Raw genomic sequence first — 72,089 nt, 5'->3', positions numbered from 1 at the left:
GCTTACTTCATATTTCTTTTCCGGCACTAATTTTGGTAATCTGCCTCGTTTAATGGAGAATGTGGATGGAAGGAGGAGGAAGTGAAGGGGCTTTCTGCCCGACCTCACTTTTATAGAGGCGTCAGGTAGAAAGCCCAAAATCTAGTTCAGCATATTGGGAGCCTAAATTTGGGATAAAAAAAGAGAGGCAGAGTATTAAAAAGTAGGTTTCATGAACGTGCCCTTAAATGCAAACTGGCACTGAATGTATATCTTATATTCTGGCCATACAAAAGTGTTTGTATTTAAAGTTGAGGTGTTTACATCAGTACTGAATTATAGTGATAGTATGAAGATAGTAGCGAACAGTATGAAGTAGTTATATAAAGTGGTAGATAGTTTGAAGAATTATTTGTGGATGAATGTGTGTCACACTCGGATGAGTGGGTTCAGGGGTATGGAGCTTATGCAAGGTGGTGGCAGGCTAAGGACTGTCTGGAATACTGAAAGGGGCAAGTGGTATGTGCTGCTTTCTGGAATTACCCCTATTAGGCATGCTTAAGTAATAGACAAGCAAGTTAGTTTATTACACTGGAACAGGAGAATTGGAGGCTGGAAGCAGGATAGGTAAGCAGGTGTGAACATACCAGAACTGGCGTCTGAGGTAATGCCCACTTAGGACCAGGAACAGGAGTGCAAACTTAGGCTGAAAGCAGGAGGCACCCACCGGAGGCCCGAGACCGGAGTCACCCACCAGAGGCCTGAGGCAGGAGGAGCCAACCAGAGGCCTAAGACCGGAGGCACCCACCAGAGTCCCGAGGCAGGAGGCGCCCACCAGAGGCAGGAGATGCCCAACAGAGTCCGAAGGCACCAACCAGAGGTCCTAGGCAGGAGGCGCCCACCAGAGGCCCGAGGTGCACACCAAAGACCGGAGGCAGGAGGCACCCACCAGAGGCCCGAGACTGAAGGTTCCCACCAGAGGATCGAGGCAGGAGGCACCCACTAGAGGCCCATGGTAGGTATAGGAACAGGAGTGCAAACTTAGACTGAAGATAGGAGACACCCACCGGAGGCCCGGGGTCATAAGCGTAAACCGGAGGCCTGAGCCTGGGATGCCCACCAGAGGCTTAAGACCGGAGGTGCTCACAAGAGGCCCGTGGCAGAAGGCACCCACCAGAGTCCGAAGGCACCCAATAGAGGCCAAAGGCCGGAGGCACTCACCAGAGGCCAAAGGCTGGAGGAGCCCACCAGAGGCCCAAGGCCAGAGGTGCCCACCAGAGTCCCGAGACTCGAGGCACCCACCAGAGGCCTGAAATCAAGGCACCCACCAGAGGCCCGAAACTTGAGGCATCCACCAGAGGCTCAAGACAGGAGGTGCCCATCATCGGCCTGAGACCGGAGGTGCCCACCAGAGGCCCAAGGCAGGAGGTGCCCACCAGAGGCCCGAGGCAGGAGGCATCTACTAGAGGCCCCAGAACGGAGGCGCCCACCAGAGGCCCAAGACCGGAGGCACCCACCAGAGGCCCGAGATCGGAGGTGCCCAACAGAGGCACGAGACTGGAGGCACCCAACAGAGGCTCGTACCGGAGGTGCCCAACAGAGGCCTATGATGCGAGGCACCCACCAGAGGTCTAAGCCCGGAGGTGCCTGACAGAGGCCCGAGCCCAGAGGTGCCTGACAGAGGCCTGTGACCGGAGGTGCCCACCACAGGCCCATGACCGGTGGTGGCCTACCAGAGGCCCAAGACAGGAGGTTTCTACTAGAGGCGCCCACCAAAGGCCAGAGACCAGAGGTGCCCACCAGAGGCCCAAGATGGAAGTTGCCCAACAGAGGCACGAGGCAGGAGGCACCCACCAGAGGCCTGAGGCAGGAGGTGCCCAACAGAGGCCCGAGGCGCCCACCAGAGGTCCAAGGCAGGAGGTAGCCAACAGAGGCCCAAGCCGCCCACCAAAGGCTGGAGGCGCCCACCAGAGGTCGTAGACCGGAGGCACCCACCAGAGGCCCACACCCAGAGGTGCCCAACAGAGGCCTGAGACTGAAGATGCCCACCAGAGGCTTGAGGCAAGAGGCACCCACTAGAGGCCGAAGCCCAGAGGTGCCCGACAGAGGCCCATGACTGGAGGTGCCTACCAGAGGCCTGAGACCAGAGGTGCTTGCCACAGGCCAAAGACCAGAGGCACCCACCAGAGGTTCTAGTCAGGAGGAGACCACCAGAGGCCCGAGGTGCCCACCGGATCCCTGAGGTAGGAGGTTCCCACCAGAGGCCCACGCCAAGATGTGCTGACCAGAGCTCAGAGGCACCCACCAGAGGCCCGAGAACGTAGGTGCCCACCAGAGGCCCAAAATTGGAGGTGCCCATCAGATGCCTGAGGCAGGAGGCACCCACCAGAGGCACGAGGTACATACCAGAAGCCCGAGACCAGAGGAAAGCTCATAATCGAATTTGTCATATTGAAACCTACATTTGTTTGTATTTGTATTGGTTTGTATTTAAAGTTGAGGTGTTTACATGAGTATTGAATTATAGTTATGGTATTATGAATAGACAATGTAACAGTTTTTAATCTTGAGCCCATTTCATATTTATTTACTGGCCCTACTTTTGGTAATCTGCTTTGTTTAACGGAGAATGTAGATGGAAGGAGGAGGAAGTGAAGGGGCTTTCTTCCCGACCTCACTTTTATAGAGGCGTCAGGTAGAAAGCCCAAAATCTAGTTCAGCATATTGGGAGCCTAAATTTGGGATCAAAAAAGAGAGGCAGAGTACTGAAAAGTAGGTTCCATGAACGTGCCCTTAAATGCAAACTGGCACTGAATGTATATCTTATATTATGGCCATACAAAAGTGTTTGTATTTAAAGTTGAGGTGTTTACATCAGTACTGAATTATAGTGATAGTATGAAGATAGTAGCGAACAGTATGAAGTAGTTATATAAAGTGGTAGATAGTTTGAAGAATTATTTGTGGATGAATGTGTGTCACACTCGGATGAGCGGGTTCAGGGGTATGGAGCTTATGCAAGGTGGTGGCAGGCTAAGGACTGTCTGGAATACTGAAAGGGGCAAGCGGTATGTGCTGCTTTCTGGAATTACCCCTATTAGGCATGCTTAAGTAACAGACAAGCAAGTTAGTTTATTACACTGGAACAGGAGAATTGGAGGCTGGAAGCAGGATAGGTAAACAGGTGTGAACATACCAGAACTGGCGTCTGAGGTAATGCCCACTGTAGGACCAGGAACAGGAGTGCAAACTTAGGCTGAAAGCAGGAGGCACCTACCGGAGGCCCGAGACCGGAGTCACCCACCAGAGGCCTGAGGCAGGAGGACCCAACCAGAGGCCTAAGACCGGAGGCACCCACCAGAGGCCCGGGGTCATAAGCGTCGACCGGAGGCCTGAGCCTGGGATGCCCAACAGAGGCTTAAGACCGGAGGTGCTCACAAGAGGCCCGTGGTAGGAGGCACCCACCAGAGGCCGAAAGCACCCAATAGAGGCCAAAGGCCGGGGGCACTCACCAGAGGTCAAAGGCTGGAGGAGCCCACCAGAGACCCAAGGCCAGAGGTGCCCACCAGAGTCCCGAGACTCGAGGCACCCACCAAAGGCCGGAAACTCGAGGCGCCCACCAGAGGCCCAAGACAGGAGGTACCCAACATCAGCCTGAGACCGGAGGTGCCCACCAGAGGCCCAAGGCAGGAGGTGCCCACCAGAGGCCCGAGGCAGGGGGCATCTACTAGAGGCCCGAGAACGGAGGCACCCACCAGAGGCCCAAGACCGGAGGCACCCACCAGAGGCCCAAGATCGGAGGTGCCCAACAGAGGCACGAGACTGGAGGCATCCACCAGAGGCTCGAACCGGAGGTGCCCAACAGAGGCCTAAGATGGGAGGCACCCACCAGAGGTCTAAGCCCGGAGGTGCCTGACAGAGGCCCGAGCCCAGAGGTGCCTGACAGAGGCCCATGACCGGAGGTGCCCACCACAGGCCCGTGACCGGTGGTGGCCTACCAGAGGCCCGAGGCAGGAGGTTTCTACTAGAGGCGCCCACCAAAGGCCAGAGATTAGAGGTGCCCACCAGAGGCCCGAGATGGAAGGTGCCCAAAAGAGGCAGGAGTCACGCACCAGAGGCCTGAGGCAGGAGGTGCCCAACAGAGGCCCAAGGCACCCACCAGAGGTCCAAGGCAGGAGGTAGCCAACAGAGGCCCAAGCCGCCCACCAAAGGCTGGAGGCGCCCACCAGAGGCCCGCACCCAGAGGCGCCCATCAGAGGCCCGAAACTGAAGATGCCCACCAGAGGCTTGAGGCAAGAGGCACCCACTAGAGGCTGAAGCCCAGAGGTGCCCGACAGAGGCCCATGACTGGAGGTGCCTACCAGAGGCCTGAGACCAGAGGTGCCTGCCACAGGCCAGAGACCAGAGGCACCCACCAGAGGCTCTAGTCAGGAGGTGACCACCAGAGGCCCAAGGTGCCCACCAGATCCCTGAGGCAGGAGGTTCCCACCAGAGGCCCATGCCAAGATGTGCCGACCAGAGGTCAGAGGCACCCACTAGAGGCCAGAGAACGTAGGTGCCCACCAGAGGCCAGAGAACGTAGGTGCCCACCAGAGGCCCAAAATTGGAGGTGCCCATCAGATGCAAGAGGCAGGAGGCACCCACCAGAGGCACGAGGTACGTACCAGAAGCCCGAGACCAGAGGAAAGCTCATAATCAAATTCGTCATATTGAAACCTACATTTGTTTGTATTTGTATTTGTTTGTATTTAAAGTTGAGGTGTTTACATGAGTATTGAATTATAGTTATGGTATGATGAGTAGACAATGTAACAGTTTTTCATCTTGAGCCCATTTCATATTTATTTACTGGCCCTACTTTTGGTAATCTGCTTTGTTTAACGGAGAATGTGGATGGAAGGAGGAGGAGGTGAAGGGGCTTTCTGCCCAACCTCACTTTTAGAGTGGAGTCAGGTAGAAAGCCCATAATCTAATTCGGCATATTGGGAGCGAAATTGGGAGCCAAATTTGGGATAAAAAAAGAGGCAGGGTACTGAAAAGTAGGTTCCGTGACAGTGCCCTTAAATGCAACCTGGCACAAATTGTGTATATTATATTATGACCATACAGAAGTGTTTGTATTTAAAGTTGATGTGTTTACATGAGTATTGAATTATAGTTATGGTATGATGAGTGGACAATGTAACGGTATTTCATCTTGAGCCCACTTCATATTTCTTTTCCGGCCCTACTTTTGGTAATCTGCCTTGTTTAATGGAGAATGTGGATGGAAGGAGGAGGAAGTGAAGGGGCTTTCTGCCCGACCTCACTTTTATAGAGGCGTCCGGTAGAAAGCCCATAATCTAGTTCAGCATATTGATTTTTTGTCCACTCTCGCTGCGGCGTCCTTTAGCCGTTACTTTGTTTACAAACTGGATGTTTGATCACATGGGTACCAGTGACCAAGCGGTGGTGTCCAAATGTCCATGAGTGCGTGCACTTTTGAATTAGACTCTGACAGTTTGTTTATCGCTCCTCTCGTTCATAGACCAAAGTTGAGGTGTTTACATGAGTATTGAATTATAGTTATGGTATGATGAGTGGACAATGGAACAGTTTTTCATCTTGAGCCCATTTCATATTTATTTTCCAGCCCTACTTTTGGTAATCTGCCTTGTTTAACGGAGAATGTGGATGGAAGGAGGAGGAGGTGAAGGGGCTTTCTGCCCGACCTCACCTTTAGAGTGGAGTTAGGTAGAAAGCCCATAATCTAATTCGGCATATTGGGAGCCAAATTGGGAACCAAATTTGGGATAAAAAAAGAGGCAGGGTACTGAAAAGTAGGTTCCGTGACAGTGCCCTTAAATGCCACCTAGCACAAAATGTGTATCTTCACAAAATGTGTATCTTATATTATGACCATACAGAAGTGTTTGTATTTAAAGTTGAGGTGTTTACATGAGTATTGAATTATAGTTATGGTATGATTAGTGGACAATGTAAAAGTCTTTCATCTTGAGCCCACTTCATATTTCTTTTCCGGCCCTACTTTTGGTAATCTGCCTTGTTTAATGGAGAATGTGGATGGAAGGAGGAGGAAGTGAAGGGGCTTTCTGCCCGACCTCACTTTTATAGAGGCGTCCGGTAGAAAGCCCATAATCTAGTTCAGCATATTGATTTTTTGTCCACTCTCGCTGCGGCGTCCGTTAGCCGTTACTTTGTTTACAAACTGGATGTTTGATCACATGGGTACCAGTGACCAAGCGGTGGTGTCTAAATGTCCATGAGTGCGTGCACTTTTGAATTAGACTCTGACAGTTTGTTTATCGCTCCTCTCGTTCATAGACCAAAGTTGAGGTGTTTACATGAGTATTGAATTATAGTTATGGTATGATGAGTGGACAATGGAACAGTTTTTCATCTTGAGCCCATTTCATATTTATTTTCCAGCCCTACTTTTGGTAATCTGCCTTGTTTAATGGAGAAATGGATGGAAGGAGGAGGAAGTGAAGGGGCTTTCTGCCCAACCTCACTTTTAGAGTGGAGTTAGGTAAAAAGCCCATAATCTAATTCGGCATATTGGGAGCGAAATTGGGAGCCAAATTTGGGATAAAAAAAGAGGCAGGGTACTGAAAAGTAGGTTCCGTGACAGTGCCCTTAAATGCAACCTGGCACAAATTGTGTATATTATATTATGACCATACAGAAGTGTTTGTATTTAAAGTTGATGTGTTTACATGAGTATTGAATTATAGTTATGGTATGATGAGTGGACAATGTAACGGTATTTCATCTTGAGCCCACTTCATATTTCTTTTCTGGCCCTACTTTTGGTAATCTGCTTTGTTTAACGGAGAATGTGGATGGAAGGAGGAGGAGGTGAAGGGGCTTTCTGCCCGACTTCACTTTTAGAGTGGAGTCAGGTAGAAAGCCCATAATCTAATTTGGCATATTGGGAGCCAAATTGGGAGCCAAATTTGGGATAAAAAAAGAGGCAGGGTACTGAAAAGTAGGTTCCGTGACAGTGCCCTTAAATGCAACCTAGCACAAAATGTGTATCTTATATTATGACCATACAGAAGTGTTTGTATTTAAAGTTGAGGTGTTTACATGAGTATTGAATTATAGTTATGGTATGATGAGTGGACAATGTAACGGTCTTTCATCTTGAGCCCACTTCATATTTCTTTTCCGGCCCTACTTTTGGTAATCTGCCTTGTTTAATGGAGAATGTGGATGGAAGGAGGAGGAAGTGAAGGGGCTTTCTGCCCGACCTCACTTTTATAGAGGCGTCTGGTAGAAAGCCCATAATCTAGGTCAGCATATTGATTTTCTGTCCTCTCTCGCTGCAGCGTCCTTTAGCCGTTACTTTGTTTCCAAACTGGATGTTTGATCACATGGGTACCAGTGACCAAGCGGTGGTGTCCAAATGTCCATGAGTGCGTGCACTTTTGAAATAGACTCTGACAGTTTGTTTATCGCTCCTCTCGTTCATACACCAAAGTTGAGGTGTTTACATGAGTATTGAATTATAGTTATGGTATGATGAGTGGACAATGGAACAGTTTTTCATCTTGAGCCCATTTCATATTTATTTTCCAGCCCTACGTTTGGTAATCTGCCTTGTTTAACAGAGAATGTGGATGGAAGGAGGAGGAGGTGAAGGGGCTTTCTGCCCAACCTCACTTTTAGAGTGGAGTCAGGTAGAAAGCCCATAATCTAATTCGGCATATTGGGAGCGAAATTGGGAGCCAAATTTGGGATAAAAAAAGAGGCAGGGTACTGAAAAGTAGGTACCGTGACAGTGCCCTTAAATGCAACCTGGCACAAATTGTGTATATTATATTATGACCATACAGAAGTGTTTGTATTTAAAGTTGATGTGTTTACATGAGTATTGAATTATAGTTATGGTATGATGAGTGGACAATGTAACGGTATTTCATCTTGAGCCCACTTCATATTTCTTTTCCGGCCCTACTTTTTTTAATCTGCCTTGTTTAATGGAGAATGTGGATGGAAGGAGGAGGAAGTGAAGGGGCTTTCTGCCCGACCTCACTTTTATAGAGGCGTCCGGTAGAAAGCCCATAATCTAGTTCAGCATATTGATTTTTTGTCCACTCTCGCTGCAGCGTCCTTTAGCCGTTACTTTGTTTACAAACTGGATGTTTGATCACATGGGTACCAGTGACCAAGCGGTGGTGTCCAAATGTCCATGAGTGCGTGCACTTTTGAATTAGACTCTGACAGTTTGTTTATCGCTCCTCTCGTTCATAGACCAAAGTTGAGGTGTTTACATGAGTATTGAATTATAGTTATGGTATGATGAGTGGACAATGGAACAGTTTTTCATCTTGAGCCCATTTCATATTTATTTTCCAGCCCTACTTTTGGTAATCTGCTTTGTTTAACGGAGAATGTGGATGGAAGGAGGAGGAGGTGAAGGGGCTTTCTGCCCGACCTCACCTTTAGAGTGGAGTTAGGTAGAAAGCCCATAATCTAATTCGGCATATTGGGAGCCAAATTGGGAACCAAATTTGGGATAAAAAAAGAGGCAGGGTACTGAAAAGTAGGTTCCGTGACAGTGCCCTTAAATGCAACCTAGCACAAAATGTGTATCTTCACAAAATGTGTATCTTATATTATGACCATACAGAAGTGTTTGTATTTAAAGTTGAGGTGTTTACATGAGTATTGAATTATAGTTATGGTATGATGAGTGGACAATGTAATGGTCTTTCATCTTGAGCCCACTTCATATTTCTTTTCCGGCCCTACTTTTGGTAATCTGCCTTGTTTAATGGAGAATGTGGATGGAAGGAGGAGGAAGTGAAGGGGCTTTCTGCCCGACCTCACTTTTATAGAGGCGTCTGGTAGAAAGCCCATAATCTAGTTCAGCATATTGATTTTCTGTCCTCTCTCGCTGCAGCGTCCTTTAGCCGTTACTTTGTTTCCAAACTGGATGTTTGATCACATGGGTACCAGTGACCAAGCGGTGGTGTCCAAATGTCCATGAGTGCGTGTACTTTTGAATTAGACTCTGACAGTTTGTTTGTCGCTCCTCTCGTTCATACACCAAAGTTGAGGTGTTTACATGAGTATTGAATTATAGTTATGGTATGATGAGTGGACAATGGAACAGTTTTTCATCTTGAGCCCATTCCATTTTTATTTTCCAGCCCTACGTTTGGTAATCTGCCTTGTTTAACAGAGAATGTGGATGGAAGGAGGAGGAGGTGAAGGGGCTTTCTGCCCAACCTCACTTTTAGAGTGGAGTCAGGTAGAAAGCCCATAATCTAATTCGGCATATTGGGAGCGAAATTGGGAGCCAAATTTGGGATAAAAAAAGAGGCAGGGTACTGAAAAGTAGGTTCCGTGACAGTGCCCTTAAATGCAACCTGGCACAAATTGTGTATATTATATTATGACCATACAGAAGTGTTTGTATTTAAAGTTGATGTGTTTACATGAGTATTGAATTATAGTTATGGTATGATTAGTGGACAATGTAACGGTATTTCATCTTGAGCCCACTTCATATTTCTTTTCTGGCCCTACTTTTGATAATCTGCCTTGTTTAATGGAGAATGTGGATGGAAGGAGGAGGAAGTGAAGGGGCTTTCTGCCCGACCTCACTTTTATAGAGGCGTCCGGTAGAAAGCCCATAATCTAGTTCAGCATATTGATTTTCTGTCCACTCTCGCTGCGGCGTCCTTTAGCCGTTACTTTGTTTACAAACTGGATGTTTGATCACATGGGTACCAGTGACCAAGCGGTGGTGTCCAAATGTCCATGAGTGCGTGCACTTTTGAATTAGACTCTGACAGTTTGTTTATCGCTCGGTTTGTTTATCGCTCCTCTCGTTCATACACCAAAGTTGAGGTGTTTACATGAGTATTGAATTATAGTTATGGTATGATGAGTGGACAATGGAACAGTTTTTCATCTTGAGCCCATTTCATATTTATTTTCCAGCCCTACTTTTGGTAATCTGCCTTGTTTAACGGAGAATGTGGATGGAAGGAGGAGAAGGTGAAGGGGCTTTCTGCCCGGCCTCACCTTTAGAGTGGAGTTAGGTAGAAAGCCCATAATCTAATTCGGCATATTGGGAGCCAAATTGGGAACCAAATTTGGGATAAAAAAAGAGGCAGGGTACTGAAAAGTAGGTTCCGTGACAGTGCCCTTAAATGCAACCTAGCACAAAATGTGTATCTTCACAAAATGTGTATCTTATATTATGACCATACAGAAGTGTTTGTGTTTAAAGTTGAGGTGTTTACATAAGTATTGAATTATAGTTATGGTATGATTAGTTGGCAATGTAACGGTCTTTCATCTTGAGCCCACTTCATATTTCTTTTCCGGCCCTACTTTTGGTAATCTGCCTTGTTTAATGGAGAATGTGGATGGAAGGAGGAGGAAGTGAAGGGGCTTTCTGCCCGACCTCACTTTTATAGAGGCGTCAGGTAGAAAGCCCAAAATCTAGTTCAGCATATTGGGAGCCTACATTTGGGATAAAAAAAGAGAGGCAGAGTACTGAAAAGTAGGTTCCATGAACATGCCCTTAAATGCAAACTAGCACTGAAGGTATATCTTATATTATGGCCATACAAAAGTGTTTGTATTTAAAGTTGAGGTGTTTACATCAGTACTGAATTATAGTGATAGTATGAAGATAGTAGCGAACAGTATGAAGTAGTTATATAAAGTGGTAGATAGTTTGAAGAATTATTTGTGGATGAATGTGTGTCACACTCGGATGAGCGGGTTCAGGGGTATGGAGCTTATGCAAGTTGGTGGCAGGCTAAGGACTGTCTGAAATACTGAAAGGGGCAAGCAGTATGTGCATGCTTAAGTAACAGACAAGCAAGTTAGTTTATTACACTGAAACAGGAGAATTGGAGGCTGGAAGCAGGATAAGTAAGCAGGTGTGAACATACCAGAACTGGCATCTGAGGTAATGCCCACTGTAGGACCAGGAACAGGAGTGCAAACTTAGGCTGAAAGCAGGAGGCACCCACCGGAGGCCCGAGACCGGAGTCACCCACCAGAGGCCTGAGGCAGGAAGAGCCAACCAGAGGCCTAACACCGGAGGCACCCACCAGAGGCCCGAGGCAGGAGGCGCCCACCAGAGGCAGGAGGTGCCCAACAGAGGCCAGAGGTGCCCAACAGAGGCCGAAGGTGCCCACCAGAGGTCCAAGGCAGGAGGCGCCCACCAGAGGCCCGAGGTGCCCACCAAAAACCGGAGGCAGGAGGCACCCACCAGAGGCCCGAGACCGAAGGTTCCCACCAGAGGATCGAGGCAGGAGGCACCCACCAGAGACCCATGATAGGTATAGGAACAGGAGTGTAAACTTAGACTGAAGATAGGAGACACCCACCAGAGGCCCGGGGTCATAAGCATCAACCGGAGGCCTGAGCCTGGGATGCCCACCAGAGGCTTAAGACCGGAGGTGCTCACAAGAGGCCCGTGGCAGGAGGCACCCACCAGAGGCCGAAGGCACCCAATAGAGGCCAAAGGCCGGAGGCACTCACCAGAGGCCAAAGGCTGGAGGAGCCCACCAGAGGCCCAAGGCCAGAGGTGCCCACCAGAGTCCCGAGACTCGAGGCACCCACCAGAGGCCTGAACTCAAGGCACCCACCAGAAGCCTGAAACTCGAGGCGCCCACCGGAGGCCCAAGACAGGAGGTGCCCAACATCGGCCTGAGACCGGAGGTGCCCACCAGAGGCCCAAGGCAGGAGGTGCCCACCAGAGGCCCGAGGCAGGAGGCATCTACTAGAGGCCCGAGAACGGAGGCGCCCAACAGAGGCACGAGACTGGAGGCACCCACCAGAGGTTCGAACCGGAGGCGCCCACCAGAGGCCTAAGATGGGAGGCACCCACCAGAGGTCTATGCCCGGAGGTGCCTGACAGAGGCCCGAGCCCAGAGGTGCCTGACAGAGGCCCGTGACTGGAGGTGCCCACCACAGGCCCGTGACCGGTGGTGGCCTACCAGAGGCCCGAGGCAGGAGGTTTCTACTAGAGGCACCCACCAAAGGCCAGAGACCAGAGGTGCCCACCAGAGGCCCGAGATGGAAGGTGCCCAACAGAGGCAGGAGGCAACCACCAGAGGACTGAGGCAGGAGGTGCCCAACAGAGGCCCGAGGCGCCCACCAGAGGTCCAAGGCAGGAGGTAGCCAACAGAAGCCCAAGCCGCCCACCAAAGGCTGGAGGCACCCACTAGAGGTCGGAGACTGGAGGCGCCCACCAGAGGCCCGCACCCAGAGGCGCCCACCAGAGGCCTGAGACTAAAGATGCCCACCAGAGGCTTGAGGCAAGAGGCATCCACTAGAGGCCGAAGCCCAGAGGTGCCCGACAGAGGCCCGTGACTGGAGGTGCCTACCAGAGGCCTGAGACCAGAGGTGCCTGCCACAGGCCAGAGACCAGAGGCACCCACCAGAGGCTCTAGTCAGGAGGTGACCACCAGAGGCCCGAGGTGCCAACCAGATCCCTGAGGCACGAGGTTCCCACCAGAGGCCCACGCCAAGATGTGCCGACCAGAGGTCAGAGACACCCACCAGAGGCCCGAGAACGTAGGTGCCCACCAGAGGCCCAAAATTGGAGGTGCCCATCAGATGCCGGAGGCAGGAGGCGCCCACCAGAGGCACGAGGTACGTACCAGAAGCCCGAGACCAGAGGAAAGCTCATAATCGGATTCGTCATATTGAAACCTACATTTGTTTGTTTTTGTATTTGTTTGTATTTAAAGTTGAGGTGTTTACATGAGTATTGAATTATAGTTATGGTATGATGAATAGACAATGTAACAGTTTTTAATCTTGAGCCCATTTCATATTTATTTACGGGCCCTACTTTTGGTAATCTGCTTTGTTTAACGGAGAATGTGGATGGAAGGAGGAGGAGGTTAAGGGGCTTTCTGCCTGACTTCACTTTTAGAGTGGAGTCAGGTAGAAAGCCCATAATCTAATTCGGCATATTGGGAGCGAAATTGGGAGCCAAATTTGGGATCAAAAAAGAGGCAGGGTACTGAAAAGTAGGTTCCGTGACAGTGCCCTTAAATGCAACCTAGCACAAAATGTATCTTATATTATGACCATACAGAAGTTTTTGTATTTAAAGTTGAGGTGTTTACATGAGTATTGAATAATAGTTATGGTATGATGAGTGGACAATGTAACGGTCTTTCATCTTGAGCCCACTTCATATTTCTTTTCCTGTGCTTCTTTTGGTAATCTGCCTTGTTTAATGGAGAATGTGGATGGAAGGAGGAGGAAGTGAAGGGGCTTTCTGCCCGACCTCACTTTTATAGAGGCGTCCGGTAGAAAGCCCATAATCTAGTTCAGCATATTGATTTTCTGTCCTATCTCGCTGCGGCATCCTTTAGCCATTACTTTGTTTCCAAACTGGATGTTTGATCACATGGGTACCAGTGACCAAGAGGTGGTGTCCAAATGTCCATGAGTGCATGCACTTTTGAATAAAACTCTGACAGTTTGTTTATCGCTCCTCTCGTTCATACACCAAAGTTGAGGTGTTTACATGAGTATTGGATTATAGTTATGGTATGATGAGTGGACACTGGAACAGTTTTTCATCTTGAGCCCATTTCATATTTATTTTCAAGCCCTAATTTTGGTAATCTGCCTAGTTTAACGGAGAATGTGGATGGAAGGAGGAGGAAGTGAAGGGGCTTTCTGCCCGACCTCACTTTTAGAGTGGAGTTAAGTAAAAAGCCCATAATCTAATTCGGCATATTGGGAGCCAAATTGGGAACCAAATTTGGGATCAAAAAAGAGGCAGGGTACTGAAAAGTAGGTTCCGTGACAGTGCCCTTAAATTCAACCTGGCACAAAATGTGTATCTTATGTTAGAAGTGTTTGTATTTAAAGTTGAGGTGTTTACATTAGTATTGAATTATAGTTATGGTATGATGAGTGGACAATGTAATGGTCTTTCATCTTGAGCCCACTTCATATTTATTTTCCGGCCCTACTTTTGGTAATCTGCCTTGTTTAATGGAGAATGTGGATGGAAGGAGGAGGAAGTGAAGGGGCTTTCTGCCCGACCTCACTTTTATAGAGGCGTCCGGTAGAAAGCCCATATTCTAGTTCAGCATATTGATTTTCTGCCCTCTCTCGCTGCGGCGTCCTTTAGCCGTTACTTTGTTTCCAAACTGGATGTTTGATCACATGGGTACCAGTGACCAAGCGGTGGTGTCCAAATGTCGATGAGTGCGTGCACTTTTGAATTAGACTCTAACAGTTTGTTTATCGCTCCTCTCGTTCATACACCAAAGTTGAGGTGTTTACATGAGTATTGAATTATAGTTATGGTATGATTAGTGGACAATGTAACGGTCTTTCATCTTGAGCCCACTTCATATCTCTTTTCCGGCCCTACTTTTGGTAATCTGCCTTGTTTAATGGAGAATGTGGATGGAAGGAGGAGGAAGTGAAGGGGCTTTCTGCCCGACCTCACTTTTATAGAGGCGTCAGGTAGAAAGCCCAAAATCTAGTTCAGTATATTGGGAGCCTACATTTGGGATAAAAAAAGAGAGGCAGAGTACTGAAAAGTAGGTTCCATGAACATGCCCTTAAATGCAAACTAGCACTGAAGGTATATCTTATATTATGGCCATACAAAAGTGTTTGTATTTAAAGTTGAGGTGTTTACATCAGTACTGAATTATAGTGATAGTATGAAGATAGTTGTGAATTGCTGATTCCCTATTCAGGACATTGTTCATCTGGTATTAACCCTTGGTACCCTTTTGGTACCGTAACAATTGGTGGCAAGCGACGGGAAGATCCTTATCGCCCAGAAGAGCAACTACACAAGCCAGTAACCTCAGGAAGAGGGGGATTCAGGGACAGAAGGAACCAATGGGCCCAGCATATCAGACAGAACCCCTGAAGAAGCAAGCTTTGATCGGGAGGTTAAAATAAGACTGGCATATTATGGCCCCAACCCATCTGCCGAAATTATCGACCGGGTCATAGCAGCTGTGGAGGCCAACCTACTTCGCCAAAGCGGCGCTGCAGCAGCCCAAGTCACAGCAACCCCAGTGGAAAAGTGAAAAGTAAATTTTGCAGCTTTTAAAAACTTCCTGGAAACAGAAGGAGAGATTGATGGGTACCTTGCGGATTTTGAGAGGCAATGTGCACTACACGAGGTACCCGCAGAGGACTGGGTCACGATATTATCAGGAAAATTATCCGGCCGGGCCAGTGAGGAAGTTGGGGATTATAATACTGTAAAAGAGGCTCTGCTCTCCAGGTATGCGGTTAAACCGGAGGCATACCGGAGGCGGTTCAGAGACACTGTTAAATTAGCTGGTGATTCCTACGTTGAGTGGGCATGTAAGGTGCACCGCACAGCAGCTCACTGGATGGCGGGGTGCCAAGCCGTATCTGGGGAAGATGTGCTGCAGCTATTCCTGTTGGAACATTGCTTTGACAAGTTATCAGCAGGAGTTAGAGAGTGGGTTCGGGACCGTAAACCCTCCACCCTGCATGAAGCTGCTCGCTTGGCAGATGAGTATACGGATGCCCGCAAACTGGACACTGCTACCACTAAGCCCCCTGCTAGAGTGGAGTACAGACCCCCAGTCGCCCCAGCAGCTGCCAGTTACCAAACCCCGGTGCACCGCTATACCACACGGCCTCCGGCCACGAACTACCCTCAGAGAGCCCGGTTCAATTCGCGGGGCTACTCACAACCTATTCGGTGCTTTGGATGTAAGCAACTAGGGCACAAAAGTCCAGAGTGTCCCCTAAACGCAGCGAACCAAGCGCAGTCCTGGAGAAGACCCGCCGGCGGAATCCCACGTAATCCTCAGCCTGCGGTCCGCTACGTAGAGTCGCAAGAATGCTGGGGCATCCTACATGAGGCAGATCTTGTGCAAGCTGCCCACCGGAATAACCGGCAAGTGGTTAAAGTGAATGGGAAGGAGGTCAGTGGTCTTCGGGATACTGGTGCTACCATGACCTTGCTTCAAAAGAACTTGGTGTCTGAGAAACAGCACACTGGAGACACTGTGGCTGTGAGGGTAGCAGAGGGCACTGTGTTCCGCCTACCTGTTGCTAGGGTACATTTGGATTGGGGAGTGGGCGCTAGACCTGTGAATGTGGGGGTCAAGAAGGACTTACCTGCTGATGTTCTTCTTGGAAATGACTTGGCCCCGCTTGCTTCTGCCTATGCTCCCATGGGTTCCGCTGATGTTAACCCTGTGACTACCCGTGCCCAGATCCGTGCAGCAGAGACTGACCCACCTGCTGCTAAGCACCAGGACGCTGAGCTCAGTAAATCTCTATCCGCTATTGATACGTGGAAGTCCCGTTACAATGCGCTGATGAAGGAGAAGAGTCAAGTAGAGGATGAAATGGTCACGTTAAATAATCATGTAACAGTGCTAGCGGGAGAGAAGAGGAGTGCAGAGGAAAAAGCACGTTTAGAACAGGAATCTCTGCTAGACAAGCTGCACCAACAGACTGCAGAAAACACCAGCTTGAGAGTGGAAAATGAAACCTTAAAGACAAACTTAGCGACACTGGAGGAGAAGCTGACGCTGGCTCATAGTGAGGTGCAGCAACTCAAGGGCACCCTATGTCAGTATGAAGGGATTGTGGATACCTATAAAGAGCAGGTACAAAAAACTTGTAAAGAAGCTGATGAGATTTTGAAGGACTGTTTAGCCCTAGTCTGGGCCCTGAAGAAGTTGAACCCTTATTTTTACAGGCAGGAATTCTCTCTCATAACGGGAATACAGATGGATTGTCCTGGCAAACTGACATGCCTACCACCTCCTAGTCCGGTCATCCCCAGGTTGAACCGCCAAAGGGTCAAGCCGGGTCTGCCGGAGTGTTCCACAAGGGGGGAGCTATGTGACAGACCCTTCTGTCAGTACTGGAAGGGTTAACCTTGTTCAGCTTTGAGAAGCTATTTTTCTAAAGACAGGTTTGCTGGCATCAGCTATAATTAAGTTTAAGTGATAAACATTCCCATTGTTCAATCACATCTAGAGAGCAGACGCCCCAGTGATAAGAAAGGATCAAGTATGTCTTGCGTTTAATTTGTTATCTGCTTAAGTAAGGTAATTCTATTGTATCATGTCAAAGGGCGTTTCCCCTCTATCTAATGTACAACATTCTTTCAACCCCCCATCTGGGGTCAGACCTGCATAAATACTGGGCATATGGCCCTTAATAAAGTACACGCTGTTTTTACCTTCCATGTGGAGCCTGGTCTCATGTTTGAGGGGGGTAAATGGCTGGGTTGTGAATGGCTGATTCCCTATTCAGGACATTGTTCATCTGGTATTAACCCTTGGTACCCTGTTGGTACCGTAACAGTGTATCTTATATTATGACCATACAGAAGTGTTTGTATTTAAAGTTGAGGTGTTTACATGAGTATTGAATTATAGTTATGGTATGATGAGTGGACAATGTAACGGTCTTTCATCTTGAGCCCACTTCATATTTCTTTTCCGGCCCTACTTTTGGTAATCTGCCTTGTTTAATGAAGAATGTGGATGGAAGGAGGAGGAAGTGAAGGGGCTTTCTGCCCGACCTCACTTTTATAGAGGCGTCCGGTAGAAAGCCCATAATCTAGTTCAGCATATTGATTTTCTATCCTCTCTCGCTGCGGCGTCCTTTAGCCGTTACTTTGTTTCCAAACTGGATGTTTGATCACATGGGTACCAGTGATCAAGCGGTTGTGTCCAAATGTCCATGAGTGCGTGCACTTTTGAATTAGACTCTGACAGTTTGTTTATCGCTCCTCTCGTTCATACACCAAAGTTAGGGTTTTTACATGAGTATTGAATTATAGTTATGGTATGATGAGTGGACAATGGAACAGTTTTTCATCTTGAGCCCATTTCATATTTATTTTCCAGCCCTACTTTTGGTAATCTGCCTTGTTTAACGGAGAATGTGGATGGAAGGAGGAGGAGGTGAAGGGGCTTTCTGCCCGACCTCACTTTTAGAGTGGAGTTAGGTAGAAAGCCCATAATCTAATTCGGCATATTGGGAGCCAAAGTGGGAACCAAATTTGGGATCAAAAAAGAGGCAGGGTACTGAAAAGTAGGTTCCGTGACAGTGCCCTTAAATGCAACCTGGCACAAAATGTGTATCTTATATTATGACCATACAGAAGTGTTTGTATTTAAAGTTGAGGTGTTTACATGAGTATTGAATTATAGTTATGGTATGATGAGTGGACAATGTAATGGTCTTTCATCTTGAGCCCACTTCATATTTCTTTTCCGGCCCTACTTTTGGTAATCTGCCTTGTTTAATGGAGAATGTGGATGGAAGGAGGAGGAAGTGAAGGGGCTTTCTGCCCGACCTCACTTTTATAGAGGCGTCCTGTAGAAAGCCCATAATCTAGTTCAGCATATTGATTTTCTGTCCTCTCTCTCTGCGGCGTCCTTTAGCCGTTACTTTGTTTCCAAACTGGATGTTTGATCACATGGGTACCAGTGACCAAGCGGTGGTGTCCAAATGTCCATGAGTGCGTGCACTTTTGAATTAGACTCTGACAGTTTGTTTATCGCTCCTCTCGTTCATACACCAAAGTTGAGGTGTTTACATGAGTATTGAATTATAGTTATGGTATGATTAGTGGACATTGGAACAGTTTTTCATCTTGAGCCCATTTCATATTTATTTTCCAGCCCTACTTTTGGTAATCTGCCTTGTTTAACGGAGAATGTGGATGGAAGGAGGAGGAGGTGAAGGGGCTTTCTGCCCGACCTCACTTTTAGAGTGGAGTTAGGTAGAAAGCCCATAATCTAATTCGGCATATTGGGAGCCAAATTGGGAACCAAATTTGGGATCAAAAAAGAGGCAGGGTACTGAAAAGTAGGTTCAGTGACAGTGCCCTTAAATGCAACCTGGCACAAAATGTGTATCTTATATTATGACCATACAGAAGTGTTTGTATTTAAAGTTGAGGTGTTTACATGAGTATTGAATTATAGTTATGGTATGATGAGTGGACAATGTAACTGTCTTTCATCTTGAGCCCACTTCATATTTCTTTTCCGGCCCTACTTTTGGTAATCTGCCTTGTTTAATGGAGAATGTGGATGGAAGGAGGAGGAAGTTGTTACAGAAGCATTAGTTATTTTGTTGTGAAGAGCTTATTTCCCAGCAGCAATGCCTGAACCAGCAAGCCAGCGCCTAAGAAGGGCTCCAAGAAAACCGTAACAAGTATCATTTCATAAAGAGTTAACTCTTTTTTTTCAGCTTTTAGAAACTATTGTCTAATCACCTCTGGAGCCAGACTGCTAATTGATAAGATGAACTTGTAAACTTGTTATCTTAAGTACTGTAATCCTATTGTGGCCTGTCAAAGGACAGTGCTCTCTATCTAAATGTGTGATGGGGGATTTTGTGCTTCCCCCCCTCTCCCCCTGGGAGTGCCCTGTGTGCATGTAACCTTAATAAAAAGCAGGCTGGGCATCCCAGTCCTGAGTTCTTGTTTGACCCTCAATCGCAGCGTTGACTCGTTTTTGTGGGCAGAAGGGTATCCTAGCGGTACTGCAGCTAAGGGAGATTATTCTATATTTGCGAGACTCATATAGAATACTATGGAAAGCAGCTTCTCCCCTCTTTAGCAATAGGGATCCAGGCTACTAAGCGGTCCATCTCTCAGCGAGACTAAGGGTAACCGTAACATTTGGCGGCAGCGGCGGGATTTTCCTGGATTTCCTAGGAGAGGTACAGAACGGATGGAGAGCGCTTACGAAAAATTGAAGCGTACAACCCAAAAGGATTTACTTGAAAGCAGAGGGGGGTACGCCAGCAACCGGCCGAGGAGAGAGCTGATCGCAGAATTGACCGAACTGGATCAGAGCTTCACAATGGCGGAAACACCGACCACGATTAGTGACGAAAAAACCAGGATTGTTCGGGAAAGGCTCTCATTATACGGGCCGAACCCCTCCATGGAATTGGTACAGCAGTTGATGGCAGAGGCGGACGAGGATATACGAGAGACTCGAGCCCACAAACTCAACCTAGCGAATGCACACCGCAATGCTGAAGCCCCGCAGGTAATCATCCCTGTCGAAAATGCTGGGAGGCCCAAGATACCCTATGCGGCATTTCGACCCTTCCTAGAGAGCGAGACAGGGATTGATGAATATTTGGCGGACTTCGAAAGGCAATGTGCCCTGCACCAGATTCCCAACAGAGAGTGGCCCACGATATTGTCTGGGAAACTATCCGGGCGAGCCCTGGAAGCCTTTCGTACTCTGGGTGCTGAGGAAGTGACACAGTATGAGCTAGTTAAGGAGACACTGTTGCGACGGTACGCTGTAACTCCGGACACGTATCGCCGACAGTTTCGGGGCACGGAAAAGAAGCCTAACGATACCCATATGGAATGGGCGCACCGAATGCGGAGAGCGGCAAATCACTGGCTGAGCGGAAGTAAAGCGGTGACTGGGGAGGAAATTTTACAATTGTTTCTCTTAGAACATTTTTATAATGGCATGGAACAGCAAGGGAAGGAATGGCTGCGAGACAGGCGGCCTTCTACCTTAGAAGAAGCAGCCAAATTGGCCGATGAACATTATGACTCCCGTCTTCACGAACCCATGAACTACCGAGCTCCAGCACGGGTCGAACCCAGAGAGGTTTACCGTGCACCCCCTCGTACTGAATTCCGAGCCCCGGTGCCCACAAGGCCCGTCCGACACTCAGGACCACCCAATAACAGCTCTGAGCGTCCCAGACCGACTTGCCACCGATGCAAGCAACCAGGGCATTTCATGGCTAGCTGCCCCCTTAATACGCACCAGACACCCAGGAATTACAATTACCCCTCTGGGTCCTATCGTCCGGCCCGGGCCCTCTGTGTTAACCAAGAGGCCCCTATGGAGGGATATGTGGGGCCGCTTCACGAGGCAGACCCTGTATATGCTGCCTCAGATAACCGCCAGCACCATCGGCAGAGGGTATGGCTCGAGGGGCGATCTACCGAGGGATTGCGAGACACAGGGGCTACTATCACGCTGGTACAGAGTCATTTGGTGCCAGAGCACAAGCGATCCGGACAGACTGTGGCCGTTAGAGTGGCGGGGGGGGATGTGTACAAAATTCCAACAGCTAAAGTGCATCTTGATTGGGGAGCGGGAAAGGGGGCTGTGAACGTGGGCCTAATGGATAATTTACCTGCCGAAGTACTACTGGGCAACGATTTGGGCCCCATGACTTCTACCTATGCTCCAGTATGCAACAACGAGGCGGACCCAGTGACTACACGGGCCCAAGCCCGGACGGAGCGAGAGCTCTCACCAGTGCGGGAGACACAGGTAAGACCTACCCCGACCTTGCCTGACAGGTTAGGCCCCATACCCTGGGACACCCCAGATGCTTTCGAGGCAGAGTCTAAGACTGACCCGACCTTACAAAAGTACCGGGAACGAGCAGAGACCGGAGGGGGCGGGGCAGATAACGAAACATTCTTATGGGAAAAAGGGAAACTATACCGCTGGACAGAGAAAAGGGGACAGCGTAGGCGACAGCTGGTAGTGCCCCACAAATACCGTCAAGAAATCCTCAAAATAGTCCACGACATCCCCTTAGCAGGCCACCTAGCCGTTACCCGTACCCTACACCGCATTACTCACACGTTCTTTTGGCCAGGGGTGCACGCTGACGTTAGAACTTACTGTAACACCTGCGATGTGTGTCAACGAGTAGGAAGGCGAGGCGATCACCCTAAAGCCCAGCTAGTAAATATGCCCATTGTAGAGGAACCCTTCAGCCGGGTTGCTATTGACCTAGTGGGACCACTGGCTACCCCTAGTCCCTCCGGTAAGCGATACATTCTTACCGTAGTGGACTACGCTACCAGGTACCCAGAGGCTGTCGCCCTATCCAACATACAAGCGGATACGGTAGCGAATGCACTAGTACAGGTGTTCTCCCGGGTAGGATTTCCAAAAGAAATCCTATCCGACCGAGGCACCCAATTTACGGCTGAATTGACCCAACAACTCTGGCAGGTTTGCAAAATTAAGTCCCTCCTGAGCTCCCCATACCACCCCCAGACGAACGGGCTGTGTGAGAGGTTCAATGGGACCCTCAAGCAAATGCTCAAGACGTTCACTCAGGAATACCGAGACTGGGAACGCTTCCTGCCGCACCTCCTATTTGCTTATCGGGAGGTGCCCCAGGAAACGACAGGGTTCTCTCCCTTCGAGTTGCTCTACAGAAGAAAGGTACGGGGACCCCTAAACCTGATCCGGGAGCACTGGGAGGGAGAGATGGAGGCTGACGGTGTCCCCATTGTGCCATACGTGCTGGAACTCAGGGACCGAATGGAGCAATTAGCCAAATCCGTGCGGGCTAATCTCCAGTTGGCCCAGAGAAGACAGAAAGTATGGTACGATCGGGGGGCCCGAAAGAGAATCTTCACCATAGGACAAAAGGTGTTAGTACTTAAGCCGGTGAAGACAGACAAATTGCAGGCGTCCTGGCAGGGTCCCTACCAGATCGTAGAGAAAAGGGGAGACACCACTTATGTGATAGCTAGCTGCCACGACAACAATCTTAGAAAGACATTCCATGTAAACATGCTCAAGGAATATTTTGAGCGGCCAGAGAACGTGACGGCCGTATGTTGTTCCCTTCAGGAAGACCCCGACAGTTTACCCATTCCAGACCTATTAGAAAAGAGCATCCCCACAGGTATAGTGGCGCAGGTTCAGATAGGGGACCGACTTAGCCCCACTGAAAGGGAGCAGCTCAACCAACTTCTCCAGTCTAAACACCTCACCTTCTCCCCGAAGCCAGGGTACACTACTTTAACCACCCACCAGGTAGATACTCCGGGACAAGCTCCCTTGCGCCAGGCTCCGTACCGAATCCCCGAAGCAGTTAGGACAGGAATGAAGAAGGAGATCGATGAGATGCTCCAGCTCAGGGTAATTGAGCCCTCCGATAGTCCCTGGGCCTCCCCAGTTGTCTTGGTGCCCAAGAAAGATGGGACCACCCAGTTCTGCGTAGACTATCGGAGGCTCAATGAAAATACCGTGACGGACGCTTACCCTATGCCCAGGGTAGACGAGCTACTCGATCGTATAGCCAGGGGAAATTACCTGACCACTATTGACCTCTGCAAAGGTTACTGGCAGATTCCCCTGGCCCCGGAGGCTATCCCCAAGTCGGCATTCGTCACCCCATTCGGCTTATATCAGTTTAGGGTAATGCCGTTTGGGATGAAGAATGCCCCAGCTACATTCCAGCGCTTGGTGGATAGGCTCCTGGATGGCTTCCAGAGTTTTGCTTGCGCCTACCTGGACGACATAGCGATCCACAGTGAGTCCTGGGAGGACCACTTAGCTCATGTGGGAATGGTTCTGGATCAGATCCGGGCTGCTGGCCTGACTCTGAAGCCAGAAAAATGCCACTTTGGGATGGCCGAGGTACAGTACCTGGGTCACCGGGTGGGGTGTGGAAAGCAGCGACCAGAGCCGGCCAAAATAGAAGCTGTCGCCAATTGGCCCACCCCCATCACTAAGACTCAGGTCCTAGCCTTCCTGGGCACGGCAGGGTACTATAGACGGTTCGTACCAGACTACAGCACACTTGCCAAACCCCTGACTGACTTGACCAAGAAGAACTTACCTCGACAGGTCCTGTGGTCTCCCCACTGTGAAACGGCTTTCCAGGCTCTCAAAAATGCTCTAATTAACGCTCCTGTCTTGGCGGCCCCAGCCCTTAACAAACGTTTTATCCTCCATACAGATGCTTCCATGTTTGGGCTGGGAGCCGTCCTCAGCCAAGTAGGCGAAGATGGAGGGGAGCATCCAGTTGCCTACATCAGCCGGAAGCTCCTGCCCCGCGAAGTCAGCTATGCAGCGGTCGAAAAGGAGTGTTTGGCTTTGGTGTGGGCATTAAAGAAATTGACTCCCTATTTATATGGTCAGGAGTTCACTCTGGTCACCGACCATAACCCGTTGGTGTGGCTGAACTGGGTCTCTGGAGATAACGGCAGGCTATTACGTTGGAGCTTATCGTTGCAACCCTTCAATTTCACCATTACTTACAGACCTGGGAAACAGAATGGCAACGCCGACGGGTTGTCCAGACAAACCGACCTCAGCCCCGCATAATCAGCGGTCTGGACAGCCTTAGTCTGCCCCGAAAAGGGGTCAGACCGTGTCTGCCAGAGTGTTCCACAGAAAGGGAGCAGTGTTACAGAAGCATTAGTTATTTTGTTGTGAAGAGCTTATTTCCCAGCAGCAATGCCTGAACCAGCAAGCCAGCGCCTAAGAAGGGCTCCAAGAAAACCGTAACAAGTATCATTTCATAAAGAGTTAACTCTTTTTTTTCAGCTTTTAGAAACTATTGTCTAATCACCTCTGGAGCCAGACTGCTAATTGATAAGATGAACTTGTAAACTTGTTATCTTAAGTACTGTAATCCTATTGTGGCCTGTCAAAGGACAGTGCTCTCTATCTAAATGTGTGATGGGGGATTTTGTGCTTCCCCCCCTCTCCCCCTGGGAGTGCCCTGTGTGCATGTAACCTTAATAAAAAGCAGGCTGGGCATCCCAGTCCTGAGTTCTTGTTTGACCCTCAATCGCAACGTTGACTCGTTTTTGTGGGCAGAAGGGTATCCTAGCGGTACTGCAGCTAAGGGAGATTATTCTATATTTGCGAGACTCATATAGAATACTATGGAAAGCAGCTTCTCCCCTCTTTAGCAATAGGGATCCAGGCTACTAAGTGGTCCATCTCTCAGCGAGACTAAGGGTAACCGTAACAGAAGTGAAGGGGCTTTCTGCCCGACCTCACTTTTATAGAGACGTCCGGTAGAAAGCCCATAATCTAGTTCAGCATATTGATTTTCTGTCCTCTCTCGCTGCTGCGTCCTTTAGCCGTTACTTTGTTTCCAAACTGGATGTTTGATCACATGGGTACCAGTGACCAAGTGGTTGTGTCCAAATGTCCATGAGTGTGTGCACTTTTGAATTAGACTCTGACAGTTTGTTTATCGCTCCTCTCGTTCATACACCAAAGTTGAGGTGTTTACATGAATATTGAATTACAGTTATGGTATGATGAGTGGACAATGGAACAGTTTTTCATCTTGAGCCCATTTCATATTTATTTTCCAGCCCTACTTTTGGTAATCTGCCTTGTTTAACGGAGAATGTGGATGGAAGGAGGAGGAGGTGAAGGGGCTTTCTGCCCGACCTCACTTTTAGAGTGGAGTTAGGTAGAAAGCCCATAATCTAATTCGGCATATTGGGAGCCAACTTGGGAACCAAATTTGGGATCAAAAAAGAGGCAGGGTACTGAAAAGTAGGTTCTGTGACAGTGCCCTTAAATGCAAACTGGCACAAAATGTGTATCTTATATTATGACCATACAGAAGTGTTTGTATTTAAAGTTGAGGTGTTTACATGAGTATTGAATTATAGTTATGGTATGATGAGTGGACAATGTAATGGTCTTTCATCTTGAGCCCACTTCATATTTCTTTCTGGCCCCACTTTTGGTAATCTGCCTTGTTTAATGGAGAATGTGGATGGAAGGAGGAGGAAGTGAAGGGGCTTTCTGCCCGACCTCACTTTTATAGAGGCGTCCTGTAGAAAGCCCATAATCTAGTTCAGCAAATTGATTTTCTGTCCTCTCTCGCTGCGGCGTCCTTTAGCCGTTACTTTGTTTCCAAACTGGATGTTTGATCACATGGGTACCAGTGACCAAGCGGTGGTGTCCAAATTTCCATGAGTGCGTGCACTTTTGAATTAGACTCTGACAGTTTGTTTATCGCTCCTCTCGTTCATACACCAAAGTTGAGGTGTTTACATGAGTATTGAATTATAGTTATGGTATGATGAGTGGACAATGGAACAGTTTTTCATCTTGAGCCCATTTCATATTTATTTTCCAGCCCTACTTTTGGTAATCTGCCTTGTTTAACGGAGAATGTGGATGGAAGGAGGAGGAGGTGAAGGGGCTTTCTGCCCGACCTCACTTTTAGAGTGGAGTTAGGTAGAAAGCCCATAATCTAATTCGGCATATTGGGAGCCAAATTGGGAACCAAATTTGGGATCAAAAAAGAGGCAGGGTACTGAAAAGTAGGTTCCGTGACAGTGCCCTTAAATGAAACCTGGCACAAAATGTGTATCTTATATTATGACCATACAGAAGTGTTTGTATTTAAAGTTGAGGTGTTTACATGAGTATTGAACTATAGTTATGGTATGATGAGCGGACAATGGAACAGTCTTTCATCTTGAGCCTACTTCATATTTCTTTTCCGGCCCTACTTTTGGTAATCTGCCTTGTTTAATGGAGAATGTGGATGGAAGGAGGAGGAAGTGAAGGGGCTTTCTGCCCGACCTCACTTTTATAGAGGCGTCAGGTAGAAAGCCCAAAATCTAGTTCAGCATATTGGGAGCCTAAATTTGGGATAAAAAAAGAGAGGCAGAGTACTGAAAAGTAGGTTCCATGAACGTGCCCTTAAATGCAAACTGGCACTGAATGTATATCTTATATTATGGCCATACAAAAGTGTTTGTATTTAAAGTTGAGGTGTTTACATCAGTACTGAATTATAGTGATAGTATGAAGATAGTAGCAAACAGTATGAAGTAGTTATATAAAGTGGTAGATAGTTTGAAGAATTATTTGTGGATAAATGTGTGTCACACTCGGATGAGCGGGTTCAGGGGTATGGAGCTTATGCAAGGTGGTGGCAGGCTAAGGACTGTCTGGAATACTGAAAGGGGCAAGCGGTATGTGCTGTTTTCTGGAATTACCCCTATTAGGCATGCTTAAGTAACAGACAAGCAAGTTAGTTTATTACACTGGAACAGGAGAATTGGAGGCTGGAAGCAGGATAGGTAAGCAGGTGTGAACATACCATAACTGGCGTCTGAGGTAATGCCCACGGTAAGACCAGGAACAGGAGTGCAAACTTAGGCTGAAAGCAGGAGGCACCCACCGGAGGCCCGAGACCAGAGTCACCCACCAGAGGCCTGAGGCAGGAGGAGCCAACCAGAGGCCTAAGACCGGAGGCACCCACCAGAGGCCCGAGGCAGGAGGTGCCCACTAGAGGCAGGAGGTGCCCAACAGAGGCCAGAGGTGCCCAACAAAGGCCGAAGGCACCCACCAGAGGTCCGAGGCAGGAGGCGCCCACCAGAGGCCTGAGGTGCCCACCAAAGAGCGGAGGAAGGAGGCACCCACCAGAGGCCCGAGACCGAAGGTTCCCATCAGAGGATCAAGGCAGGAGGCACCCACCAGAGGCCCATGGTAGGTATAGGAACAGGAGTGCAAACATATAATCAAGATAGGAGACACCCACCGGAGGCCCGGGGTCATAAGCGTCGACCGGAGGCCTGAGTCTGGGATGCCCACCAGAGACTTAAGACTGGAGGTGCTCACAAGAGGCCAATGGCAGGAGGCACCCACCAGAGGCCGAAGGCACCCAATAGAGGCCAAAAGCCGGAGGCACTCACCAGAGGTCAAAGGCTGGAGGAGCCCACCAGAGGCCCAAGGCCAGAGGTGCCCACCAGAGTCCCGAGACTCAAGGCACCCACCAGAGGCCTGAGACTCGAGGCACCAACCAGAGGCCCGAGACTCGAGGCACCCACCAGAGGCCCAAGACAGGAGGTGCCCAACATAGGCCTGAGACAGGAGGTGCCCACCAGAGGCCCAAGGCAGGAGGTGCCCACCAGAGGCCCGAGGCAGGAGGCATCTACTAGAGGCCCGAGAACGGAGGCGCCCAACAGAGGCCCAAGACCGGAGGCACCCACCAGAGGCCCGAGATCGGAGGTGCACAACAGAGGCACGAGACTGGAGGCACCCACCAGAGGCTCGAACCGGATGCACCAACCAGAGGCCTAAGATGGGAGGCACCCACCAGAGGTCTAAGCCCAGAGGTGCCTGACAGAGGCCCGAGCCCAGAGGTGCCTGACAGAGGCCCGTGACCGGAGGTGCCCACCACAGGCCCATGACTGGAGGTGCCTACCAGAGGCCCGAGGCAGGAGGTTTCTACTAGAGGCGCCCACCAAAGGCCAGAGACCAGAGGTGCCCACCAGAGGCCTGGGATGGAAGGTGCCCAACAGAGGTATGAGGCAGGAGGCACCCACCAGAGGCCTGAGGCAGGAGGTGCCCAACAGAGGCCCGAGGCGCCCACCAGAGGTCCAAGGCAGGAGGTAGCCAACAGAGGCCCAAGCCACCCACCAAAAGCTGGAGGCGCCCACCAGAGGTCGGAGACCGGAGGCGCCCACCAGAGGCCCGCACCCAGAGGCGCCCACCAGAGGCCCGAGACTGAAGATGCCCACCAGAGGCTTGAGGCAAGAGGCACCCACTAGAGGCCGAAGCCCAGAGGTTCCCGACAGAGGCCCGTGACTGGAGGTGCCTACCAGAGGCCTGAGACCAGAGGTGCCTGCCACAGGCCAGAGACCAGAGGCACCCACCAGAGGCTCTAGTCAGGAGGTGACCACCAGAGGCCCGAGGTGCCCACCAGATCCCTGAGGCAGGAGGTTCCCACCAGAGGCCCACGCCAAGATGTGCCGACCAGAGGTCAGAGGCACCCACCAGAGGCCTGAGAACGTAGGTGCCAACCAGAGGCCCAAAATTGGAGGTGCCCATCAGATGCCCAAGGCAGGAGGCACCCACCAGAGCCACGAGGTACGTACCAGAAGCCCGAGACCAGAGGAAAGCACATAATCGAATTCGTCATATTGAAACCTACATTTGTTTGTATTTGTATTTGTTTGTATTTAAAGTTGAGGTGTTTACATGAGTATTGAATTATAGTTATGGTATGATGAGTAGACAATGTAACAGTTTTTCATCTTGAGCCCATTTCATATTTATTTACTGGCCCTACTTTTGGTAATCTGCTTTGTTTAACGGAGAATGTGGATGGAAGGAGGAGGAGGTGAAGGGGCTTTCTGTCCGACTTCACTTTTAGAGTGGAGTCAGGTAGAAAGCCCATAATCTAATTTGACATATTGGGAGCGAAATTGGGAGCCAAATTTGGGATCAAAAAAGAGGCAGGATACTGAAAAGTAGGTTCCGTGACAGTGCCCTTAAATGCAACCTGGCACAAAATGTGTATCTTATATTATGACCATACAGAAGTGTTTGTATTTAAAGTTGAGGTGTTTACATGAGTATTGAATTATAGTTATGGTATGATGAGTGGACAATGTAACGGTCTTTCATCTTGAGCCCACTTCATATTTCTTTTCCGGCCCTACTTTTGGTAATCTGCCTTTTTTAATGGAGAATGTGGATGGAAGGAGGAGGAAGTGAAGGGGCTTTCTGCCCGACCTCACTTTTATAGAGGCGTCCGGTAGAAAGCCCATAATCTAGTTCAGCATATTGACTTTCTGTCCTCTCTCGCTGCGACGTCCTTTAGCCGTTACTTTGTTTCCAAACTGGATGTTTGATCACATGGGTACCAGTGACCAAGCGGTGGTGTCCAAATGTCCATGAGTGCGTGCACTTTTGAATTAGACTCTGACAGTTTGTTTATCGCTCCTCTCGTTCATACACCAAAGTTGAGATGTTTACATGAGTATTGAATTATAGTTATGGTATGATGAGTGGACAATGGAACAGTTTTTCATCTTGAGCCCATTTCATATTTATTTTCCAGCCCTACTTTTGGTAATCTGCCTTGTTTAACGGATAATGTGGATGGAAGGAGGAGGAGGTGAAGGGGCTTTCTGCCCGACCTCACTTTTAGAGTGGAGTTAGGTAGAAAGCCCATAATCTAATTGGGCATATTGGGAGCCAAATTGGGAACCAAATTTGGGATCAAAAAAGAGGCCTGGTACTGAAAAGTAGGTTCCGTGACAGTGCCCTTAAATGCAACCTGGCACAAAATGTGTATCTTATATTATGACCATACAGAAGTGTTTGTATTTAAAGTTGAGGTGTTTACATGAGTATTGAATTATAGTTATGGTATGATGAGTGGACAATGTAATGGTCTTTCATCTTGAGCCCACTTCATATTTCTTTTCCGGCCCTACTTTTGGTAATCTGCCTTGTTTAATGGAGAATGTGGATGAAGGAGGAGGAAGTGAACGGGCTTTCTGCTCGACCTCACTTTTATAGAGGCGTCCTGTAGAAAGCCCATAATCTAGTTCAGCATATTGATTTTCTGTCCTCTCTCGCTGCGGCGTCCTTTAGCCGTTACTTTGTTTCCAAACTGGATGTTTGATCACATGGGTACCAGTGACCAAGCGGTGGTGTCCAAATGTCCACGAGTGTGTGCACTTTTGAATTAGACTCTGACAGTTTGTTTATCGCTCCTCTCATTCATACACCAAAGTTGAGGTGTTTACATGAGTATTGAATTATAGTTATGGTATGATTAGTGGACAAGGAACATGTGACAAAACCAATCTCGCCACTGTACATTGGAGGGCCTGTTATGGAACATTCTTTGGGCTGGAGGTACATGGGCTTAAGGATACCCAGAGACTGCATGGAAATATGGAATTTTATATGCTGAACACCCCATGTACTTTCATAACTCTGTCTTATGTCTATGTCACCCTGTATCCATAAATACAGGATGGGTACAGGGTGTGAGTGCCCCTTGTGGGAGCAATTGTGACTCTATAAGCCAAGTGGGCATAAAAGACTTTATAGCTAATAAGAACTGTTCCTATATTCTGTAATAAGATGTATTCTATGTATGTTTAAGATCTGATTGTGTCTCAGGAGTCTGTCTAGGTAAACTGATTGTGTCCTTGTGTGATTATGTTAACTAGACTGCCCAACATCAGATTGTCTGAGTACTTAATATGTTAATCTGTTTTACCTGTGAATAGACAATTCTTAGAGGTTTGATGCATTGTTCATATGTTTGCTTTACTGTTTAACCAATGCCCTCTGTAACCTGAAGCCAGGGTTATATTCAACCCCCCCATCTGGGGTCAAAACCTGTATAAATACTAGGCATTCAGCCTTTAATAAAGATATTCTGTTTAAACCTGAAAACTGGCTGGTTTGTGAATTGCTGATTCCCTATGCAGGACGTTGTTCCCTGGTATTAACCCTTGGTATCCTGTTGGTACCGTAACAATTGGTGGCAAGCGACGGAATGAACCTTATCGCCCAGAAGAGCAACTACACAAGCCAGTAACCTCAGGAAGAGGGGGATTATTACAATACTGACTAAGATGGAAAAGAGAAAAGTAAATTTTGCAGCTTTTAAAAACTTCCTGGAAACAGAAGGAGAGATTGATGGGTACCTTGCGGATTTTGAGAGGCAATGTGCACTACACAAGGTACCCGCAGAGGACTGGGTCACGATATTATCTGGAAAATTATCCGGCCGGGCCAGAGAAGCTTTTCGGGCCATTCCAGATGAGGAAGTCAGGGATTATAATACTGTAAAAGAGGCTCTGCTCTCCAGGTATGAGGTTACACCGGAGCATACCGGAGGCGGTTCAGAGACACTGTTAAATTAGCTGGAGATTCCTACCTTGAGTGGGCATGTAAGGTGCACCGCACAGCAGCTCACTGGATAGCGGGGTGCCAAGCCATATCTAGGGAAGAGGTGCTGCAGCTATTCCTGTTGGAACATTGCTTCGTCAAGTTACCCGCAGGAGTTCGAGAGTGGGTTCGGGACCGTAAACCCTCCACCCTGCAGGAAGCGGCTCGCTTGGCAGATGAGTATACGGATGCCCGCAAACTGGACACTGCTACCACTAAGCCCCCTGCTAGAGTGGAGTACAGACCCCCAGTCACCCCAGCAGCTGCCAGTTACCAAACCCCGGCGCACCGCTATATCACACGGCCTCCGGCCACGAACTACCCTCAGAGAGCCCTGTTCAATTTGCGGGGCTACTCACAACCGATTCGATGCTTTGGATGTAAGCAACTAGGGCACAAAAGACCAGAGTGTCCCCTAAACGCAGCGAACCAAGCGCAGTCCTGGAGAAGACCCGCCGGCGGAATCCCACGTAATCCTCAGCCTGCGGCCCGCTACGTAGAGGCGCAAGAATGCTGGAGCATCCTACATGAGGCAGACCTTGTGCAAGCTGCCCACCGGAATAACCGGCAACTGGTTAAAGTGAATGGGAAGAAGGTCAGTGGTCTACGGGATACTGGTGCTACCATGACCTTGCTTCAAAAGAACTTGGTGTCTGAGAAACAGTACACTGGAGACACTGTGGCTGTGAGGGTAGCAGGGGGCGATGTGTTCAGCCTACCTGTTGCCAGGGTACATTTGGATTGGGGAGTGGGCGCTAGACCTGTGAATGTGGGGGTCAAGAAGGACTTACCTGCTCATGTTCTTCTTGGAAATGACTTGGCCCCCCTTGTTTCTGCCTACGCTCCTATGGGTCCCGCTGATGTTAACTCTGTGACTACCCGTGCCCAGATCCGTGCAGCAGAGACTGACCCACCTGCTGCTAAGCCCCAGGACGCTGAGCTCAGTAAATCTCTATCCGCTATTGATATGTGGAGGTCCCGTTACAATGCGCTGATGAAGGAGAAGAGGAGCGCAGAGGAAAAAGCACGTTTAGAACGTGAATCTCTGCTAGACAAGCTGCACCGACAGACTGCAGAAAACACCAGCTTGAGAGTGGGACATGAAACCTTAAAGACAAACTTAGCGACACTTGAGGAGAAGCTGACGCTGGCTCATAGTGAGGTGCAGCAACTCAAGGGCACCCTATGTCAGTATGAAGGGATTGTGGATACCTATAAAGAGCAGGTACAGAAAACTTGTAAAGAAGCTGATGGGATTTGGAAGGACTGTTTGGCCCTGGTCTGGGCACTGAGGAATTTGAACCCTTGTTTGTATGGACAGGAATTCTCTCTCATAACGGGAATACAGATGGATTGTCCCAGCAAACTGACATGCCTACCAGGCGCTCTGGTGGTATATGGCACAGTATATACCCTGGACAGCCGAGCATGACAAACCAGAGGGAGAGGAGTTTGATGGTCCTGTCCCCCAGCAGCAGAGGAATATACAGGGAATTGGGAGCCCAGACTCCATTCCCCAGCGGCAGGCTGCGTTACAAGGGGTAGGGACAGTTGGTCCTGTCCCCCAGCAACACGGCTGTTTAGCCAAAGGGGAGACGATTGGTCTCCCCCTCCAGCAGCACAGCTATGTATCCAAAGGGGAGACAGTCGGTCTCCCCCTCCAGCAACCAGGCTCCCACCAGGCTACTTCCATGGTAGTGCTGGCACCCGGGCAGAGTACAGCTGGTCTCTGCCCACCTCGCAACCCACCAATTCAGCGTACCAGTCCCCCACACAGCTGTGGTGAGGCACCTGGACATGGACAAGTTTTCCCCGTACTCAGGTGTAGTAACCATTTATTGTGGGTGGGCTGTACTACTAATTGTGTTTTATGGGTGGGTTGCTGGACTAACCAGGGCACTGACCGGCAGGAGGTCAGATACCCTGTTAGTCTGTTTGGAAAAGGGGAGAGATGTGACAAAACCAATCTTGCCACTGTACATTGGAGGGCCTGTTATGGAACATTCTTTGGGCTGGAGGTACATGGGCTTAAGGATACCCAGAGACTGCATGGAAATATGGAATTTTATATGCTGGACACCCCATGTACTTTCATAACTCTGTCTTATGTCTATGTCACCCTGTATCCATAAATACAGGATGGGTACAGGGTGTGAGTGCCCCTTGTGGGAGCAATTGTGACTCTATAAGCCAAGTGGGCATAAAAGACTTTATAGCTAATAAGAACTGTTCCTATATTCTGTAATAAGATGTATTCTATGTATGTTTAAGATCTGATTGTGTCTCAGGAGTCTGTCTAGGTAAACTGATTGTGTCCTTGTGTGATTATGTTAACTAGACTGCCCAACATCAGATTGTCTGAGTACTTAATATGTTAATCTGTTTTACCTGTGAATAGACAATTCTTAGAGGTTTGATGCATTGTTCATATGTTTGCTTTACTGTTTAACCAATGCCCTCTGTAACCTGAAGCCAGGGTTATATTCAACCCCCCCATCTGGGGTCAAAACCTGTATAAATACTAGGCATTCAGCCTTCAATAAAGATATTCTGTTTAAACCTGAAAACTGGCTGGTTTGTGAATTGCTGATTCCCTATGCAGGACGTTGTTCCCTGGTATTAACCCTTGGTATCCTGTTGGTACCGTAACAGAACAGTTTTTCATCTTGAGCCCATTTCATATTTATTTTCCAACCCTACTTTTGGTAATCTGCCTTGTTTAATGGAGAATGTGGATGGAAGGAGGAGGAGGTGAAGGGGCTTTCTGCCCGACCTCACTTTTAGAGTGGAGTTAGGTAGAAAGCCCATAATCTAATTCGGCATATTGGGATCCAAATTGGGAACCAAATTTGGGATCAAAAAAGAGGCAGGGTACTGAAAAGTAGGTTCCGTGACAGTGCCCTTAAATGCAACCTGGCACAAAATGTGTATCTTATATTATGACCATACAGAAGTGTTTGTATTTAAAGTTGAGGTGTTTACATGAGTATTGAACTATAGTTATGGTATGATGAGCGGACAATGGAACAGTCTTTCATCTTGAGCCTACTTCATATTTCTTTTCCGGCCCTACTTTTGGTAATCTGCCTTGTTTAATGGAGAATGTGGATGGAAGGAGGAGGAAGTGAAGGGGCTTTCTGCCCGACCTCACTTTTATAGAGGCTGTTACAGAAGCATTAGTTATTTTGTTGTGAAGAGCTTATTTCCCAGCAGCAATGCCTGAACCAGCAAGCCAGCGCCTAAGAAGGGCTCCAAGAAAACCGTAACAAGTATCATTTCATAAAGAGTTAACTCTTTTTTTTTCAGCTTTTAGAAACTATTGTCTAATCACCTCTGGAGCCAGACTGCTAATTGATAAGATGAACTTGTAAACCTGTTATCTTAAGTACTGTAATCCTATTGTGGCCTGTCAAAGGACAGTGCTCTCTATCTAAATGTGTGATGGGGGATTTTGTGCTTCCCCCCCTCTCCCCCTGGGAGTGCCCTGTGTGCATGTAACCTTAATAAAAAAGCAGGCTGGGCATCCCAGTCCTGAGTTCTTGTTTGACCCTCAATCGCAGCGTTGACTCGTTTTTGTGGCAGAAGGGTATCCTAGCGGTACTGCAGCTAAGGGAGATTATTCTATATTTGCGAGACTCATAGAATACTATGGAAAGCAGCTTCTCCCCTCTTTAGCAATAGGGATCCAGGCTACTAAGCGGTCCATCTCTCAGCGAGACTAAGGGTAACCGTAACATTTGGCGGCAGCGGCGGGATTTTCCTGGATTTCCTAGGAGAGGTACAGAACGGATGGAGAGCGCTTACGAAAAATTGAAGCGTACAACCCTAAAGGATTTACTTGAAAGCAGAGGGGGGTACGCCAGCAACCGGCCGAGGAGAGAGCTGATCGCAGAATTGACCGAACTGGATCAGAGCTTCACAATGGCGGAAACACCGACCACGATTAGTGACGAAAAAACCAGGATTGTTCGGGAAAGGCTCTCATTATACGGGCCGAACCCCTCCATGGAATTGGTACAGCAGTTGATGGCGGAGGCGGACGAGGATATACGAGAGACTCGAGCCCACGAACTCAACCTAGCGAACGCACACCGCAATGCTGAAGCCCCGCAGGTAATCATCCCTGTCGAAAATGCTGGGAGGCCCAAGATACCCTATGCGGCATTTCGACCCTTCCTAGAGAGCGAGACAGGGATTGATGAATATTTGGCGGACTTCGAAAGGCAATGTGCCCTGCACCAGATTCCCAACAGAGAGTGGCCCACGATATTGTCTGGGAAACTATCCGGGCGAGCCCTGGAAGCCTTTCGTACTCTGGGTGCTGAGGAAGTGACACAGTATGAGCTAGTTAAGGAGACACTGTTGCGACGGTACGCTGTAACTCCGGACACGTATCGCCGACAGTTTCGGGGCACGGAAAAGAAGCCTAACGATACCCATATGGAATGGGCGCACCGAATGCGGAGAGCGGCAAATCACTGGCTGAGCGGAAGTAAAGCGGTGACTGGGGAGGAAATTTTACAATTGTTTCTCTTAGAACATTTTTATAATGGCATGGAACAGCAAGGGAAGGAATGGCTGCGAGACAGGCGGCCTTCTACCTTAGAAGAAGCAGCCAAATTGGCCGATGAACATTATGACTCCCGTCTTCACGAACCCATGAACTACCGAGCTCCAGCACGGGTCGAACCCAGAGAGGTTTACCGTGCACCCCCTCGTGCTGAATTCCGAGCCCCGGTGCCCACAGGGCCCGTCCGACACTCAGGACCACCCAATAACAGCTCTGAGCGTCCCAGACCGACTTGCCACCGATGCAAGCAACCAGGGCATTTCATGGCTAGCTGCCCCCTTAATACGCACCAGACACCCAGGAATTACAATTACCCCTCTGGGTCCTATCGTCCGGCCCGGGCCCTCTGTGTTAACCAAGAGGCCCCTATGGAGGGATATGTGGGGCCGCTTCACGAGGCAGACCCTGTATATGCTGCCTCAGATAACCGCCAGCACCATCGGCAGAGGGTATGGCTCGAGGGGCGATCTACCGAGGGATTGCGAGACACAGGGGCTACTATCACGCTGGTACAGAGTCATTTGGTGCCAGAGCACAAGCGATCCGGACAGACTGTGGCCGTTAGAGTGGCGGGGGGGGATGTGTACAAAATTCCAACAGCTAAAGTGCATCTTGATTGGGGAGCGGGAAAGGGGGCTGTGAACGTGGGCCTAATGCATAATTTACCTGCCGAAGTACTACTGGGCAACGATTTGGGCCCCATGACTTCTGCCTATGCTCCAGTATGCAACAACGAGGCGGACCCAGTGACTACACGGGCCCAAGCCCGGACGGAGCGAGAGCTCTCACCAGTGCGGGAGACACAGGTAAGACCTACCCCGACCTTGCCTGACAGGTTAGGCCCCATACCCTGGGACACCCCAGATGCTTTCGAGGCAGAGTCTAAGACTGACCCGACCTTACAAAAGTACCGGGAACGAGCAGAGACCGGAGGGGGCGGGGCAGATAACGAAACATTCTTATGGGAAAAAGGGAAACTATACCGCTGGACAGAGAAAAGGGGACAGCGTAGGCGACAGCTGGTAGTGCCCCACAAATACCGTCAAGAAATCCTCAAAATAGGCCACGACATCCCCTTAGCAGGCCACCTAGCCGTTACCCGTACCCTACACCGCATTACTCACACGTTCTTTTGGCCAGGGGTGCACGCTGACGTTAGAACTTACTGTAACACCTGCGATGTGTGTCAACGAGTAGGAAGGCGAGGCGATCACCCTAAAGCCCAGCTAGTAAATATGCCCATTGTAGAGGAACCCTTCAGCCGGGTTGCTATTGACCTAGTGGGACCACTGGCTACCCCTAGTCCCTCCGGTAAGCGATACATTCTTACCGTAGTGGACTACGCTACCAGGTACCCAGAGGCTGTCGCCCTATCCAACATACAAGCGGATACGGTAGCGAATGCACTAGTACAGGTGTTCTCCCGGGTAGGATTTCCAAAAGAAATCCTATCCGACCGAGGCACCCAATTTACGGCTGAATTGACCCAACAACTCTGGCAGGTTTGCAAAATTAAGTCCCTCCTGAGCTCCCCATACCACCCCCAGACGAACGGGCTGTGTGAGAGGTTCAATGGGACCCTCAAGCAAATGCTCAAGACGTTCACTCAGGAATACCGAGACTGGGAACGCTTCCTGCCGCACCTCCTATTTGCTTATCGGGAGGTGCCCCAGGAAACGACAGGGTTCTCTCCCTTCGAGTTGCTCTACGGAAGAAAGGTACGGGGACCCCTAAACCTGATCCGGGAGCACTGGGAGGGAGAGATGGAGGCTGACGGTGTCCCCATTGTGCCATACGTGCTGGAACTCAGGGACCGAATGGAGCAATTAGCCAAATCCGTGCGGGCTAATCTCCAGTTGGCCCAGAGAAGACAGAAAGTATGGTACGATCGGGGGGCCCGAAAGAGAATCTTCACCATAGGACAAAAGGTGTTAGTACTTAAGCCGGTGAAGACAGACAAATTGCAGGCGTCCTGGCAGGGTCCCTACCAGATCGTAGAGAAAAGGGGAGACACCACTTATGTGATAGCTAGCTGCCATGACAACAATCTTAGAAAGACATTCCATGTAAACATGCTCAAGGAATATTTTGAGCGACCAGAGAACGTGACGGCCGTATGTTGTTCCCCTCAGGAAGACCCCGACAGTTTACCCATTCCAGACCTATTAGAAAAGAGCCTCCCCACAGGTATAGTGGCGCAGGTTCAGATAGGGGACCGACTTAGCCCCACTGAAAGGGAGCAGCTCAACCAACTCCTCCAGTCTAAACACCTCACCTTCTCCCCGAAGCCAGGGTACACTACTTTAACCACCCACCAGGTAGATACTCCGGGACAAGCTCCCTTGCGCCAGGCTCCGTACCGAATCCCCGAAGCAGTTAGGACAGGAATGAAGAAGGAGATCGATGAGATGCTCCAGCTCAGGGTAATTGAGCCCTCCGATAGTCCCTGGGCCTCCCCAGTTGTCTTGGTGCCCAAGAAAGATGGGACCACCCGGTTCTGCGTAGACTATCGGAGGCTCAATGAAAATACCGTGACGGACGCTTACCCTATGCCCAGGGTAGACGAGCTACTCGATCGTATAGCCAGGGGAAATTACCTGACCACTATTGACCTCTGCAAAGGTTACTGGCAGATTCCCCTGGCCCCGGAGGCTATCCCCAAGTCGGCATTCGTCACCCCATTCGGCTTATATCAGTTTAGGGTAATGCCGTTTGGGATGAAGAATGCCCCAGCTACATTCCAGCGCTTGGTGGATAGGCTCCTGGATGGCTTCCAGAGTTTTGCTTGCGCCTACCTGGACGACATAGCGATCCACAGTGAGTCCTGGGAGGACCACTTAGCTCATGTGGGAATGGTTCTGGATCAGATCCGGGCTGCTGGCCTGACTCTGAAGCCAGAAAAATGCCACTTTGGGATGGCTGAGGTACAGTACCTGGGTCACCGGGTGGGGTGTGGAAAGCAGCGACCAGAGCCGGCCAAAATAGAAGCTGTCGCCAATTGGCCCACCCCCATCACTAAGACTCAGGTCCTAGCCTTCCTGGGCATGGCAGGGTACTATAGACGGTTCGTACCAGACTACAGCACACTTGCCAAACCCCTGACTGACTTGACCAAGAAGAACTTACCTCGACAGGTCCTGTGGTCTCCCCACTGTGAAACGGCTTTCCAGGCTCTCAAAAATGCTCTAATTAACGCTCCTGTCTTGGCGGCCCCAGCCCTTAACAAACGTTTTATCGTCCATACAGATGCTTCCATGTTCGGGCTGGGAGCCGTCCTCAGCCAAGTAGGCGAAGATGGAGGGGAGCATCCAGTTGCCTACATCAGCCGGAAGCTCCTGCCCCGCGAAGTCAGCTATGCAGCGGTCGAAAAGGAGTGTTTGGCTTTGGTGTGGGCATTAAAGAAATTGACTCCCTATTTATATGGTCAGGAGTTCACTCTGGTCACCGACCATAACCCGTTGGTGTGGCTGAACCGGGTCTCTGGAGATAACGGCAGGCTATTACGTTGGAGCTTATCGTTGCAACCCTTCAATTTCACCATTACTTACAGACCTGGGAAACAGAATGGCAACGCCGACGGGTTGTCCAGACAAACCGACCTCAGCCCTGCATAACCAGCGGTCTGGACAGCCTTAGTCTGCCCCGAAAAGGGGTCAGACCGTGTCTGCCAGAGTGTTCCACAGAAAGGAAGCACTGTTACAGAAGCATTAGTTATTTTGTTGTGAAGAGCTTATTTCCCAGCAGCAATGCCTGAACCAGCAAGCCAGCGCCTAAGAAGGGCTCCAAGAAAACCGTAACAAGTATCATTTCATAAAGAGTTAACTCTTTTTTTTTCAGCTTTTAGAAACTATTGTCTAATCACCTCTGGAGCCAGACTGCTAATTGATAAGATGAACTTGTAAACCTGTTATCTTAAGTACTGTAATCCTATTGTGGCCTGTCAAAGGACAGTGCTCTCTATCTAAATGTGTGATGGGGGATTTTGTGCTTCCCCCCCTCTCCCCCTGGGAGTGCCCTGTGTGCATGTAACCTTAATAAAAAAGCAGGCTGGGCATCCCAGTCCTGAGTTCTTGTTTGACCCTCAATCGCAGCGTTGACTCGTTTTTGTGGGCAGAAGGGTATCCTAGCGGTACTGCAGCTAAGGGAGATTATTCTATATTTGCGAGACTCATAGAATACTATGGAAAGCAGCTTCTCCCCTCTTTAGCAATAGGGATCCAGGCTACTAAGCGGTCCATCTCTCAGCGAGACTAAGGGTAACCGTAACAGAGGCGTCAGGTAGAAAGCCCAAAATCTAGTTCAGCATATTGGGAGCCTAAATTTGGGATAAAAAAAGAGAGGCAGAGTACTGAAAAGTAGGTTCCATGAACGTGCCCTTAAATGCAAACTGGCACTGAATGTATATCTTATATTATGGCCATACAAAAGTGTTTGTATTTAAAGTTGAGGTGTTTACATCAGTACTGAATTATAGTGATAGTATGAAGATAGTAGCAAACAGTATGAAGTAGTTATATAAAGTGGTAGATAGTTTGAAGAATTATTTGTGGATAAATGTGTGTCACACTCGGATGAGCGGGTTCAGGGGTATGGAGCTTATGCAAGGTGGTGGCAGGCTAAGGACTGTCTGGAATACTGAAAGGGGCAAGCGGTATGTGCTGTTTTCTGGAATTACCCCTATTAGGCATGCTTAAGTAACAGACAAGCAAGTTAGTTTATTACACTGGAACAGGAGAATTGGAGGCTGGAAGCAGGATAGGTAAGCAGGTGTGAACATACCATAACTGGCGTCTGAGGTAATGCCCACGGTAAGACCAGGAACAGTGCAAACTTAGGCTGAAAGCAGGAGGCACCCACCGGAGGCCCCAGACCAGAGTCACCCACCAGAGGCCTGAGGCAGGAGGAGCCAACCAGAGGCCTAAGACCGGAGGCACCCACCAGAGGCCCGAGGCAGGAGGTGCCCACCAGAGGCAGGAGGTGCCCAACAGAGGCCAGAGGTGCCCAACAAAGGCCGAAGGCACCCACCAGAGGTCCGAGGCAGGAGGCGCCCACCAGAGGCCTGAGGTGCCCACCAAAGACCGGAGGAAGGAGGCACCCACCAGAGGCCTGAGACCGAAGGTTCCCATCAGAGGATCAAGGCAGGAGGCACCCACCAGAGGCCCATGGTAGGTATAGGAACAGGAGTGCAAACATATAATCAAGATAGGAGACACCCAGCGGAGGCCCGGGGTCATAAGCGTCGACCGGAGGCCTGAGTCTGGGATGCCCACCAGAGACATAAGACTGGAGGTGCTCACAAGAGGCCAATGGCAGGAGGCACCCACCAGAGGCCGAAGGCACAAAATAGAGGCCGAAAGCCGGAGGCACTCACCAGAGGTCAAAGGCTGGAGGAGCCCACCAGAGGCCCAAGGCCAGAGGTGCCCACCAGAGTCCCGAGACTCAAGGCACCCACCAGAGGCCTGAGACTCGAGGCACCCACCAGAGGCCCGAGACTCGAGGCACCCACCAGAGGCCCAAGACAGGAGGTACCCAACATAGGCCTGAGACAGGAGGTGCCCACCAGAGGCCCAAGGCAGGAGGTGCCCACCAGAGGCCCGAGGCAGGAGGCATCTACTAGAGGCCCGAGAACGGAGGCGCCCAACAGAGGCCCAAGACCGGAGGCACCCACCAGAGGCCCGAGATCGGAGGTGCACAACAGAGGCACGAGACTGGAGGCACCCACCAGAGGCTCGAATCGGAGGCACCCACCAGAGGCCTAAGATGGGAGGCACCCACCAGAGGTCTAAGCCCAGAGGTGCCTGACAGAGGCCCGAGCCCAGAGGTGCCTGACAGAGGCCCGTGACCGTAGGTGCCCACCACAGGCCCATGACCGGAGGTGCCTACCAGAGGCCAGAGGCAGGAGGTTTCTACTAGAGGCGCCCACCAAAGGCCAGAGACCAGAGGTGCCCACCAGAGGCCTGGGATGGAAGGTGCCCAACAGAGGCATGAGGCAGGAGGTACCCACCAGAGGCCTGAGGCAGGAGGTGCCCAACAGAGGCCCGAGGCGCCCACCAGAGGTCCAAAGCAGGAGGTAGCCAACAGAGGCCCAAGCCACCCACCAAAAGCTGGAGGCGCCCACCAGAGGTTGGAGACCGGAGGCACCCACCAGAGGCCCGCACCCAGAGGCGCCCACCAGAGGCCCGAGACTGAAGATGCCCACCAGAGGCTTGAGGCAAGAGGCACCCACTAGAGGCCGAAGCCCAGAGGTTCCCGACAGAGGCCCGTGACTGGAGGTGCCTACCAGAGGCCTGAGACCAGAGGTGCCTGCCACTGGCCAGAGACCAGAGGCACCCACCAGAGGCCCATGGTAGGTATAGGAACAGGAGTGCAAACATATAATCAAGATAGGAGACACCCAGCGGAGGCCCGGGGTCATAAGCGTCGACCAGAGGCCTGAGTCTGGGATGCCCACCAGAGACATAAGACTGGAGGTGCTCACAAGAGGCCAATGGCAGGAGGCACCCACCAGAGGCCGAAGGCACCCAATAGAGGCCGAAAGCCGGAGGCACTCACCAGAGGTCAAAGGCTGGAGGAGCCCACCAGAGGCCCAAGGCCAGAGGTGCCCACCAGAGTCCCGAGACTCAAGGCACCCACCAGAGGCCTGAGACTCGAGGCACCCACCAGAGGCCCGAGACTCGAGGCACCCACCAGAGGCCCAAGACAGGAGGTACCCAACATAGGCCTGAGACAGGAGGTGCCCACCAGAGGCCCAAGGCAGGAGGTGCCCACCAGAGGCCCGAGGCAGGAGGCATCTACTAGAGGCCCGAGAACGGAGGCGCCCAACAGAGGCCCAAGACCGGAGGCACCCACCAGAGGCCCGAGATCGGAGGTGCACAACAGAGGCACGAGACTGGAGGCACCCACCAGAGGCTCGAATCGGAGGCACCCACCAGAGGCCTAAGATGGGAGGCACCCACCAGAGGTCTAAGCCCAGAGGTGCCTGACAGAGGCCCGAGCCCAGAGGTGCCTGACAGAGGCCCGTGACCGTAGGTGCCCACCACAGGCCCATGACCGGAGGTGCCTACCAGTGGCCAGAGGCAGGAGGTTTCTACTAGAGGCGCCCACCAAAGGCCAGAGACCAGAGGTGCCCACCAGAGGCCTGGGATGGAAGGTGCCCAACAGAGGCATGAGGCAGGAGGTACCCACCAGAGGCCTGAGGCAGGAGGTGCCCAACAGAGGCCCGAGGCGCCCACCAGAGGTCCAAAGCAGGAGGTAGCCAACAGAGGCCCAAGCCACCCACCAAAAGCTGGAGGCGCCCACCAGAGGTTGGAGACCGGAGGCACCCACCAGAGGCCCGCACCCAGAGGCGCCCACCAGAGGCCCGAGACTGAAGATGCCCACCAGAGGCTTGAGGCAAGAGGCACCCACTAGAGGCCGAAGCCCAGAGGTTCCCGACAGAGGCCCGTGACTGGAGGTGCCTACCAGAGGCCTGAGACCAGAGGTGCCTGCCACAGGCCAGAGACCAGAGGCACCCACCAGAGGCTCTAGTCAGGAGGTGACCACCAGAGGCCCGAGGTGCCCACCAGATCCCTGAGGCAGGAGGTTCCCACCAGAGGCCCACGCCAAGATGTGCCGACCAGAGGTCAGAGGCACCCACCAGAGGCCTGAGAACGTAGGTGCCAACCAGAGGCCCAAAATTGAAGGTGCCCATCAGATGCCCAAGGCAGGAGGCACCCACCAGAGCCACGAGGTACGTACCAGAAGCCCAAGACCAGAGGAAAGCTCATAATCGAATTCGTCATATTGAAACCTACATTTGTTTGTATTTGTATTTGTTTGTATTTAAAGTTGAGGTGTTTACATGAGTATTGAATTATAGTTATGGTATGATGAGTAGACAATGTAACAGTTTTTCATCTTGAGCCCATTTCATATTTATTTACTGGCCCTACTTTTGGTAATCTGCTTTGTTTAACGGAGAATGTGGATGGAAGGAGGAGGAGGTGAAGGGGCTTTCTGCCTGACTTCACTTTTAGAGTGGAGTCAGGTAGAAAGCCCATAATCTAATTCGACATATTGGGAGCGAAATTGGGAGCCAAATTTGGAATCAAAAAAGAGGCAGGATACTGAAAAGTAGGTTCCGTGACAGTGCCCTTAAATGCAACCTAGCACAAAATGTGTATCTTATATTATTACCATACAGAAGTGTTTGTATTTAAAGTTGAGGTGTTTACATGAGTATTGAATTATAGTTATGGTATGATGAGTGGACAATGTAACGGTCTTTCATCTTGAGCCCACTTCATATTTTTTTTCCGGCCCTACTTTTGGTAATCTGCCTTTTTTAATGGAGAATGTGGATGGAAGGAGGAGGAAGTGAAGGGGCTTTCTGCCCGACCTCACTTTTATAGAGGCGTCCGGTAGAAAGCCCATAATCTAGTTCAGCATATTGACTTTCTGTCCTCTCTCGCTGCGACGTCCTTTAGCCGTTACTTTGTTTCCAAACTGGATGTTTGATCACATGGGTACCAGTGACCAAGCGGTGGTGTCCAAATGTCCATGAGTGCGTGCACTTTTGAATTAGACTCTGACAGTTTGTTTATCGCTCCTCTCGTTCATACACCAAAGTTGAGATGTTTACATGAGTATTGAATTATAGTTATGGTATGATGAGTGGACAATGGAGCAGTTTTTCATCTTGAGCCCATTTCATATTTATTTTCCAGCCCTACTTTTGGTAATCTGCCTTGTTTAACGGATAATGTGGATGGAAGGAGGATGAGGTGAAGGGGCTTTCTGCCCGACCTCACTTTTAGAGTGGAGTTAGGTAGAAAGCCCATAATCTAATTGGGCATATTGGGAGCCAAATTGGGAACCAAATTTGGGATCAAAAAAGAGGCCTGGTACTGAAAAGTAGGTTCCGTGACAGTGCCCTTAAATGCAACCTGGCACAAAATGTGTATCTTATATTATGACCATACAGAAGTGTTTGTATTTAAAGTTGAGGTGTTTACATGAGTATTGAATTATAGTTATGGTATGATGAGTGGACAATGTAACGGTCTTTCATCTTGAGCCCACTTCATATTTCTTTTCCGGCCCTACTTTTGGTAATCTGCCTTGTTTAACGGAGAATGTGGATGGAAGGAGGAGGAAGTGAAGGGGCTTTCTGCCCAACCTCACTTTTATAGAGGCGTCCGGTAGAAAGCCCATAATCTAGTTCAGCATATTGATTTTCTGTCCTCTCTCGCTGCGGCGTCCTTTAGCCGTTACTTTGTTTCCAAACTGGATGTTTGATCACATGGGTACCAGTGACCAAGCGGTGGTGTCCAAATGTCCATGAGTGCGTGCACTTTTGAATTAGACTCTGACAGTTTGTTTATCGCTTCTCTCGTTCATGCACCAAAGTTGAGGTGTTTACATGTGTATTGAATTATAGTTATGGTATGATGAGTGGACAATGGAACAGTTTTTCATCTTGAGCCCATTTCATATTTATTTTCCAGCCCTACTTTTGGTAATCTGCCTTGTTTAACGGAGAATGTGGATGGAAGGAGGAGGAGGTGAAGGGGCTTTCTGCCCGACCTCACTTTTAGAGTGGAGTTAGGTAGAAAGCCCATAATCTAATTCGGCATATTGGGATCCAAATTGGGAACCAAATTTGGGATCAAAAAAGAGGCAGGGTACTGAAAAGTAGGTTCCGTGACAGTGCCCTTAAATGCAACCTGGCACAAAATGTGTATCTTATATTATGACCATACAGAAGTGTTTGTATTTAAAGTTGAGGTGTTTACATGAGTATTGAATTATAGTTATGGTATGATGAGCGGACAATGGAACAGTCTTTCATCTTGAGCCTACTTCATATTTCTTTTCCGGCCCTACTTTTGGTAATCTGCCTTGTTTAACGGAGAATGTGGATGGAAGGAGGAGGAGGTGAAGGGGCTTTCTGCCCGACTTCACTTTTAGAGTGGAGTCAGGTAGAAAGCCCATAATCTAATTCAGCATATTGGGAGCGAAATTGGGAGCCATATTTGGGATCAAAAAAGAGGCAGGGTACTGAAAAGTAGGTTCCGTGAAAGTGCCCTTAAATGCAACCTAGCACAAAATGTGTATCTTATATTATGACCATACAGAAGTGTTTGTATTTAAAGTTGAGGTGTTTACATGAGTATTGAATTATAGTTATGGTATGATGAATGGACAATGTAACAGTCTTTCATCTTGAGCCCACTTCATATTTCTTTTCCGGCCCTACTTTTGGTAATCTGCCTTGTTTAACGGAGAATGTGGATGAAAGGAGGAGGAAGTGAAGGGGCTTTCTGCCCGACCTCACTTTTATAGAGGAGTCCGGTAGAAAGCCCATAATCTAGTTCAGCATATTGATTTTCTGTCCTCTCTCGCTGCGGCGTCCTTTAGCCGTTACTTTGTTTTCAAACTGGATGTTTGATCACATGGGTACCAGTGACCAAGCGTTGGTGTCCAAATGTCCATGAGTGCGTGCACTTTTGAATTAGACTCTGACAGTTTGTTTATCGCTTCTCTCGTTCATACACCAAAGTTGAGGTGTTTACATGTGTATTGAATTATAGTTATGGTATGATGAGTGTACAATGGAACAGTTTTTCATCTTGAGCCCATTTCATATTTATTTTCCAGCCCTACTTTTGGTAATCTGCTTTGTTTAATGGAGAATGTGGATGGAAGGAGGAGGAGGTGAAGGGGCTTTCTGCCCGACCTCACTTTTAGAGTGGAGTTAGGTAGAAAGCCCATAATCTAATTCAGCATATTGGGAGCCAAATTGGGAACCAAATTTGGGATAAAAAAAAGGCAGGGTACTGGAAAGTAGGTTCCGTGACAGTGCCCTTAAATGCAACCTGGCACAAAATGTGTATCTTATATTATGACCATACAGAAGTGTTTGTATTTAAAGTTGAGGTGTTTACATGATTATTGAATTATAGTTATGGTATGATGAGTGGACAATGGAACAGTCTTTAATCTTGAGCCTACTTCATATTTCTTTTCCGGCCCTACTTTTGGTAATCTGCCTTGTTTAATGAAGAATGTGGATGGAAGGAGGAGGAAGTGAAGGGGCTTTCTGCCCGACTTCACTTTTATAGAGGCGTCAGGTAGAAAGCCCAAAATCTAGTTCAGCATATTGGGAGCCTAAATTTGGGATAAAAAAAGAGAGGCAGAGTACTGAAAAGTAGGTTCCATGAATGTGCCCTTAAATGCAAACTGGCACTGAATGTATATCTTACATTATGGCCATACAAAAGTGTTTGTATTTAAAGTTGAGGTGTTTACATCAGTACTGAATTATAGTGATAGTATGAAGATAGTAGCGAACAGTATGAAGTAGTTATATAAAGTGGTAGATAGTTTGAAGAATTATTTGTGGATGAATGTGTGTCACACTCGGATGAGCAGGTTCAGGGGTATGGAGCTTATGCAAGGTGGTGGCAGGCTAAGGACTGTCTGGAATACTGAAAGGGGCAAGCGGTATGTGCTGCTTTCTGGAATTACCCCTATAAGGCATGCTTAAGTAACAGACAAGCAAGTAAGTTTATTACACTGGAACAGGAGAATTGGAGGCTAGAAGCAGGATAGGTAAGCAAGTGTGAACATACCAGAACTGGCGTCTGAGGTAATGCCCACGGTAGGACCATGAACAGGAGTGCAAACTTAGGCTGAAAGCAGGAGGCACCCACCGGAGGCCCGAGACCGGAGTCACCCACCAGAGGCCCGAGGCAGGAGGTGCCCAACAGAGGCCAGAGGTGCCCAACAAAGGCAGAAGGCACCCACCAGAGGTCCGAGGCAGGAGGCGCCCACCAGAGGCCCAAGGTGCCCACCAAAGACCGGAAGGCAGGAGGCACCCACCAGAGGCCCGAGACCGAAGGTTCCCACCAGAGGATCGAGGCAGGAGGCACCCACCGGAGGCCCGGGGTCATAAGCTTCAACCGGAGGCCTAAGCCTGGGATGCCCACCAGAGACTTAAGACCGGAGGTGCTCACAAGAGTCCCGTGGCAGGAGGCACCCACCAGAGGCCGAATTCACCCAATAGAGGCCGAAGGCCGGAGGCACTCACCAGAGGCCAAAGGCTGGAGGAGCCCACCAGAGGCCCAAGGCCAGAGGTGCCTACCAGAGTCCCGAGACTCGAGGCACCCACCAGAGGCCTGAGACTCAAGGCACCCACCAGAGGCCCGAGACTCGAGGCACCCACCAGAGGCCCAAGACAGGAGGTGCCCAACATAGGCCTGAGACCGGAGGTGCCCACCAGAGGCCCAAGACAAGAGGTGCCCACCAGAGGCCCGAGGCAGGAGGCATCTACTAGAGGCCCGAGAACGGAGGCGCCCACCAGAGGCCCAAGACCGGAGGCACCCACCAGAGGTCCGAGATCGGAGGTGCCGAACAGAGACACGAGACTGGAGGCACCCACCAGAGGCTCGAACTGGAGGCACCCACCAGAGGCCTAAGATGGGAGGCACCCACCAGAGGTCTAAGCCCAGAGGTGCCTGACAGAGGCCCGAGCCCAGAGGTGCCTGACCGAGGCCCGTGACCGGAGGTGCCCACCACAGGCCCGTGACCAGAGGTGCCCACCAGAGGCCTGGGATGGAAGGTGCCCAACAGAGGCACAAGGCAGAAGGCACCCACCAGAGGCCTGAGGCAGGAGGTGCCCAAAAGAGGCCTGAGGCGCCCACCAGAGGTCCAAAGCAGGAGGTAGCCAACAGAGGCACAAGCCGCCCACCAAATGCTGGAGGCACCCACTAGAGGTCGGAGACCGGAGGCGCCCACAAGAGGCCTGCACCCAGAGGCACCCACCAGAGGCCCGAGACTGAAGATGCCCACCAGAGGCTTGAGGCAAGAGGCACCCACTAGAGGCAGAAGCCCAGAGGTGCCCGACAGAGGCCCGTGACTGGAGGTGCCTACCAGAAACCTGAGACCAGAGGTGCCTGCCACAGGCCAGAGACCAGAGGCACCCACCAGAGGCTCTAGTCAGGAGGTGACCACCAGAGGCCCGAGGTGCCCACCAGATCCCTGAGGCAGGAGGTTCCCACCAGAGGCCCACGCCAAGATGTGCTGACCAGAGGTCAGAGGCACCCACCAGAGGCCCGAAAACGTAGGTGCCCACCAGAGGCCCAAAATTGGAGGTGCCCATCAGATGCCCAAGGCAGGAGGCACCCACCAGAGGCACAAGGTACGTACCAGAATCCCGAGACCAGAGGAAAGCTCATAATCAAATTTGTCATATTGAAACCTACATGTGTTTGTATTTGTATTTGTTTGTATTTAAAGTTGAGGTGTTTACATGAGTATTGAATTATAGTTATGGTATGATGAGTAGACAATGTAACAGTTTTTCATCTTGAGCCCATTTCATATTTATTTACTGGCCTTACTTTTGGTAATCTGCTTTGTTTAACGGAGAATGTGGATGGAAGGAGGAGGAGGTGAAGGGGCTTTCTGCCCGACTTCACTTTTAGAGTGGAGTCAGGTAGAAAGCCCATAATCTAATTCGGCATATTGGAAGCGAAATTGGGAGCCAAATTTGGGATAAAAAAAGAGGCAGGGTACTGAAAAGTAGGTTCCGTGACAGTGCCCTTAAATGCAACCTAGCTCAAAATGTTTATCTTATATTATGACCATACAGAAGTGTTTGTATTTAAAGTTGAGGTGTTTACATGAGTATTGAATTATAATTATGGTATGATGAGTGGACAATGTAATGGTCTTTCATCTTGAGCCCACTTCATATTTCTTTTCCGGCCCTACTTTTGGTAATCTGCCTTGTTTAATTGAGAATGTGGATGGAAGGAGGAGGAAGTGAAGGGGCTTTCTGCCCGACCTCACTTTTATAGAGGCGTCCGGTAGAAAGCCCATAATCTAGTTCAGCATATTGATTTTCTGTCCTCTCTCGCTGCGGCGTCCTTTAGCCGTTACTTTGTTTCCAAACTGGATGTTTGATCAAATGGGTACCAGTGACCAAGCGGTGGTGTCCAAATGAGTGCGTGTACTTTTGAATTAGACTCTGACAGTTTGTTTATCGCTCCTCTCGTTCATACACCAAAGTTGAGGTGTTTACATGAGTATTGAATTATAGTTATGGTATGATGAGTGGACAATGGAACAGTTTTTCATCTTGAGCCCATTTCATGTTTATTTTCCAGCCCTACTTTTGGTAATCTGCCTTGTTTAACAGAGAATGTGGATGGAAGGAGGAGGAGGTGAAGGGGCTTTCTGCCCGACCTCACTTTTAGAGTGGAGTTAGGTAGAAAGCCCATAATCTAATTCAGCATATTGGGAGCCAAATTGGGAACCAAATTTGGGATAAAAAAAGAGGCAGGGTACTGAAAGTAGGTTCCGTGACAGTGCCCTTACATGCAACCTGGCACAAAATGTGTATCTTATATTATGACCATACAGAAGTGTTTGTATTTAAAGTTGAGGTGTTTACATGAGTATTGAATTATAATTATGGTATGATGAGTGGTCAATGGAACAGTCTTTCATCTTGAGCCTACTTCATATTTCTTTTCCGGCCCTACTTTTGGTAATCTGCCTTGTTTAATGGAGAATGTGGATGGAAGGAGGAGGAAGTGAAGGGGCTTTCTGCCCAACTTCACTTTTATAGAGGCGTCAGGTAGAAAGCCCAAAATCTAGTTCAGCATATTGGGAGCCTAAATTTGGGATAAAAAAAGAGAGGCAGAGTACTGAAAAGTAGGTTCCATGAACGTGCCCTTAAATGCAAACTGGCACTGAATGTATATCTTATATTATGGCCATACAAAAGTGTTTGTATTTAAAGTTGAGGTGTTTACAACAGTACTGAATTATAGTGATAGTATGAAGATAGTAGCGAACAGTATGAAGTAGTTATATAAAGTGGTAGATAGTTTGAAGAATTATTTGTGGATGAATGTGTGTCACACTCGGATGAGCGGGTTCAGGGGTATGGAGCTTATGCAAGGTGATGGCAGGCTAAGGACTGTCTGCAATACTGAAAGGGGCAAGCGGTATGTGCTGCTTTCTGGAATTACCCCTATTAGGCATGCTTAAGTAACAGACAAGCAAGTTAGTTTATTACACTGGAACAGGAGAATTGGAGGCTGGAAGCAGGATAGGTAAACAGGTGTGAACATACCAGAACTGGCGTCTGAGGTAATGCCCACTGTAGGACCAGGAACAGGAGTGCAAACTTAGGCTGAAAGCAGGAGGCACCTACCGGAGACCCGAGACAGGAGTCACCCACCAGAGGCCTGAGGCAGGAGGAGCCAACCAGAGGCCTGAGACCGGAGGCACCCACCAGAGGCAGGAGGTGCCCAACAGAGACCAGAGGTGCCCAACTGAGGCCGAAGGCGCCCTCCAGAGGTCCAAGGCAGGAGGCGCCCACCAGAGGCCCGAAGCGCCCACCAAAGACCGGAGGCAGGAGGCACCCACCAGAGGCCCAAGACCGAAGGTTCCCACCAGAGGATTGAGGCAGGAGGCACCCACCAGAGGCCCACGGTAGGTATAGGCACAGGAGTGCAAACTTAGACTGAAGATAGGAGACACCCACCGGAGGCCCGGTGTCATAAGCGTCGACCAGAGGCCTGAGCCTGGGATGCCCACCAGAGGCTTAAGACCGGAGGTGCTCACAAGAGGCCCGTGGCAGGAGGCACCCACCAGTGGCCGAAGGCCGGAGGCACTCACCAGAGGCCAAAGGCTGGAGGAGCCCACCAGAGGCCCAAGGCCAGAGGTGCCCACCAGAGTCCCGAGACTCAAGGCACCCACCAGAGGCCTGAGACTCAAGGCACCCACCAGAGGCCCTAGACTCGAGGTGCCCACCAGAGGCCCAAGACAGGAGGTGCCCAACATAGGCCTGAGACCGGAGGTGCCCACCAGAGGCCCAAGGCAGGAGGTGCCCACCAGAGGCCTGAGGCTGGAGGCATCTACTAGAGGCCTGAGAACAGAGGCTCCCACCAGACGCCCAAGACCGGAGGCACCCACCAGAGGCCCGAGATCAGAGGTGCCCAACAGAGGCACGAGACTGGAGGCACCCACCAAAGGCTCGAACCGGAGGCGCCCACCAGAGGCCTAAGATGGGAGGCACCCACCAGAGGTCTAAGCCCGGAGGTGCCTGACAGAGGCCCGAGCCCAGAGGTGCCTGACAGAGGCCCATGACCGGAGGTGCCCACCACAGGCCCGTGACCGGAGGTGCCTACCAGAGGCCCGAGGCAGGAGGTTTCTACTAGAGGCTCGAGAACGGAGGCGCCCACCAAAGGCCAGAGACCAGCGGTATCCACCAGAGGCCCGAGATCGAAGGTGCCCAACAGAGGCATGAGGCAGGAGGCACCCACCAGAGGCCTGAGGCAGGAGGTGCCCAACAGAGGCCCGAGGCGCCCACCAGAGGTCCGAGGCAGGAGGTAGCCAAAAGAGGCCCAAGCCTCCCACCAAAGGCTGGAGGCGCCCACCAAAGGTCGGAGACCGGAGGCCCGCACCCAGAGGCCCGCACCCAGAGGCGCCCACCAGAGGCCCGAGACTGAAGATGCCCACCAGAGGCTTGAGGCCGGAGGCACCCACTAGAGGCCGAAGCCCAGAGGTGCCTGACAGAGGCCCGTGACTAGAGGTGCCTACCAGAGGCCTGAGACCAGAGGTGCCTGCCACAGGCCAGAGACCAGAGGCTCTAGTCAGGAGGCCTGAGGTGCCCAGTATAGTATAATTGGAATAGGTTTTCAGGATGATGACTGATTTAAAAGTTGTGTTGTGGAATGTTGGAGGAATTTCTTCCCCAGCTAAACGTAAACTCATCCTGAAAAACCTAGCTGAGGACAAAACAGATATTGCGTTTTTGCAGGAGACGCATTTAAATGAAGTGGAAACTGTAAAACTTAAGTTTAAATGGGTAGGACAAGTTATTGCGGCCCCCTCCTTAAATAGGAAATGTGGAGTAGCAATTTTACTTAATAAAGACTTAAAATATTCCATTATCAATGTACAAACTGATCCTGATGGACGTTTTATAATTCTGAAGATTTTTGTTAATGAAGTTAAATTTACTCTTTGCAATCTTTATGGCCCTAACTTAATATCCCAGGGATTCTGGAAAAAAATTGAAGGTATTTTGTTCCCGATGATTAACGAAAATATTATAGTGGGTGGAGATTTCAATATAACTCCTTGTCCTATAATGGATAGACTCTCGGGTAAAAATGTAAAAGTTCATAATAGAGGTGCACGTCTCCTTAAAAAAAAATGTGTTATAACCTTAAATTATGTGATATTTGGAGATTTAGGAATCCTGATTCTCAGAGATTCACATGTGAATCTAAGTCATTTAAATCTTTCTCTAGAATCGATTTATTTTTAATTTCTGAATCTTTATCCCTCCAAAAACTACGTGTAGATATCAGTGACATTGCGATTTCAGACCACGCAGTTATATCACTCAGTTTTGTATCTTCAAACATTAAAAAGAATAAGGGTGTCAGATTCTTTTTCCCTAAATACCTTGTGAATAATATAAAATTCTCTATATGGTTAAAACAGAGTTGGAAAGACTTCTGTAGTTTTAATATTAACTACTTCAATAAAATCAAAGTTTTCTGGGTGCTACAGGGTCAAATCCAGGCCTATAAAATAAATAAAAACAGCAAGCAGTTGAAACGCAATATTCTAATCAGGTAAAAAATACATTCAGAAAATATTTATATCAGCAATCAGCTAGAAACTGGAAAGCTTATTCTCAAGCCAGAAAAGCTCGGGATATTTTCCTTAAAGAAAAATCCTTGGAACAAGAATCAAAGATTAGTTTATATTTTAGGGGCTTTCAGGGCTGTTCCGCTAAACATCTAGCTCGTATTACTAAAACCAGAAAGAAAAAGAACTATATAGCTGCTCTACAAGTAGGCAATTCTAGAGTTTTTGAAACAGATGAGATTAGTAAGGGGTTTTATGATTTTTACCAGCTACTTTATACTGATATTACTAGTGACGCTGAGTGCCAAGATAATTTTTGGCAAGATTTGCAAATCCCACAGATTCTGGAAGAGGAATCTGCCTTTTTAATTGCACCTATTTCTGATGAAGAAATTTGTGGAGTTATAGATCGGCTTAAATCTAATAAAGCAGCTGGACCGGACAGCTTACCGGGAGAATTTTATAAGATTTTAGCCCAAGAGTTGAAACTGACTTTGGGCAAATTGTTTAATTTTTATTTCTGTTCCAATGATCCTATCTCTCCGTATTTTTCTGCTGTCAATATTTCTTTAATATTAAAAAAAGGAAAAAATCCAGAAGATCCCGCATTTTACAGACCAATTTCTGTGCTAAACACAGATTATAAAATCTTATCTTCAATACTCGCTAAGAGGTTGGCTATCTTACTGGAGAAAGTTATTCATGTAGACCAGGTAGGCTTCATGATAGCCAGGAACTCTACCAGACATATTCGTAGCGTTGCTACATTTCTTGATTATCATTGGAATCTATGCAGGGTGAGTAAAGCTAATAATGAGAATACTCAAGATATAGCAATCTTAACACTTGACGGCGAAAAGGCCTTTGATTCTATATCTTGGAACCATTTATTTTTACTTTAAATTTGGGTTTCATAAACAATTTATTTATTTTATTAGGAAACTTTACAGATCCCCAATGTCCTTTTTATTGGTTAATAATACACTCTCAGAAAAGATCATATTGAAAAGAGGTACGCGTCAAGGCTGCCCTTTGTCAATGCTATTATTTAATATTGCGTTAGAACCTCTAGCGATTAAATTAAGGGAGAAGAAGGAAGGTATAACTCTGGGTACACAAACTCTCAAATTATTACTTTATGCCGATGACCTTCTACTTTTTTTTGAGAACACTAGGCAGTCTATCCCCCTGGCTATGAGATACCTAAAAGAGTTTAGTGCTTTTTCCGGGTATAGGGTTAATTTGCAAAAGAGTGAACTTCTACGGGTTAAAAAATCAGTTAGTAGTCTTCAAGAAATTCCGTTTAGGACAGTGGATTGTATTAAATATCTGGGTATCTTTTTCCCTACTGACCCAAAAAAACGGTACAACTTGAACTTTACTCCCTTGCTGGAAAATATCCAGGCCGACTTAGAAACTTGGACGTCTTTCCCACTTTCTTTGAAAGCACGGTGTTACAGAAGCATTAGTTATTTTGTTGTGAAGAGCTTATTTCCCAGCAGCAATGCCTGAACCAGCCAAGCCAGCGCCTAAGAAGGGCTCCAAGAAAACCGTAACAAGTATCATTTCATAAAGAGTTAACTTTTTTTCAGCTTTTAGAAACTATTGTCTAATCACCTATGGAGCCAGACTGCTAATTGATAAGATGAACTTGTAAACTTGTTATCTTAAGTACTGTAATCCTATTGTGGCCTGTCAAAGGACATTGCTCTCTATCTAACTGTGTGATGGGGGATTTTGTGCTTCCCCCCCCCCCCCCTGGGAGTGCCCTGTGTGCATGTAACCTTAATAAAAAGCAGGCTGGGCATCCCAGTCCTGAGTTCTTGTTTGACCCTCAATCGCAGCGTTGACTCGTTTTTGTGGGCAGAAGGGTATCCTAGCTGTACTGCAGCTAAGGGAGATTATTCTATATTTGCGAGACTCATATAGAATACTATGGAAAGCAGCTTCTCCCCTCTTTAGCAATAGGGATCCAGGCTACTAAGCGGTCCATCTCTCAGCGAGACTAAGGGTAACCGTAACATTTGGCGGCAGCGGCGGGATTTTCCTGGATTTCCTAGGAGAGGTACAGAACGGATGGAGAGCGCTTACGAAAAATTGAAGCGTACAACCCTAAAGGATTTACTTGAAAGCAGAGGGGGGTACGCCAGCAACCGGCCGAGGAGAGAGCTGATCGCAGAATTGACCGAACTGGATCAGAGCTTCACAATGGCGGAAACACCGACCACGATTAGTGACGAAAAAACCAGGATTGTTCGGGAAAGGCTCTCATTATACGGGCCGAACCCCTCCATGGAATTGGTACAGCAGTTGATGGCGGAGGCGGACGAGGATATACGAGAGACTCGAGCCCACGAACTCAACCTAGCGAACGCACACCGCAATGCTGAAGCCCCGCAGGTAATCATCCCTGTCGAAAATGCTGGGAGGCCCAAGATACCCTATGCGGCATTTGGACCCTTCCTAGAGAGCGAGACAGGGATTGATGAATATTTGGCGGACTTCGAAAGGCAATGTGCCCTGCACCAGATTCCCAACAGAGAGTGGCCCACGATATTGTCTGGGAAACTATCCGGGCGAGCCCTGGAAGCCTTTCGTACTCTGGGTGCTGAGGAAGTGACACAGTATGAGCTAGTTAAGGAGACACTGTTGCGACGGTACGCTGTAACTCCGGACACGTATCGCCGACAGTTTCGGAGCACGAAAAAGAAGCCTAACGATACCCATATGGAATGGGCGCACCGAATGCGGAGAGCGGCAAATCACTGGCTGAGCGGAAGTAAAGCGGTGACTGGTGAGGAAATTTTACAATTGTTTCTCTTAGAACATTTTTATAATGGCATGGAACAGCAAGGGAAGGAATGGCTGCGAGACAGGCGGCCTTCTACCTTAGAAGAAGCAGCCAAATTGGCCGATGAACATTATGACTCCCGTCTTCACGAACCCAGAGAGGTTTACCGTGCACCCCCTCGTGCTGAATTCCGAGCCCCAGTGCCCGCAGGGCCCGCCCGACACTCAGGACCACCCAATAACAGCTCTGAGCGTCCCAGACCGACTTGCCACCGATGCAAGCAACCAGGGCATTTCATGAAACCTACATTTGTTTGTATTTGTATTGGTTTGTATTTAAAGTTGAGGTGTTTACATGAGTATTGAATTATAGTTATGGTATTATGAATAGACAATGTAACAGTTTTTAATCTTGAGCCCATTTCATATTTATTTACTGGCCCTACTTTTGGTAATCTGCTTTGTTTAACGGAGAATGTGGATGGAAGGAGGAGGAAGTGAAGGGGCTTTCTGCCCGACCTCACTTTTATAGAGGCGTCAGGTAGAAAGCCCAAAATCTAGTTCAGCATATTGGGAGCCTAAATTTGGGATCAAAAAAGAGAGGCAGAGTACTGAAAAGTAGGTTCCATGAACGTGCCCTTAAATGCAAACTGGCACTGAATGTATATCTTATATTATGGCCATACAAAAGTGTTTGTATTTAAAGTTGAGGTGTTTACATCAGTACTGAATTATAGTGATAGTATGAAGATAGTAGCGAACAGTATGAAGTAGTTATATAAAGTGGTAGATAGTTTGAAGAATTATTTGTGGATGAATGTGTGTCACACTCGGATGAGCGAGTTCAGGGGTATGGAGCTTATGCAAGGTGGTGGCAGGCTAAGGACTGTCTGGAATACTGAAAGGGGCAAGCGGTATGTGCTGCTTTCTGGAATTACCCCTATTAGGCATGCTTAAGTAACAGACAAGCAAGTTAGTTTATTACACTGAAACAGGAGAATTGGAGACTGGAAGCAGGATAAGTAAGCAGGTGTGAACATACCAGAACTGGCGTCTGAGGTAATGCCCACTGTAGGACCAGGAACAGGAGTGCAAACTTAGGCTGAAAGCAGGAGGCACCTACCGGAGGCCCGAGACCGGAGTCACCCACCAGAGGCCTGAGGCAGGAGGACCCAACCAGAGGCCTAAGACCGGAGGCACCCACCAGAGGCCCGGGGTCATAAGCGTCGACCGGAGGCCTGAGCCTGGGATGCCCAACAGAGGCTTAAGACCGGAGGTGCTCACAAGAGGCCCGTGGTAGGAGGCACCCACCAGAGGCCGAAAGCACCCAATAGAGGCCAAAGGCCGGGGGCACTCACCAGAGGTCAAAGGCTGGAGGAGCCCACCAGAGGCCCAAGGCCAGAGGTGCCCACCAGAGTCCCGAGACTCGAGGCACCCACCAGAGGCCTGAACTCAAGGCACCCACCAGAGGCCCGAAACTCGAGGCGCCCACCAGAGGCCCAAGACAGGAGGTACCCAACATCAGCCTGAGACCGGAGGTGCCCACCAGAGGCCCAAGGCAGGAGGTGCCCACCAGAGGCCCGAGGCAGGGGGCATCTACTAGAGGCCCGAGAACGGAGGCACCCACCAGAGGCCCAAGACCGGAGGCACCCACCAGAGGCCCAAGATCGGAGGTGCCCAACAGAGGCACGAGACTGGAGGCATCCACCAGAGGCTCGAACCGGAGGTGCCCAACAGAGGCCTACGATGGGAGGCACCCACCAGAGGTCTAAGCCCGGAGGTGCCTGACAGAGGCCCGAGCCCAGAGGTGCCTGACAGAGGCCCGTGACCGGAGGTGCCCACCACAGGCCCGTGACCGGTGGTGGCCTACCAGAGGCCCGAGGCAGGAGGTTTCTACTAGAGGCGCCCACCAAAGGCCAGAGATTAGAGGTGCCCACCAGAGGCCCGAGATGGAAGGTGCCCAAAAGAGGCAGAAGTCACGCACCAGAGGCCTGAGGCAGGAGGTGCCCAACAGAGGCCCAAGGCACCCACCAGAGGTCCAAGGCAGGAGGTAGCCAACAGAGGCCCAAGCCGCCCACCAAAGGCTGGAGGCGCCCACCAGAGGCCCGCACCCAGAGGCGCCCACCAGAGGCCCGAAACTGAAGATGCCCACCAGAGGCTTGAGGCAAGAGGCACCCACTAGAGGCTGAAGCCCAGAGGTGCCCGACAGAGGCCCATGACTGGAGGTGCCTACCAGAGGCCTGAGACCAGAGGTGCCTGCCACAGGCCAGAGACCAGAGGCACCCACCAGAGGCTCTAGTCAGGAGGTGACCACCAGAGGCCCAAGGTGCCCACCAGATCCCTGAGGCAGGAGGTTCCCACCAGAGGCCCATGCCAAGATGTGCCGACCAGAGGTCAGAGGCACCCACTAGAGGCCAGAGAACGTAGGTGCCCACCAGAGGCCAGAGAACGTAGGTGCCCACCAGAGGCCCAAAATTGGAGGTGCCCATCAGATGCCTGAGGCAGGAGGCACCCACCAGAGGCACGAGGTACGTACCAGAAGCCCGAGACCAGAGGAAAGCTCATAATCAAATTCGTCATATTGAAACCTAAATTTGTTTGTATTTGTATTTGTTTGTATTTAAAGTTGAGGTGTTTACATGAGTATTGAATTATAGTTATGGTATGATGAGTAGACAATGTAACAGTTTTTCATCTTGAGCCCATTTCATATTTATTTACTGGCCCTACTTTTGGTAATCTGCTTTGTTTAACGGAGAATGTGGATGGAAGGAGGAGGAGGTGAAGGGGCTTTCTGCCCAACCTCACTTTTAGAGTGGAGTCAGGTAGAAAGCCCATAATCTAATTCGGCATATTGGGAGCGAAATTGGGAGCCAAATTTGGGATAAAAAAAGAGGCAGGGTACTGAAAAGTAGGTTCTGTGACAGTGCCCTTAAATGCAACCTGGCACAAATTGTGTATATTATATTATGACCATACAGAAGTGTTTGTATTTAAAGTTGATGTGTTTACATGAGTATTGAATTATAGTTATGGTATGATGAGTGGACAATGTAACGGTATTTCATCTTGAGCCCACTTCATATTTCTTTTCCGGCCCTACTTTTGGTAATCTGCCTTGTTTAATGGAGAATGTGGATGGAAGGAGGAGGAAGTGAAGGGGCTTTCTGCCCGACCTCACTTTTATAGAGGCGTCCGGTAGAAAGCCCATAATCTAGTTCAGCATATTGATTTTTTGTCCACTCTCGCTGCGGCGTCCTTTAGCCGTTACTTTGTTTACAAACTGGATGTTTGATCACATGGGTACCAGTGACCAAGCGGTGGTGTCCAAATGTCCATGAGTGCGTGCACTTTTGAATTAGACTCTGACAGTTTGTTTATCGCTCCTCTCGTTCATAGACCAAAGTTGAGGTGTTTACATGAGTATTGAATTATAGTTATGGTATGATGAGTGGACAATGGAACAGTTTTTCATCTTGAGCCCATTTCATATTTATTTTCCAGCCCTACTTTTGGTAATCTGCTTTGTTTAACGGAGAATGTGGATGGAAGGAGGAGGAGGTGAAGGGGCTTTCTGCCCGACCTCACCTTTAGAGTGGAGTTAGGTAGAAAGCCCATAATCTAATTCGGCATATTGGGAGCCAAATTGGGAACCAAATTTGGGATAAAAAAAGAGGCAGGGTACTGAAAAGTAGGTTCCGTGAAAGTGCCCTTAAATGCAACCTAGCACAAAATGTGTATCTTCACAAAATGTGTATCTTATATTATGACCATACAGAAGTGTTTGTATTTAAAGTTGAGGTGTTTACATGAGTATTGAATTATAGTTATGGTATGATTAGTGGACAATGTAACGGTCTTTCATCTTGAGCCCACTTCATATTTCTTTTCCGGCCCTACTTTTGGTAATCTGCCTTGTTTAATGGAGAAATGGATGGAAGGAGGAGGAAGTGAAGGGGCTTTCTGCCCAACCTCACTTTTAGAGTGGAGTCAGGTAAAAAGCCCATAATCTAATTCGGCATATTGGGAGCCAAATTGGGAGCCAAATTTGGGATCAAAAAAGAGGCAGGGTACTGAAAAGTAGGTTCCGTGACAGTGCCCTTAAATGCAACCTGGCACAAATTGTGTATATTATATTATGACCATACAGAAGTGTTTGTATTTAAAGTTGATGTGTTTACATGAGTATTGAATTATAGTTATGGTATGATGAGTGGACAATGTAACGGTATTTCATCTTGAGCCCACTTCATATTTCTTTTCTGGCCCTACTTTTGGTAATCTGCTTTGTTTAACGGAGAATGTGGATGGAAGGAGGAGGAGGTGAAGGGGCTTTCTGCCCGACTTCACTTTTAGAGTGGAGTCAGGTAGAAAGCCCATAATCTAATTTGGCATATTGGGAGCCAAATTGGGAGCCAAATTTGGGATAAAAAAAGAGGCAGGGTACTGAAAAGTAGGTTCCGTGACAGTGCCCTTAAATGCAACCTAGCACAAAATGTGTATCTTATATTATGACCATACAGAAGTGTTTGTATTTAAAGTTGAGGTGTTTACATGAGTATTGAATTATAGTTATGGTATGATGAGTGGACAATGTAACGGTCTTTCATCTTGAGCCCACTTCATATCTCTTTTCCGGCCCTACTTTTGGTAATCTGCCTTGTTTAATGGAGAATGTGGATGGAAGGAGGAGGAAGTGAAGGGGCTTTCTGCCCGACCTCACTTTTATAGAGGCGTCTGGTAGAAAGCCCATAATCTAGTTCAGCATATTGATTTTCTGTCCTCTCTCGCTGCAGCGTCCTTTAGCCGTTACTTTGTTTCCAAACTGGATGTTTGATCACATGGGTACCAGTGACCAAGCGGTGGTGTCCAAATGTCCATGAGTGCGTGCACTTTTGAATTAGACTCTGACAGTTTGTTTATCGCTCCTCTCGTTCATAGACCAAAGTTGAGGTGTTTACATGAGTATTGAATTATAGTTATGGTATGATGAGTGGACAATGGAACAGTTTTTCATCTTGAGCCCATTTCATATTTATTTTCCAGCCCTACGTTTGGTAATCTGCCTTGTTTAACAGAGAATGTGGATGGAAGGAGGAGGAGGTGAAGGGGCTTTCTGCCCAACCTCACTTTTAGAGTGGAGTCAGGTAGAAAGCCCATAATCTAATTCGGCATATTGGGAGCGAAATTGGGAGCCAAATTTGGGATAAAAAAAGAGGCAGGGTACTGAAAAGTAGGTTCCGTGACAGTGCCCTTAAATGCAACCTGGCACAAATTGTGTATATTATATTATGACCATACAGAAGTGTTTGTATTTAAAGTTGATGTGTTTACATGAGTATTGAATTATAGTTATGGTATGATGAGTGGACAATGTAACGGTATTTCATCTTGAGCCCACTTCATATTTCTTTTCCGGCCCTACTTTTGGTAATCTGCCTTGTTTAATGGAGAATGTGGATGGAAGGAGGAGGAAGTGAAGGGGCTTTCTGCCCGACCTCACTTTTATAGAGGCGTCCGGTAGAAAGCCCATAATCTAGTTCAGCATATTGATTTTTTGTCCACTCTCGCTGCGGCGTCCTTTAGCCGTTACTTTGTTTACAAACTGGATGTTTGATCACATGGGTACCAGTGACCAAGCGGTGGTGTCCAAATGTCCATGAGTGCGTGCACTTTTGAATTAGACTCTGACAGTTTGTTTATCGCTCCTCTCGTTCATAGACCAAAGTTGAGGTGTTTACATGAGTATTGAATTATAGTTATGGTATGATGAGTGGACAATGGTACAGTTTTTCATCTTGAGCCCATTTCATATTTATTTTCCAGCCCTACTTTTGGTAATCTGCCTTGTTTAACGGAGAATGTGGATGGAAGGAGGAGGAGGTGAAGGGGCTTTCTGCCCAACCTCACTTTTAGAGTGGAGTCAGGTAGAAAGCCCATAATCTAATTCGGCATATTGGGAGCGAAATTGGGAGCCAAATTTGGGATAAAAAAAGAGGCAGGGTACTGAAAAGTAGGTTCCGTGACAGTGCCCTTAAATGCAACCTGGCACAAATTGTGTATATTATATTATGACCATACAGAAGTGTTTGTATTTAAAGTTGATGTGTTTACATGAGTATTGAATTATAGTTATGGTATGATGAGTGGACAATGTAACGGTATTTCATCTTGAGCCCACTTCATATTTCTTTTCCGGCCCTACTTTTGGTAATCTGCCTTGTTTAATGGAGAATGTGGATGGAAGGAGGAGGAAGTGAAGGGGCTTTCTGCCCGACCTCACTTTTATAGAGGCGTCCGGTAGAAAGCCCATAATCTAGTTCAGCATATTGATTTTTTGTCCACTCTCGCTGCGGCGTCCTTTAGCCGTTACTTTGTTTACAAACTGGATGTTTGATCACATGGGTACCAGTGACCAAGCGGTGGTGTCCAAATGTCCATGAGTGCGTGCACTTTTGAATTAGACTCTGACAGTTTGTTTATCGCTCCTCTCGTTCATAGACCAAAGTTGAGGTGTTTACATGAGTATTGAATTATAGTTATGGTATGATGAGTGGACAATGGTACAGTTTTTCATCTTGAGCCCATTTCATATTTATTTTCCAGCCCTACTTTTGGTAATCTGCCTTGTTTAACGGAGAATGTGGATGGAAGGAGGAGGAGGTGAAGGGGCTTTCTGCCCGACCTCACCTTTAGAGTGGAGTTAGGTAGAAAGCCCATAATCTAATTCGGCATATTGGGAGCCAAATTGGGAACCAAATTTGGGATAAAAAAAGAGGCAGGGTACTGAAAAGTAGGTTCCGTGACAGTGCCCTTAAATGCAACCTAGCACAAAATGTGTATCTTATATTATGACCATACAGAAGTGTTTGTATTTAAAGTTGAGGTGTTTACATGAGTATTGAATTATAGTTATGGTATGATTAGTGGACAATGTAACGGTCTTTCATCTTGAGCCCACTTCATATTTCTTTTCCGGCCCTGCTTTTGGTAATCTGCCTTGTTTAATGGAGAAATGGATGGTAGGAGGAGGAAGTGAAGGGGCTTTCTGCCCAACCTCACTTTTAGAGTGGAGTCAGGTAAAAAGCCCATAATCTAATTCGGCATATTGGGAGCGAAATTGGGAGCCAAATTTGGGATCAAAAAAGAGGCAGGGTACTGAAAAGTAGGTTCCGTGACAGTGCCCTTAAATGCAACCTGGCACAAATTGTGTATATTATATTATGACCATACAGAAGTGTTTGTATTTAAAGTTGATGTGTTTACATGAGTATTGAATTATAGTTATGGTATGATGAGTGGACAATGTAACGGTATTTCATCTTGAGCCCACTTCATATTTCTTTTCTGGCCCTACTTTTGGTAATCTGCTTTGTTTAACGGAGAATGTGGATGGAAGGAGGAGGAGGTGAAGGGGCTTTCTGCCCGACTTCACTTTTAGAGTGGAGTCAGGTAGAAAGCCCATAATCTAATTCGGCATATTGGGAGCCAAATTTGGAGCCAAATTTGGGATCAAAAAAGAGGCAGGGTACTGAAAAGTAGGTTCCGTGACAGTGCCCTTAAATGCAACCTAGCACAAAATGTGTATCTTATATTATGACATAGAAACATAGATATTGACGGCAGATAAGAGCCATAGGCCCAGCAAGTCTGCCCGACCTTACCTAACAGTATAAACTTATCTAGTTCGTAGGATAGCCCTATGCTTGTCCCATGCATTTTTAAAGTCCCCCACAGTGTTTGTTGCTACTACCTCTTGAGGAAGTTTATTCCATAAATCAATCACTCTTTCTGTAAAGAAGTGCTTCCTCAAATTACTTCTGAATCTACTACCCTTTAGCTTGAGCTCATGACCCCTTGTTCTTGAATTTTCCATTTTATGTAAAATACCCACAGCCTCAGTTTTACTAAACCCTTTAATGTACTTGAAAGTTGCTATCATATCACCTCTTTCCCTTCTCTCCTCTAAGCTATACATATTTAGGTCATTGAGCCTATCCTGGTAAGTTTTATTTTTTAGACCATGTACCATTTTGGTAGCCCTCCTTTGCACAGATTCAAGTTTGTTAATATCCTTCTGAAGATATGGTCTCCAGAACTGCACACAATACTCAAGATGAGGCCTAACTAATGATCTATAAAGTGGCATAAGAACCTTACTATTTCTGCTGCAAATACCTCTACCAATACATCCAAGCATTCTGCTAGCCTTACTCGCTGCATTACTACATTGTTTACTAAGTTTTAAATCATCTGAAATAATAATTCCCAAGTCCTGTTCCTCGTCTGTAACAGTCAGTAAAGTGTCATTGAGTCTGTAATTAACATTTGGATTTTTCTTCCCTAAATGCATTATTTTACACTTTGCTGTGTTAAACTTTAGACCCCAGTCATTTGTCCAATCCTCCAATTGTTGTATATCACTTCTCATATTGTCTACCCCCCCTGGAACATCCACTCTGTTGCAAATTTTTGTATCATCTGCAAAGAGACATACTTTCCCCTGTAGCCCTTTGCTGATATCGCAGATAAAAATGTTAAACAAAACAGGCCCCAGAACTGACCCCTGAGGAACACCACTAGTAACAGCCCCCTCTGCTGAATGAACTCCATTTACTAAGACACTTTGTTTTCTGTCCTTAAGCCAGCATTCCACCCAGTTCACAATTTTTGAATCTAGACCAAGGAGATATAGTTTGTGAATAAGTTTATTGTGTGGGACGGTGTCAAATGCTTTGCTGAAATCTAGATATGCTACATCAACTGCTCCTCCCTTGTCTAATACTTTTGTTACATAATCAAAGAAGTCAATTAGATTAGTCTGACATGATCTCCCTGAAGTAAAACCATGCTGATTTTGGTCCTCTAAATTGTTTGTCTTTATGTAAGTCATAATTCTTTCTTTTAAGAGGCTTTCCATTAATTTCCCTACTACTGAAGTTAAACTAACTGGCCTGTAGTTGCCAGATTCTTCTCTACTGCCCTTTTTATGAAGGGGTATTACATTTGCTATTCTCCAATCATCTGGGACAGCTCCTGTTAATAGTGACTGATTAAACAGATCAGTTAATGGGACAGTTAGCACTGATCAAAGTTCTTTTAAAACCCTTGGATGAATATTATCAGGACCCACTGCCTTTGTAACATTTATTTTTGATAATGCTAACAAAACCTCATCCTCTGTAAAAAGATTACTGTTAAGCTTGTTTCTATTTTGCGTTGCATCCCTTAATGTAGACATTGTATCTTCACAATCTTTAGTGAAAACAGAACAGAAGTAATCATTGAGACAGTCTGCAATCTGCTTATCTCCTTCTATTATTCTACCATCAACTGATTTCAATTTTACTATTCCTACCTTATTTTTTCTTCTTTCACTGATATATCTAAAGAATGTTTTGTCCCCATGACCATACAGAAGTGTTTGTATTTAAAGTTGAGGTGTTTACATGAGTATTGAATTATAGTTATGGTATGATGAGTGGACAATGTAATGGTCTTTCATCTTGAGCCCACTTCATATTTCTTTTCCGGCCCTACTTTTGGTAATCTGCCTTGTTTAATGGAGAATGTGGATGGAAGGAGGAGGAAGTGAAGGGGCTTTCTGCCCGACCTCACTTTTATAGAGGCGTCTGGTAGAAAGCCCATAATCTAGTTCAGCATATTGATTTTCTGTCCTCTCTCGCTGCAGCGTCCTTTAGCCGTTACTTTGTTTCCAAACTGGATGTTTGATCACATGGGTATAAGTGACCAAGCGGTGGTGTCCAAATGTCCATGAGTGCGTGCACTTTTGAATTAGACTCTGACAGTTTGTTTGTCGCTCCTCTCGTTCATACACCAAAGTTGAGGTGTTTACATGAGTATTGAATTATAGTTATGGTATGATGAGTGGACAATGGAACAGTTTTTCATCTTGAGCCCATTTCATATTTATTTTCCAGCCCTACGTTTGGTAATCTGCCTTGTTTAACAGAGAATGTGGATGGAAGGAGGAGGAGGTGAAGGGGCTTTCTGCCCAACCTCACTTTTAGAGTGGAGTCAGGTAGAAAGCCCATAATCTAATTCGGCATATTGGGAGCGAAATTGGGAGCCAAATTTGGGATAAAAAAAGAGGCAGGGTACTGAAAAGTAGGTTCCGTGACAGTGCCCTTAAATGCAACCTGGCACAAATTGTGTATATTATATTATGACCATACAGAAGTGTTTGTATTTAAAGTTGATGTGTTTACATGAGTATTGAATTATAGTTATGGTATGATTAGTGGACAATGTAACGGTATTTCATCTTGAGCCCACTTCATATTTCTTTTCTGGCCCTACTTTTGATAATCTGCCTTGTTTAATGGAGAATGTGGATGGAAGGAGGAGGAAGTGAAGGGGCTTTCTGCCCGACCTCACTTTTATAGAGGCGTCCTGTAGAAAGCCCATAATCTAGTTCAGCATATTGATTTTCTATCCACTCTCGCTGCGGCGTCCTTTAGCCGTTACTTTGTGTTACGGTTACCCTTAGTCTCGCTGAGAGATGGACCGCTTAGTAGCCTGGATTCCTATTGCTGAAGAGGGGAGAAACTGCTTTCCATAGTATTCTATATGAGTCTCGCAAATGTAGAATAATCCCCCTTAGCTGTAGTACAGCTAGGATACCCTTCTGCCCACAAAAACGAGTCAACGCTGCGATTGAGGGACAACCAAGAACTGAGGACTGGGATGCCCAGCCTGCTTTTTATTTAGGTTACATGCACACAGGGCACTCCCAGGGGGGGAAGCATAAAATCCCCCATCACACATTTAGACAAAGCCCTTGGACAGGCCACCGCAGATAACAAGTACACACAAGAAAACAATTGAGTCCTTCTTATCACCTAGCAGTGAATGCTTATCACAAACTTAATTACAGTACACAATATGCTAGGAAACCTGCCTCAGAAAATAGTTTTCTCAAAACTGAACAGAGTTAACCCTTTATGAAATGATACTTGTTACAGTTTTCTTGGAGCCCTTCTTAGGCGCTGGCTTGGCTGGTTCAGGCATTGCTGCTGGGAAATAAGTTTCTTCACAACAAAATAACTAATGCTTCTGTAACAGTGCTCCCTTTCTGTGGAACACTCTGGCAGACACGGTCTGACCCCTTTTCGGGGCAGACTAAGGCTGTCCAGACCGCTGGTTATGCGGGGCTGAGGTCGGTTTGTCTGGACAACCCGTCGGCGTTGCCATTCTGTTTCCCAGGTCTGTAAGTAATGGTGAAATTGAAGGGTTGCAACGATAAACTCCAACGTAATAGCCTGCCATTATCTCCAGAGACCCGGTTCAGCCACACCAACGGGTTATGGTCGGTGACCAGAGTGAACTCCTGCCCATATAAATAGGGAGTCAATTTCTTTAATGCCCACACCAAAGCCAAACACTCCTTTTCGACCGCTGCATAGCTGACTTCGCGGGGCAGGAGCTTCCGGCTGATGTAGGCAACTGGATGCTCCCCTCCATCTTCGCCTACTTGGCTGAGGACGGCTCCCAGCCCGAACATGGAAGCATCTGTGTGGACAATAAAACGTTTGTTATGGGCTGGAGCCGCCAAGACAGGAGCGTTAATTAGAGCATTTTTGAGAGCCTGGAAAGCCGTTTCACAGTGGGGAGACCACAGGACCTGTCGAGGTAAGTTCTTCTTGGTCAAGTCAGTCAGGGGTTTGGCAAGTGTGCTGTAGTCTGGTACGAACCGTCTATAGTACCCTGCCGTGCCCAGGAAGGCTAGGACCTGAGTCTTAGTGATGGGGGTGGGCCAATTGGCGACAGCTTCTATCTTGGCCGGCTCTGGTCGCTGCTTTCCACACCCCACCCGGTGACCCAGGTACTGTACCTCGGCCATCCCAAAGTGGCATTTTTCTGGCTTCAGAGTCAGGCCAGCCGCCCGGATCTGATCCAGAACCATTCCTATGTGAGCTAAGTGGTCCTCCCATGACTCACTGTGGATCGCTATGTCGTCCAGGTAGGCGCAAGCAAAACTCTGGAAGCCATCCAGGAGCCTATCCACCAAGCGCTGGAATGTAGCTGGGGCATTCTTCATCCCAAACGGCATTACCCTAAACTGATATAAGCCGAATGGGGTGACGAATGCCGACTTGGGGATAGCCTCCGGGGCCAGGGGAATCTGCCAGTAACCTTTGCAGAGGTCAATAGTGGTCAGGTAATTTCCCCTGGCTATACGATCGAGTAGCTCGTCTACCCTGGGCATAGGGTAAGCGTCCGTCACGGTCTTTTCATTGAGCCTCCGATAGTCTACGCAGAACCGGGTGGTCCCATCTTTCTTGGGCACCAAGACAACTGGGGAGGCCCAGGGACTATCGGAGGGCTCAATTACCCCGAGTTGGAGCATCTCATCGATCTCCTTCTTCATTCCTATCCTAACTGCTTCGGGGATTCGGTACGGAGCCTGGCGCAAGGGAGCTTGTCCCGGAGTATCTACCTGGTGGGTGGTTAAAGTAGTGTACCCTGGCTTCGGGGAGAAGGTGAGGTGTTTGGACTGTAGGAGTTGGTTGAGCTGCTCCCTTTCAGTGGGGCTAAGTCGGTCTCCTATCTGAACCTGAGCCACTATACCTGTGGGGAGACTCTTTTCTAATAGGTCTGGAATGGGTAGACTGTCGGGGCCTTCCTGAGGGGAACAACATACGGCCGTCACGTTCTCTGGTCGCTCAAAATATTCCTTGAGCATGTTTACATGGAATGTCTTTCTAAGATTGTTGTCGTGGCAGCTAGCTATCACATAAGTGGTGTCTCCCCTTTTCTCTACGATCTGGTAGGGGCCCTGCCAGGACGCCTGCAATTTGTCTGTCTTCACCGGCTTAAGTACTAACACCTTTTGTCCTATGGTAAAGATTCTCTTTCGGGCCCCCCGATCGTACCATACTTTCTGTCTTCTCTGGGCCGACTGGAGATTAGCCCGCACGGATTTGGCTAATTGCTCCATTCGGTCCCTGAGTTCCAGCACGTATGGCACAATGGGGACACCGTCAGTCTCCATCTCTCCCTCCCAGTGCTCCCGGATCAGGTTTAGGGGTCCCCGTACCTTTCTTCCGTAGAGCAACTCGAAGGGAGAGAACCCTGTCGTTTCCTGGGGCACCTCCCGATAAGCAAAAAGGAGGTGCGGCAGGAAGCGTTCCCAGTCTCGGTATTCCTGAGTGAACGTCTTGAGCATTTGCTTGAGGGTCCCATTGAACCTCTCACACAGCCCGTTCGTCTGGGGGTGGTATGGGGAGCTCAGGAGGGACTTAATTTTGCAAACCTGCCAGAGTTGTTGGGTCAATTCAGCCGTAAATTGGGTGCCTCGGTCGGATAGGATTTCTTTTGGAAATCCTACCCGGGAGAACACCTGTACTAGTGCATTCGCTACCGTATCCGCTTGTATGTTGGATAGGGCGACAGCCTCTGGGTACCTGGTAGCGTAGTCCACTACGGTAAGAATGTAGCGCTTACCGGAGGGACTAGGGGTAGCCAGTGGTCCCACTAGGTCAATAGCAACCCGGCTGAAGGGTTCCTCTACAATGGGCATATTTACTAGATGGGCTTTAGGGTGATCGCCTCGCCTTCCTACTCGTTGACACACATCGCAGGTGTTACAGTAAGTTCTAACGTCGGCGTGTACCCCTGGCCAAAAGAACGTGTGAGTAATGCGGTGTAGGGTACGGGTTACAGCTAGGTGGCCTGCTAAGGGGATGTCATGGCCTATCTTGAGGATTTCTTGACGGTATTTGTGGGGCACTACCAGCTGTCGCCTACGCTGTCCCCTTTTCTCTGTCCAGCGGTATAGTTTCCCTTTTTCCCATAAGAATGTTTCATTATCTGCCCCGCCCCCTCCGGTCTCTGCTCGTTCCCGGTACTTTTGTAAGGTCGGGTCAGTCTTAGACTCTGTCTCGAAAGCATCTGGGGTGTCCCAGGGTATGGGGCCTAACATGTCAGGCAATGTCGGGGTAGGTCTTACCTGTGTCTCCCGCACTGGTGAGAGTTCTCGCTCCGTCCGGGCTTGGGCCCGTGTAGTCACTGGGTCCGCCTCGTTGTTGCATACTGGAGCATAGGCAGAAGTCATGGGGCCCAAATCATTGCCCAGTAGTACTTCGGCAGGTAAATTATCCATTATGCCCACGTTCACAGCCCCCTTTCCCGCTCCCCAATCAAGATGCACTTTAGCTGTTGGAATTTTGTACACATCCCCCCCGCCACTCTAACGGCCACAGTCTGTCCAGATCGCTTGTGCTCCGGCACCAAATGACTCTGTACCAGCGTGATAGTAGCCCCTGTGTCTCTCAATCCCTCGGTAGATCGCCCCTCGAGCCATACCTTCTGCCGATGGTGTTGGCGGTTATCTGAGGCAGCATATACAGGGTCCGCCTCGTGAAGCGGCCCCAAATATTCCTCCATAGGGGCCTCTTGGTTAACACAGAGGGTCCGGGCCGGACGATATGCCCCAGAGGGGTAATTGTAATTCCTGGGTGTCTGGTGCGTATTAAGGGGGCAGCTAGCCATGAAATGCCCTGGTTGCTTGCATCGGTGGCAAGTCGGTCTGGGACGCTCAGAGCTGTTATTGGGTGGTCCTGAGTGTCGGGCGGGCCCTGCGGGCACCGGGGCTCGGAATTCAGCACGAGGGGGTGCACGGTAAACCTCTCTGGGTTCGTGAAGACGGGAGTCATAATGTTCATCGGCCAATTTGGCTGCTTCTTCTAAGGTAGAAGGTTGCCTGTCTCGCAGCCATTCTTTCCCTTGCTGTTCCATGCCATTATAAAAATGTTCTAAGAGAAACAATTGTAAAATTTCCTCACCAGTCACCGCTTTACTTCCGCTCATCCAGTGATTTGCCGCTCTCCGCATTCGGTGCGCCCATTCCATATGGGTATCGTTAGGCTTCTTTTTCGTGCCCCGAAACTGTCGGCGATACGCGTCCGGAGTTACTGCGTACCGTCGCAACAGTGTCTCCTTAACTAGCTCATACTGTGTCACTTCCTCAGCACCCAGAGTACGAAAGGCTTCCAGGGCTCGCCCGGATAGTTTCCCAGACAATATCGTGGGCCACTCCCTGTTGGGAATCTGGTGCAGGGCACATTGCCTTTCGAAGTCCGCCAAATATTCATCAATCCCTGTCTCGCTCTCTAGGAAGGGTCGAAATGCCACATAGGGTATCTTGGGCCTCCCAGCATTTTCGACAGGGATGATTACCTGCGGGGCTTCAGCATTGCGGTGTGCGTTCGCTAGGTTGAGTTCGTGGGCTCGAGTCTCTCGTATATCCTTGTCCGCTTCCGCCATCAACTGCTGTACCAATTCCATGGAGGGGTTTGGCCCGTACAGTGAGAGCCTCTCCCGAACAATCCTGGTTTTTTCGTCACTAATCGTGGTCGGTGTTTCCGCCATTGTGAAGCTCTGATCCAGTTCGGTCAATTCTGCGATCAGCTCTCTCCTCGGCCGGTTGCTGGCGTACCCCCCTCTGCTTTCAAGTAAATCCTTTAGGGTTGTACGCTTCAATTTTTCGTAAGCGCTCTCCATCCGTTCTGTACCTCTCCTAGGAAATCCAGGAAAAATCCCACCGCTGCCGCCAAATGTTACGGTTACCCTTAGTCTCGCTGAGAGATGGACCG

Source organism: Bombina bombina, chromosome 5, assembly GCF_027579735.1.
Source record: "Bombina bombina isolate aBomBom1 chromosome 5, aBomBom1.pri, whole genome shotgun sequence".
In the NCBI taxonomy this organism is placed as follows: domain Eukaryota; kingdom Metazoa; phylum Chordata; class Amphibia; order Anura; family Bombinatoridae; genus Bombina; species Bombina bombina.
This window is presented reverse-complemented; position numbering follows the sequence as displayed.